The sequence below is a fragment of the Myxocyprinus asiaticus genome, chromosome 12, assembly GCF_019703515.2.
Source record: "Myxocyprinus asiaticus isolate MX2 ecotype Aquarium Trade chromosome 12, UBuf_Myxa_2, whole genome shotgun sequence".
Taxonomy (NCBI): domain Eukaryota; kingdom Metazoa; phylum Chordata; class Actinopteri; order Cypriniformes; family Catostomidae; genus Myxocyprinus; species Myxocyprinus asiaticus.
Genome location: NC_059355.1, coordinates 1,500,161 through 1,561,108, shown reverse-complemented (window position 1 = coordinate 1,561,108; position 60,948 = coordinate 1,500,161). Strand labels below are relative to the sequence as shown.

At 39.6% G+C, this 60,948-nt stretch overlaps 2 protein-coding genes across 4 annotated transcripts; both read right to left on the bottom strand.

Annotated features, from left to right (window-relative positions):
- Positions 1–272: 272 nt before the first annotated feature.
- mlpha (melanophilin a) lies at positions 273–23,867 on the bottom strand. 3 transcript variants are annotated; one of them, XM_051712536.1, is made up of 15 exons: positions 23,773–23,867; positions 22,343–22,487; positions 20,657–20,878; positions 20,044–20,156; positions 14,681–14,722; positions 14,456–14,517; positions 14,146–14,235; positions 13,939–14,056; positions 5,850–6,046; positions 3,201–3,284; positions 2,819–3,049; positions 2,105–2,275; positions 1,762–1,926; positions 1,594–1,665; positions 273–1,477 (listed from the first exon to the last, which is right to left on the bottom strand). In XM_051712536.1, the coding sequence occupies exons 2-15, from the start codon at positions 22,450–22,452 to the stop codon at positions 1,412–1,414; spliced, it is 1,743 nt and encodes a 580-aa protein (XP_051568496.1). In that variant the 5' UTR covers positions 22,453–22,487; positions 23,773–23,867; the 3' UTR covers positions 273–1,411. The 3 variants fall into 3 exon arrangements, with proteins under 3 accessions (XP_051568496.1, XP_051568497.1, XP_051568498.1); XM_051712537.1 differs by lacking the exon at positions 23,773–23,867 and adding an exon at positions 23,735–23,754; XM_051712538.1 differs by lacking the exon at positions 2,105–2,275.
- A 4,984-nt stretch (positions 23,868–28,851) lies between these two features.
- On the bottom strand, positions 28,852–30,516 carry trim63a (tripartite motif containing 63a). Its single transcript, XM_051712553.1, has one exon. It carries the CDS (start codon positions 30,302–30,304, stop codon positions 29,255–29,257), a length of 1,050 nt encoding a protein of 349 aa, XP_051568513.1. The 5' UTR covers positions 30,305–30,516; the 3' UTR covers positions 28,852–29,254.
- Positions 30,517–60,948: the final 30,432 nt, after the last annotated feature.

Genomic DNA, 60,948 nt, shown 5'->3' with positions numbered 1-60,948 from the left:
TGTGTGTGTGTGTGTGCGTATGTCCAAGGAATTTGTGTGTGCAAACACACATCCACATATGTGCTCATCTAAAGGATTGGGACACTCCTGAACACTTAATATTTCTGTATTTTGTAGTCCATTCATTTCCAATGGCCGGTCATTTTTGACCGTGAACACAACGAAAAAACATTGTCAGGGTCAGAATGACCAGAACACAACATAAGGGTTCATTCACATAAATTCGAAAAGGTAAAAAGTTAATTTGAGGAAAAACAATGCAAAGTCAGTCATCAACATGTATTAATTATTTTATTCCTGTTACTTTTTTATCTGATTATATACACAAGACACAAAGTGTGTGCGAGTGCTAAGCCAAGATCAGTGCCAAAGAATATTGACATTTTAAATAAAGCATTTAACCAAGTAACACGTGAACAAAGTTAGATATCTTCACAAGGACTAATGTAAGCCAAATAGTAGTCATTAGAGAGAGCTTTGACAAATTCACTGTCAGACATTTACAGTATTGTTTTCAGTTAATTACATTTGTTTAGTGTGTTATTCCTGGTTCTGTAATATGATCCAAGTTGTACCAGTAAGAACATGAATAATCATTATAATGTTATATAACTGTAAAAACACATACTGTAGTTCAAGAAGGTTGAATATTGACACAGGATAACACTGTCCCTTGGGGTCACCATATTATTATGTCTTTGGGTGATCTCAGTTAGCTCCCTAGCTCCCTATGTCGTGAATCAGTATAATATGTACTGTACATAAATTTGGGCAAGGGTACTGATCCACTGAACATTGGGACACTTATTAGTCAATCACCTGCGACACCATTACGAGCTTGCGCATTAAAACACACCTGGCCTGGTATTAATTAACAACATCGCTGTATAAATGACACTGTCAAACATTTTCATTGTAGATATTCAAACGTGCAATGTTATTATGAAATTGCACAGGTAAATTACATAAAAGAAATACAAATATAATGGAGTGTATTTTTAACCTTACAACCCTAATAGTTAAAAGATTGTTTACATTTCATGGTCATTATGGATGAAAGCAGGGCCGTTTCAGACCATTCTGGAGCCCTAGGCGAGACTCTTATTGGCGTCTCTGTTCTGGGGGGGTGAGGGGGTCATGGCAGCGGACTCCTCTTTGGTGTTTTTTACTGTGCATTTAGGGAGCAAACCTTTCAGTGCACTGGAACAATTTTGCGATTGAGAAATGGCCGACTCCCTGATCAGTGCCCTGACAACTGAACTAAGGAACAGATTGAGATGCACCTTTTGTCTTTTGATGATTTGCTATCAATCTTTGGACTGGGTGAATGTATGAATGGAGAGGCAAGTGTGTAGATGGATAAAGAGCTGATTAGAGCAACAGAAATGTTCAATTGATGTCCTGTTTCCAGTTAAAAATGCACTCTGTTTGAAGGAATTTCTTGGGAAAACTTCCTTTTTTGTTGTACACTCAGTGCCTGAAAGTCAGAAGAAAAATATGCATCTAATTAGTAGCAAATTGTGCTTATGATCAATGTAAACCCTTTGATTATACCATGTCAGTATTGATTATTTTGATTCATTTGAACTTCACCTTTTTCTTGGCTTTATCGATTGATAGTCCTTTAACATTTAGAGCGGCTATCTTATTCTCAATGTCTGAGACCTGATAAATAACAAATAAAAAAATAAATATACAGACAGATAGATTGAATTTCAGTATAATAATTTATTAATCAATTATTCATGAGCTGTTGCTCACCTCACTCTCCGTGCTCTGAACTTTAGCAGCTGCCAAAGAGACCTGGTCCTCCAGTTCAGAGAGTTCTGAATCAGTTAGTGGGCCACTGTAGTGATTTTTAGCATTCTGCTCAATCATTCGTAACTTCCTCTCCATATCGAAGAACTTTCCAGCAGCCAAGTACACCTGCAGTAAAAAAGAAGAAAGAAAATGTAGAATTCTGATCAAAAAGCTCATGAACTTCAGTGATACAGTGATGCAAAAGGCATAAAAGCGCTTGGTCATGCCATTGGCATTTTATGTGTCTAATCTCTGTCCTTCAAAAACAAAAAGAGAAAAAAGTCTATTAGAGGAATACGCTTACATTTTCCTCAAGTTCCCTGTATGCATCATCAGCCTGCTTAACATCTGTGCCCGCTAACTGAAGTCTGTCAATAGGATTCGAGGGGGCCAACTCATTCATAGCGCTTTCAGTGGCATTAATTGTTCTTAGAATCTCGGTTGTGATGTCACAAAGGGCCGCTGCAGTGGATCTCTGAAAGCCATGTAAAGGGAACAGTAATTAACTGAGAGGAGCTTAAAACCCTTAAAAACTACTGTAGGAAGGTATTGTCATTGCTAAAGTTATAGCTTAATGAGGCACAAATGTTGCTAATGCTTCATGATCCTTAGATAAGTTATTGCTATTTATGAAAACAACCCAGGGGAGCTATGAAAGTCAATGAACGACTTTCATTGGCTATGAGGATTAACGTGCTAGTGTAAAATTCAGCCTTGTTAAAACATGATGTATTTGCTCCAGCATCCTTATTAAAGGTTTGTTAAAGTACTAATAATATGGAAATAAATTTGTGGGACTTTTAATATCAACTGGTTGGCTATTTCAATCCCATGGTGAGAAATCAAGACTGAATCTGCATTTTTTTTTTTTTTTTTGGTTCGAAAAAAACTTTCATTATTATGGGCATTTCTTATCTTAAGTGACTTTGTTGAGGATTTCACCTTACCTTGGGAAAAGACATCAGCATCTCCAACAGATTTTGGCCTCTATGTATATGTTACTTGTCTTTGTGCTCACCTTTTGCGCTTCAGTGGGCATCTCATCACTGGAGGAGCTCAAGGGTTCTTGGGGTGCAGGGGGCATAGGTGTCTGGCCCCCCTTTAGTGCACGACTCACAGTAGACCCATTGGACTGAGGAGGCAACTTTGGCTCATCCTCATCAGAGGAAAGTGCCTTGTCACTCATCAGCTCATCTAGTTTTCTCCTCAGCTTATCCTCCTCCAGCTGCCCTGCTGTGGGCAGAACAGGCTGCAGAGATAACAAAACAACAATTTACAATAGAATTAAACAATGAGCAACTGTACATGAGAGGGACCTACAGTATAAAACCTTAGTCCTAAAAAGAACCATTAGAATATATTCTACTTTGCAGGTTTGGTTTTTGAGGCTTTATTCCTACCTGATCAGCAGGCAAAGTCATTTTCACTTCCAGTCGATTCAAGAGACTCTCAATGGCAGACATTCTCTTGCTCAGCTCATTGATCTACCTCACAGCAACAGTTTAAAGGGAAAGTAATAAACAACACACTTGTGTTATTGCTATGCTGTGAGTGCATGTAATACTTGCACAGCCAGACTTTGAAATCAATCATAATAATAGACCGGCATGAAGAATAATAGTACGTTTCAAAAGTTGGCGCAGAGGTCTCAGCAAACAGAAGAGAAGAATATATATGTGTAGACTTTGTGATCGTAATTTCGGTCCATCCAAAAATAATAAGCATTGATTATTAGGGCAGGGTACTGATACAGATTTCCCAATTCAGTTCGATTCTGATTCACAAGCTCTTGATTCGATTTGTTATATTTCAGTTATAATGTCCCTTTTGCTTACATTGCTTGAAAGAAATTAATTAATTATACCGGGGACCTTCTGACTAGGTACATTACGAAAATATTAATTTTACTAATTACATTTTTTTACTTTTTCATCATTTTGGTCACATTTTGGCTTTTTAAAAATGAACAAATAAATGTATTCAATCAATGAATAAGATATTATATTTCATATATTATATTTTGTCCCATGTTTATTGTTTAATTGCATAATTTGCACTATTTTACATGTATTTACACTGATTTGTTGAACACGTGTTAAAACCGGTACTGTCTCTTTAAGAAAAATACTTCTGTAAACAGCACCTTTAAATGAGCGCATGTTAAGGAGAGAGGACTCGAACGGCTTTATCTCATCTGTGCGAAGCGTGATTAGAATTAAATGTTTATTGTTTGTTGTTTTTGATCAACAACTGACTGTAAAGAACAGAAAGGGTATTAAAAGAGATATTATTCAATGATAAATGGGTCGCGTGGATCTTGTCTTTGGACACTCATTACGTGGAACAAAATTAAACTCTCAACGTGCAGTAAAAGCTTCACCACTAAACTACACAATTACTGATGAGTGAAATCTGAACATTTACCAGCCAGTTGCTATATACATTTACATTTTAGTCGCATAAGTGCGAAATTTGGTTGCAAATGCGAGTGATTTCTTCTCATTAAAGTGGAGGGTTGTGCATAGAGTAAAAGATTGGCCTTGGGATTTAAGAATCGATATCGAGATCGTGATTAATTGGAAAATCAATATTTTTTATATTTAATCGATATAATTTTTACCCACCCTTACTGATTATTAGACATATTTCAGATAACTAAGCAGAATGTACAGTTCTGTTTGTGAATAACTGTTAACTTGATACTTAATGCCTCAAAACTCTGAATATCTTCCAAAGATTTGATGCAAACTTTGTCAAATTCAGCAAGCTGTTGAATGTAGTCGTTCGGCACCTTGTAAACATGACTTTGTTTCCAGAAAGACTAATAAAAAACTGTACCCCTGACTCCCAGAAGTTCAGACTGCAATCAGATTGGAACTGGGGATTTCAGCCACCTCTTGTCATTTTTTTGTGTGCAACTAGCAGGAGGCTAAAGGGAGATTTATACTTCTGCGTCAAACCTCCAGCGTGCACCTCTTCAAAAATTTAACTGTGCATTGTGTCGACGCAGACCACAACAGCTGTGATTGGTCCACTTTAACCAGAGACCACCCCCCAGGATGATAACAAGGATATCTGTGGTAGCGTCACATTTTATCCAAGTTTATTTTAATATCTATGCATCATATCACATCATGTTTTGTACTCGTGAACTTTCCAATCGGCACGATGATTTGACCGTATGTTTAACAGTGTATATTCAGTAAATAATCATATTTCATAAGTTATGGAAATGGAACACTTCTAATTTGTCAGTAAATTAATAAAACACCTGGTAAGAGTTGGTTATATTGCCTATATGCATTGTAAATTCTTTAAAATGACACCCATTTTGTGTTATTCAGGTGAGTAGTTATTAATTAATTAATTTGTCGATTTCTTTTTCAGCACAGAATGTCAAAAGTGTGCCAAAATATTTATTATTTAAGTGACTCAAGAGCAAGCATACAGTAATTTCTCCTATATTTTCTGTCTGCAATGTAGGCAACGTATAATAAATAATATGCACCTAAATTTCAACGTTCACATACTTTGAACTCATTTTTAATGCTACAATAATTTAATAATACTTTTGAATCCAGAAATTGCATTGCTTTTGTTTATTTATGAAATATATAGTTAGCGTTTTGGCTGTGTACTCACAGAACGATGCAGACACACACCAACACAGAACTATAAATGCAAACCAACGCATTGGCCACTACGTGGCGCATACGCCATAGGTTCAATGCAGAAGCATAAGTCAGCTTTACGGCTAAATGCGCGGTAACATTTACCTTTGCACGGTGCAGGTGAAGAAGGTGTGTGCGGGCGTTGAGCGCATGTGAAACCAGCAAAATAAAAAAACGAATTGTCAAGCAGCCTCTTTTAATTGCTGCACTTTATACTCTGCGAGAGTGTTAAAAAGAAACTTGCTTCCAAAATTATATTCCTATTTATTGGTCGCGCCTTGAGACTAAACATGAGGTTAAACTAATCTAACCAACAATAGTTGGTTAAGCATAACCATACTTAAAATATAAAGAAAGTCTAATAGACTATGATCATACCGGTGGTGCTCCTTGATTAATGTTTTCCTGAGATGATGCTCGACTGCGGCGTCGTGGGGGCAGCTGGTAGATGGGAAAACGAAACATGTCCTCCTCCTCTGAAGTGTCCAGGTAGATCTGGCGCGGAGCCAGAGAGGAGTTGATTTTTGAGAGAGATCGAGCACGTATAATTCTGTGTTCAGAGTATAGGCCATCATCTAAAACAAAGTTGAAGGGTACATCATTTTTTTAGGATAATATCATATAAAGTAGATTTCAGGATTTCTAGGATTTCTTTCTGTTTGTTCTTGTTGTTTTATATTTACTGGCAGGGTTTGTCACATTGTAACGTTTTTGGGGGCTCGTCAGGGATCGGAACTCTGTGTGTATATTGCCAGTTGCATACTATGTAACTAAATATATACAGTGAAGTATGAGTCCTTTTGCATTTTAATTTGCCATGAGTCATTTTGCATTTAATTGTCCCGGGGGGCCAGTGCCCCCATGTCCAGGGACAGATTAACCATCAGGCCTATTGGGCCGTTGCCCAGGGGCCTCTAAACCCAAAGGGCCCCAAGCTCTAAATCATATATTTTTTTTTTAGATATCTATTATAAATCCACGTAAATGTCAGCCTTAATGTGAAATACCATTTGATCAGCTGAATGCGTGCTGGACGACAGCAGCGTGAGCACATGCACCCAAGTGCGCGCGCAGGGAATCTGCGTCTCACAGGTGCAGCGTGTTTATTTTCTAGACTACAGAGAACAGCGTCTGATTTACAAAACGCTTCTAAACACAAAGATAATGTGCAGTAGGGACCTGGGTAGCTCAGTGGTAAAAGACACTGGCTACCACCCCTGGAGTTCGCTTGTTTGCTAGTTCGAATCCCAGGGCGTGCTGAGTGACTCCAGCCAGGTCTCCTAAGCAAAAAAATTGGCCCGGTTGCTAGGGAGGGTAGAGTCACATGGGGTAACCTCCTCGTGGTCGCTATAATGTTCTTCGTTCTCAGTGGGGCACGTGGTGAGTTGGGCGCGGATGCCGCGGTGGATGGTGTGAAGCCTCCGTGGCAACGCGCTCAACAAGCCATTTGATAAGATGCGTGGGTTGATGGTCTTAGACGCAGAGACTATTGGGATTCATCCTCCGCCACCCGGATTGAGGCGAATCACTATGCGACCACGAGGACTTAAAAAGTGCACTGGGAACTGGGCATTCCAAATTGGGTGAAAAAGGGAAAAATCCCCCCCCCCCCCAAAAAAAAATATAATGTGTAGTTTACCCTGGCTGTGTACAAAGCTGATGGGTTAAATTCATATAAGTGACAGAATTGTGCAACTGTATGGAGGACTTTAAAATGTTTAAGTCCTGCATGAATTTAATGTTTAATTTTAAAGCGAAAGATGCCTTAATACCCTAAATATGTGCACGGTAACCTTTTGTAATATTTGGTTAACCGGAGAGTTCACGAGCGGTTATTGTGTTATTTGTCTTAGTTCACTTCCCTCATCACTTCCATCTGCTCCTCATCATCCTCACCTGTATTCCATTCCCTCATTTAGTTCCTTGTGTATAAATACCCTCTAGTTTTGTTCATCCATTGTCAGTCCTTGAAGTGTTATGTTGTGTTGTTAGTTTGTGATGTTTAACTTTATAGTTTGTTCTACTCCAGTGTTTTTTCCACTCCAGCGATTACTATTGTTAAGCTTTATTGTTTGTTCCACTCCAGCATTCATTATTAAAAGACTTAAAGTATCTACTCCCTGCGTCTCTTCCTCTTCCACTCCAAGAACCCAATGTTACAGTCACTTATAATTACGATGCATGCAACTTTTTTAAACTCATAGTAATTGAGATCGTCATGGTTACTTGTGTAACCTCCGTTCCCTGATGGACGGAACGAGACGTTGTGTCGATGTAGTGACACTAGGGGTCACTCTTGGGAGCCCGAGACACCTCTGGTCTTTGATAAAAGGCCAATGAAAATTGGCAAGTGGTATTTGCATGCCACTCCTCCGGACATACGGGTATAAAAGGAGCTGGTATGCAACCACTCATTCAGGTTTTATGCTGAGGAGCCGATATAAGGTCCGGCCATTTCAGCGGGTAGTTCAGCGTTGTGGCAGGAGGGACACAACATATCGTTCCTTCCATCAGGGAATGGAGGTTACACAAGTAACCATGAAATTCCCTATCTGTCACTCACTCGATGTTGTGTCGATGTAGTGACACTAGGGGTCCCTATATGAAACGCCACAATTGGCTGAACTGTGTTACATGAACTGGCGGTGTGTGGTGGGCAGACTACTGTGTGCCTCATAGCCAGCAAACCAGGTCGACACGTAACCTCCCCCAACATAGTTATGAGTGTCGAACGGCCCTTTTTGGGGACAAGTCAACTACCCAAAAGATAGAGACAGGCTTAACCCAGCCGTGGCCTCTTTTCTCCTTCTTTTTTTCCACTCCCTAAAAAAGAAGGGGGATTATCCAACTGGGCCGCCAGGTCTAGTTGAGGGGTGTCCCTCCCAAGGGGAAGACACAGCAGAGACCACACCTTGCTCAAAGAGAGGGGGGGATACTTAATTGGAAAAATACATCACATGGTCTTTCCAACCATGTGGAGAGTCTTCAAGGTAGATCCTGCCCAATGGGGGAGGAGTTACTACAAACATGGAGACTGGGGCAGAGGGGCTCTGCCCAAGGAAGACGCAGTTTGCCAACAGGGAAATGAATTAGCGGAAGATATATAATCGCATGGGGTTAGCCTTACAGAGAACCGCCACATGCGGAGCACCTACCCCAGAACAGGGCTTTTAGTTAGCTCGTGTACTGGGCCAGCAGCAAATCTCTCCGAAAACTCGACTGCCACAGGGTTCGGAGGAAGTCAACCAGGGAGCAAACTTGTGAACACTACTGGGAATTAATGGCGCACATCTTCAGCTCAAAAGGAGGTGGAAGGCGCTATGTGCAAGTGATACACCAGGCCAGCTATCCCGGGCTTATCCGCTTGTGTTGCGTGCCACTACCTGGGATGAAACTGGTTCCACCCGGAGGTTGTAGAACCTTGCACAGGTGTTGGGTGTTGCCCAGCCTGCTGCTCTACAAATGTCTGTTAGAGAGGCACCCCTGGTCAGGGCCCAGGGAGCCACTACACCCCTGGTAGAATGGGCTTGTAGCCCCACCGGGGGCGGAATGTCCTGGGCAACATATGCCTTAGTTATGGCGTCAATGAGCCAGCGGGCGATCCTCTGCTTGGAGACAGCGCTTCCTTTCCGCTGTGCACCAAAGCAGACACAGAGCTGCTCAGAGATTCTAAAGCTCTGCGTGTGATCCAAATAGATGCGTAAAGCACACACCGGACACAGCGATGACAGGATTGGGTCTGCCTCCTCCTGGGGCAGTGCTTGCAGGTTCACCACCTGGTCCCTAAAGGGGTGGTGGGAACCTTGGGCACATAGCCCGGTCGAGGTCTCAGGATCACGTGTGAGTAACCCAGACCGAACTCCAGGCACGTTTCGCTGACAGAGAACGCTTGCAGGTCACCTACCCTCTTGATGGAAGAGAGCACAGTCAGGAGGGCAGTCTTCAAGAAGAGTGCCTTAAGCTCGGCTGACTGCAAAGGCTCAAAGGGGGCTCTCTGTAGACCCTGAAGAACTACAGAGAGGTCCGATGAGGGAACGAGGCGCGGTCTGGAGGGATTCAGCCTCCTGGCGCTTCTTAGGAACCTGATGATCAGGTTGTGCTTCCCTAAGGACTTACCGTCGACTGCGTTGTGGTGTGCTGCTATGGCGGCAACGTACACCTTTAAGGTGGAAGGGGACAGCCTCCCTTCCAACCTCTCCTGCAGGAAGGAAAGCACTGATCCAACTGCACATCTCTGGGGGTCTTCCCGACAGGAAGAACACCACTTAGCGAACAGACGCCACTTAAAGGCATACAGGTGACTCGTAGAGGAGGCCCTAGCCTGAGTGATCATGTCTACCACCGCAGACATGGAGATTCCAGAGGTCTGGTCGCGGGTGCAAGATGGTGCCCCGTCCCTGAGAAAGAAGATCCTTCCTCAGGGGAATTCGCCGGGGGCTGTCGCGAGGAGCGTGAGGTCTGAGGACCACGCCTGGGCGGGCCAGTAGGGTGCTACCAGGATGACCTGCTCCTCGACCTCCTGCAAGTAGGCTCACTGGGGGAAAATGCACATTTGCGAATGCAAGGGGGCCAGCTGTGTGCCAGCGCGTTTATGCCGAGGGGGGCCTCTTGTCCCGTGGTGCCATGCCCATCTTGGGACTCGAGTCTGGAGCCAGTGCTGAAGCGGCTTCATATGCATCAACCCAAACGGGGTGGCCACCGCCGAGGATGCCATATGCCCCAGGAGCCTCTGAAAAAGTTTCAGTGGAACCGCTGTTTTCTGTTTGAACGCCTTCATACAGGCCAGCACCGACTGGGTGCGCTCATTCATAAGGCGTGCCGACAAGGAGACAGAGTTCAACTCCAAACCGAGAAAAGAGATGCTCTGAACCGGGAGGAGCTTGCTCTTTTCCCAGTTGACCCGAAGCCCTAGTCGGCTGAGGTGTGAGAGCACCAGGTCCCTGTGTGCACACAACATGTCTCAAGAATGAGCTAGGATTAGCCAGTCGTCGAGATAGTTGAGAATGCGAATGCCCACCTCCCTTAACGGGCCAAGGGCAGCCTCTGCGACCTTCGTAAAGATGCAAGGAGACAGGGACAGGCCGAAAGGGAGGACTTTGTACTGATACGCCTGACTCTCGGATGCAAACCGCAGGAAGGGTCTGTGTCGAGGAAGGATCGAGACGTGGAAGTACGCATCCTTCAGGTCTACCGCCGCGAACCAATCTTGATGCCGGACGCTCGCCAGAATGCGTTTTTGCATCAGCATCTTGAATGGGAGTCTGTGTAAAGCCTAGTTCAGTACTCACAGGTCCAAGATTGGCCGCAACCCACCGCCTTTTTTCGGTACGATGAAGTAGGGGCTGTAAAACCCCTTCTTCATCTCGGCTGGAGGGACAGGTTCTATCGCGCCCTTCTGTAGGAGGGTAGTGTTCTCCACGCAAGGTAGCAGCGTTTTCGTCCTTCACCAAGTTGAAGTGGACACAGCTGAACCTGGGCGGACGCCCGGCGAAGTGAATCACGTAGCCGAGTCGGACAGTCCGGACCAGCCATCGCGATGGATTGGAAAGCGCAAGCCACGCGTCCAAGTTCCGTGCAAGGGGGACCAAAGGGACAACAACATTGGACATACCGGCAGGTGGGGCCTCATGGCGGGGCGGAGTTCAAGGTGCCACACCACGTCGTGGCCGTGCTGAGTCTAAGGACATCGAAGCACTTACCTGGCTCCTTGTGACCACCCTGGAACAGCCTGGGACGGGGGAGGAAGAGGCCTGTCCTCATGACCTGTGGAGACTGTCACATCGGGGGCGGATTTGTGCCACAGCTGGGCGCTCAGGGGCGGGAGACCGCCGCTGGAGCGCCAAACCTGCCAAATAGAGTGGTGGATGGTGGTTGTGATGATGGCCGTGCACACCGGATACGTGACCCAGGGAACAAGGAAACCGCTCTTGCTGAGCTCTTGAGTACTGCAGCCACTTGGGCATGCAGCGCAATTAAATGCAAAAGGTAACAAAAAGATGGAGAGATCTGCTTACCAGCTCCAGAGCAGCGGGTTTCGTTGTCCCTGGGTCGCCCGTCTCAAGGGCACTTTGAAACCATTCATGGGTTCTGGGCGGTCGCGAGATGGGTGGCGTCTGCTTCCTGCGGTGGGCTCCACGCCGGGGCCGGGCTGAAGGGGCAGGCTGCGGCGGAGTCGGTGCAGTCACTGCAGGGGGACGCCCTTGGCAATGAGTAGACAGGGTGCGGGATCTTGAGCCGCGCCAGGGCAGGATATGCCGGCTAGCATCCGTCTGTTGCTCCACCGTCGAGAACTGCTGGGCAAAGTCCTTGACGGAGTCGCCGAATAGGCCAGCCTGGGAGATGGGGCAGCAAGGAATCGTGTCCTGTCGGCCTCACCCATCTCGACCAGGTTGAGCCAAAGGTGGCCCTCCTGGACCACTATTGTGGACATCGTCCACCTGAGAGACCGCGCCGTGACCTCCGTTGCTTGGAGAGCGAGGTCGGTCGCCAAGCGCGGTTCCTGTATTAATCCCGGGGTGGAACTACCCTCATGCAGTTCCTTTAGCGCCTTGGTGGGCTTGCAGGAGAGCCATGGCATGCAGGGCGGAGGCGGCTTGTCCAGCGGCACTGTAGGCCTTGGCCATCAGAGACGACATAAACCTACAGGCCTTGGACAGGGGCTTTGGGCACCCGCGCCAGGTGGCGGCGCTCTGCGGGCATAGGTGCACCGCGAGCGCCTTTATCCACCGGGAGATTGCCAAATAGCCCTTGGCCGCCCCACCATCGAGGGTAGTGAGGGCGGGAAGCTGAAAAGATCGGGACCGGGCAGTAAAAAGTGCCTCCCGTGACCTTGTCAGCTCTTCATGCACTTCTGGGAAGAAAGGAATGGGGGTGGGGCGTGGCTTTGAGCGGCGCCGTGAGCCCAGGAACCAATCACCGAGCCGCGAGGGTTCAGGGAAGAGCAGAGGGTTCCACTCTAGCCGACGCTCGCGGTTGCCCAGGAAAGCATGTCATCATCTCTGCATCAGCCTGTGACTGGGCAATCATCCCTGAAGGAAGGAGCCCAGCTGAGGCTTCCGACTGGATGAGCCCGCTCTCCAATGCTGCGCTCGAGAGCTCATCACTTTTGCGGGCTCCGAATAAGTGGTCAAACTTGCCGTGAGACGAGCCGGCGGACTCATCTGGAAGCCTGATCGGGGCAGACGAGCGTGCTGGGTAATGGGAGGTCCGCGGGGGGATACCCGGTGGAGGCGGTCCCATTGGGGTCCCCAAATCGCCCCCAGTGCTAGCCATGCTGGCCTCATACCCGTGGGTAAGAGGACCGAGGCAGGGAGCCTCTGGGGTGGCTTCCTTTCTTACAAAGGCGAGCTGTGACCTCAACGTTGCCATGGACATGTCCTTGCAATGAGAACATGACCATCTACGAACGCTGTCTCTGCGTGAGCAGTGCCCAGACACGAAAGACAGTGATCGTGACCGTCAGAAGGCGAGAGATAACAAGCGCAACCAGGAATAACACACAATCGGAAAAGCATCTTTAGAAAGACGCATCTTTAAAAAGACGTTCCGTGTATGCTGCTCTTTTAGAGAAATATACTCTTTTATTTCTGCTGAAGCACCCAGGGGCATTCTCTGCATTGCACCAGTACAGAGGGGGGAGAAGCCACTGAAATGCACTGTCAGATCCAGCAGAGGTGAATGAACAGTCGTGGGAATTCAGCTCAGTGAGCATGACCATTCGGCTCCGAAGAGAAAATCTGAATGAGTGGTTGCATACCAGCTCCTTTTATACTCGTATGTCCAGGGGAGTGGCATACAAATACCACTCGCCAATTTTCATTGGCCTTTTATCAAAGACCAGAGGTGTCTCGGGCTCCCAAGAGTGACCCCTAGTGTCACTACATCGACACAACGTCGAGTGAGTGACAGATAGGGAAAGATACAAATTCAATTGTTACACCGGACCATTTAAAATGAACAAGTGAATTTAAAAATGTGCTTAAAAATCCTTAAAAGAATCTGCTGACCATTTACAAGACAAGCTGATTATAGCCTACTTATTAAATTCTAACCTGAAATCTTGATGTAGCCAACCATTCATTTTACCCAAGAATGTTACTGCATTAGTCATTCTAAAGAACAGCATGGCAACATGGCTTAAAGTTTGTGGGTAAAACCAGAATGTTAGGGTGTACTGACTAATTTAAACATTTGTCATGAGCCTGTTTGTTTATATATTTTAAAATTAAAATGTAATTTTCACTCAGATTTGGTGAATCTTTGGTTTTCTTTAAAAAATGTGCATTACCGCAAATATTAAAACAGCAAATTATGTTTTATATGTGTGCAGGGGACATTTAAGGTATAATACAGTTGCCCCACAACAAACACACCCGGCCCCCATGGTCTAAACCACCCCATGTTGTGAAAGGAAGCAAGTGAGGGAGGGAAATAAATAAATATGGAGGCAGGAATGTATTTGCTTAACCTGGGCGTGAGAACCTGTCAAGGCTCTTCCTGCGGTTCATGCGATGATGATGGTGATGGTACATGTCAGAGTTGTATTCTAGATCATTCCGCTGAATTCCTCTCTCTTCCTGGATGTACTGGAGATGAGAGACAGAAGTAACTATAATGCCTGAGCACCCATTTAAAGTGTGAATGTTGTTAACAATAGGCCGAGGCCTCTCAATACCTGCACAGACGGTCTGCGAGAGTGAGTGACATACTCATCCATGTCAAGATCCATTGGGTGGACAGAGAGCAGACGCTTGGTCTTTCGTGTCTGTGAGGAAGTCAGGACAATTTTTACTTCATTTAAAATAACATGAGTGCCAAAAAAAGAGAGTGACTGTTCTGAAAATAATTATTTAGTCCAGTTCAGTTCAAGGAAACTTTTTTGTCTTACTGCACACTTTAAAAGATCCCCAGGGCTTTTAGATAATGCATCTAACATATTCCCAGGATTTAAAAAAATTACAAATACATAACATAGTGTAATCTACCTGCTTATAGCGTTGAGCTTCAGCTGCATCAATATGCTCATCATCATGACCATTATATACATCTAAGACAAACATATAGAAACATATCACACAATGTAAAAAGTGGATCCATAGTTTTAATAAATGTCAACAACACTTTGGCAACCGCCCTCAGCTTTGCTCTGTGACAACATCAGCTATTTTTTTCTTTTGTTTCTCCGCAGCATCATGAATGTGTTTACTCACTGCGGACGTCAGGCATGCTCTGTGTGTCATCATCACGGTGCCCTATGGAAATAAAGGACAATAATGTGAGCACTGGTCCTGTGCATTATGAGAACACAACAAGCAGAAAATCTGACTGTGCTGTCTACATTCTCTACAGAAAGGATTTAATTCATAAAGTCAGGTAATTTAACAGATATGCTGAAGTACATAATGCATAAAAATGTATTATGTGCATGATAATGTGATTCAATTAATAATAATAAAAAAGTAATTACATTACTGTAAACAAAGAACTTAAATGGCTTTTATTGCTGTAAACCAAAGATAGATGTCACACTTCAGTCAGCTTTAACCCTGGGGTGCCTGTACTGTACATCCCCTTCTGAGCATTCAGCCTATGTTTATCATTTTTCTATATAACATGTTCCATCGTGCAAGGTTATAAACAACGTCAACAAGCTCTACGGTGCCCCAGACACAGCATGTAACCCAGTTTAGACCTCAATACTGTAGACAGCCTCTGAACAGAGTTCTTTGAATTTAACAGACACATAAATAAATATCCTCTCAGTAACTCACTTTCCTGCTGTTTAACAATAAAACATTGGTTAACCAATGATATCTCTGTGGCCTCTTGCTGTTCTTCATCTCAAAGCCAAGATATATAGGCTTTACATATTTACATATGTTATACTGATCATTGATCATTAAAGGAATGTTCCGGGTTCAATACAAGTTAAGCTCAATCGACAGCATATGAGGCATAATATTGATTACCACATAAATGTATTTTGTCTTGCCACTCCTTTTCTTAAAAAAAGCAAGAATCTGTGTGACAGTGAAACACTTACAATGGACATCAATGGGGTCAATCTGTAAACATTAAAATACTTACTGTTTCAAAAGTATAGACACAAGACATAAACAATATGTATGTTAACATGATTTTACTGTGATAAAATCACTTACTAACATTTTCTGTGTAAAGTCATGGCCAATTTTGTTGCCAACTTTGTTGCCATGATGATGTAATGTCAAAAATAATTATCATTTAAACAGCTTTTTGAGTTTTAACAGAAGAATTAATGTAAGTGCTTTTATAAAATTATAAGCTTCACATTTCTGTCTTTAAACCCTCTAAAAATTGGCCCCATTCACTTCCATTGTAAATGTCTCACTATAACCTGGATTATTATTTTTTTTTTTTTTAATTTTGAATGCTCAATTCCCACTACTCACTAGGTCCTTGTGGTGGCATGGTTACTCACCTCAATCCGGGTGGTGGAGGACAAGTCTCAGTTGCCGCCGCTTCTGAGACAGTCAATCCATGCATCTTATCACGTGGCTTGTTGTGCATGACACCGCGGAGACTCACAGCACGTGGAGGCTCATGCTACTCTCAGCGATCCATGCACAACTTACCACGCGCCCCATTGAGAGAACCACTAATCGCGACCACGAGGAGGACCCATGTGACTCTACCCTCCCTAGCAACCAAGCCAATTTGGTTGCTTAGGAAACCTGGCTGGAGTCACTCAGCATGCCCTGGATTTGAAATCACGACTCCAGGGGTGGTAGTCAGCCTCATACTCTCTGAGCTACCCAGGCCCTGCCGATTTTTGCTTTTTTTTAAAGAAAAGAGGGACGAGTCGAAAGTACATTTTTGTGGTAATCAACATTCTGCCGCAAATGCTGTTGATTGAGCTTAACTTGTATTGAACCTGGAATATTCCTTTAATAACTCAACAACCTGATCTCATTATTATGTGGAAGTATTCATACATAATATGTACATGTACATTTTGTACATTTGGACAGATGCTGAAACATACAACATGGACATAATGAATAAACCTGTGGTAGTGGTTACTTTTCATCAGTATAAAAAATATAACATCAGATAAATGCACAGTGACAATAATTAAATATATTATAATTATATAAAATTATATATAAATAATTACTGTATGTATAATCTCACCTTTACCCCTAAAACCTAACCCTTACCATTTCTAAACAAACAAACAAACAAACAAAAACTTATTTGAGACTGTTCCTCAGACAAAGCTGGGATCTGAAGTCTTGGATTATCAAAATCAGAATCAGAATGAGCTTTATTGCCAAGTGTTCTCACGTACACAAGGAATTTTTTTGGTGATAGGAGAAACGAGTGAGACACAGAATATAAAACAAGGTAAGAGTATAAATAGACATACAAATAATAGGACATATAACAGAATGGTGTATGTACATGTGCAAGTGGTAATGTATGTGCAAGGTAGGAGTATGTACAGTTATTGAATTAAATGTGAATTTACATGAGATATGTATTTACATTATTGCACTATGGGGGAGTCCTGAAGGCAGTTTAATTGTTCATGAGGAATTGTGGCCTGAGGGTAAAAACTGTTCTTGGACCTGGATGTCCTGGCGCTCAGAGCTCTGTAGCGCTGACCATTGGGCAACAGTTCAAAAAGGGAGTGGGCGGGGTGTGTGGGGTCCAGAGTGATTCTACCTGCACGTTTCCTGACTCTGAAGACGTACATGTCTTGGATGGTGGGCAAGGGGGCACCAATAATCCTCTCAGCAGTCCTGACTGTCCGTTCCTTCTGTCTGATTTGGTGGCTGAACCAAATCAGACAGTTATAGATGTACACAGGACAGACTCAATGACGGCTGAGTAGAACTGTCTCAGCAGCTCCTGTGGCAGGTTGAACTTCCTCAGCTGGGGAAGGAAGTGCAACCTCTGCTGAGACTTCTTCACAATGGAGTCAATGTGAGTGTCCCACTTCAGGTTCTGAGAGATGGTAAAGCCCAGGAACCTGAATGACTTCACTGCGGGGGGATTTCTCCTGAACTCCATTATCATCTCCACTGTTTTGAGTGTGTTCAGCTCAAGGTTGTTGTGACCACACCGGACAGCCAACTGTTCAACCTCCCAACTGGATACAGACTTGTCACCATAGCAGATGAGGCCAATGACCATGGTGTCATTTGCAAACTTCAGGAGCTTGACAGAGGGATCCTTTGCAGTGTAGTCATTTGTGTACAGGTAGAAGAGCAGTGGAGAGTGAACACATCCCTGAGGAGCACAGTGCTAATAGTGAGGGTCCCGGTTGTGAGTTTCCCCAGTCTCAATAGCTGATGCCTATCTGTCAGAAAGCTGGTGATCCATCGACAGATTAGGGTGGGCACGGAGAGCTGGGTCAGTTTGTTTGAGAGAGGATCAGGCATGATGGTATTGAAGGCTGAACTGAAGTCCACAAATAGGATCCTTGCATAAGTCCCAGGTCTGTCAAGGTGTTGCAGGATATAATACAGTCCCATACTGACAGCATCATCCACAGACCTGTTTGCTCTGTAGGCGAACTGAAGGGGGTCCAGCAGGGGTCCAATGATGTCCTTCGGGCAGGCCAAAACCAGTCTCTCAAACGACTTCATGACCACAGATGTGAGAGCGACAGGTCTGTAGTCATTAAGTCTTGTGATTTTTTTTTTTTGGGGGGGGGGGACCGGAATGATGGTGGAGCATGTGAAGCAGCAGGGAACTTCACACCACTCCAGTGATCTATTGAAGATCTGTGTGAAGATGGGGGCCATTTGGTTAGTGTAGACTTACAGATAGACAGGTGAGACACCGTCTGGGCCTGAAGATTTCCTAGTTTTTTGTTTCCGAAAGACCTGGCACACATCCTCCTCACAGACAGAGCGATATGCATCCTTTACAGTGGTGTAGCAGTGATCCAATATATTTCTGTCTCTGGTGGGGCATGCGACGTGTTGTTTGTATTTTGGCAGTTCACGGGTGAGGTTTGCTTTATTAAAATCACCCAGAATAATGATAAGAGAGTCCGGGTGTTGTTACTCCATGTCTGTGATGTGATCAGCCAGCTGTTGCAATGCTGCGTTTATGCATGCTTGTGGAGGAATATAAACACTTATCAAAATGAATAAAGAAAACTCCTGTGGCAAGTAGAAAGGCTTACAGTTAATAAAGAGCGCTTATAAATTAGGACAGCACATCTTCTTCAACACTTTTACATCTGAACACCAACTTTCTTTGATGTAAAAGCATGTTCCACCGCCTCTCGTTTTCCCCGATAACACTGCAATGTGATCCGCTCTGAACAGCTGAAAGCCCGGCAGATGTAATGTGCTATCCGTGTTGGCTTCACTCAGCCAGGTTTCCGTGAAACACAGAGCAGCGGAGTTAGAAAAGTCCTTTTTTGTTTGAGTGAGCAGAAGCAGTTCATCCATTTTGTTGGTGAGGGAGCAGACATTCGCCAGATGAATACTCGGCAGCGGAGTCCTAAAGCCATGTTTACGAAGCTTCACAAGCATGTCGGCGCGCTTCCCTCGCTTGTGTCTCTTGGAGCACTTGTAGAACACTGTTGCACCTCCAACTAAGATGTCTAATAAAATGTCCGAATAATCAAACACCGACAAAGAATTATCAGGTATGCTCTGCCGAATATTCAGCTTCTGAATGAAACTGATCAGGAAAGAGTGACAAAAAACATGACAAACAAACAAAAGTAACAAAAACGCTAGAGAGCTCCACACCGAAGCAGCCATCCGCAGCGCCATCTTGAATTACATAATCGTGGATTGTATAACTTTTATGATTGTTTATTCTAAACAAATTCAGAAAACGCGTTTTTTTTTTTTGTTTTTTTTTTAATCTAATGATTAAGTAGTGATTAAACGATTACAATTTTTTAAAATTTATTTAACATTTTATAGTTTAGTCTTGGTTAAAGTGATGTAATCCTTCTAAACAAGTTGAATACCACCAGATTCACACGGAACAGACTAAAAACGTATAAAGTCAATTTAGGTAAATGCGTCAACTGCGTCAAATAAATGTGATGGCATTGAACATTTAATTAATCTCTTTGATTATACATACAATAAAATGCACAGATTAATTCTGTATAATATTCATAGATTCAATAAGGATACACAATCATTCGTATGTCTCTAATGTTGTTGAAACGTAAAATAATGCTGTCCATATGTCAATATTGTGTGTTTCTATGTCAATGCAAATGTAAGCAAATGTATATGTTGGTACTATAACCACACTTAACATAATAATACATACAAATCCTCATGATATCATGCTGAATTAAAATCCCTGTGCCAATATTCAAAGAAAATAATTCCCAAAGTAACAAACTGCATTGCAGAATTACTGATGTGTAAACTCTAATAAGCAATCAATTTCTAATGTATTAGATTGTAATATATAATGTATCTATTGTAAATCTTAACACTCACTTGGATATCAATTTCAAATGACTGGTGATATACTGAATCAGTATGGTGACAGCTTATTTGTACACATTAAAGGTTATCAGGAGGCTTTTAATAGCACCCACCCTCTTCATTTAATCTCTTGTACAGTGACCTCATCACCTTTGCACTGCCAAAACACTTAAAGCGAGAGCGTATGTTGTCATGGTACCACCCCAAGGTTCCAATTTTCAGGACCCTACATAGACAAACAGGTGTTATGCAACAGATTTCATATTACTGATTAATTATACACATACACTCCATGGCCAAAAGAACATGCATACCCAAACACCACAGTCGTATATGCTTGTTGAGCATTTCGTTTTAAAAACCATGGGCAGCTTACACGCTTCTGGGAAGGCTTTCCACTAGATGATGGAACATGACTGTGGGGATTTGGACACCCATTTAGACACAAGAGCATCAGTCGGAATTCCAAATCATGCCAAAGGTGTTCAAAGGGGTTCAGATCTGGGCTTTGTGAAGGCTCAGTAAAATATTTCTTAATGGACCTCGCCATGTGCACAGGGGCATTGTCATGCTGGTATGAAAAAAGAGCCCCTTTCAACTAGAAATGCTTTTCTGGGGAAATTGCATGGTTGTAGTGTACTTTTGGCCATGGAGTTGTAGTCTACCCAAAGGTATAGGCTGTAAAATCTGAAAACATGTTCCAAATGTTATCCAATTTGATCTAACCTTGCCATGCGGCAGGGGTCGCATACCCAGCCACGCTCCTTCTTGTTGTAGCGACTACAAGTTTTGCAGGTGTAGAGTTTGCAGTCCATGCACTGGCGTTTGCTGTTCACCAGGAACTTAAAGGGTTGCAGGCAGCGGATACAGTGAGAGTCCACCAGGTTTGATTGAGATCCCAAGAGTTCCCTCTTCGTTTCTTCCTTCTCTATCTTGGATTTCAGCTCCCTTCAGTGTAATACAAATACACACAGCCTCTTAGAATGTCTGAACATAATGACATACATGATTATGTGACTTAGTCTTTTCTTTGTTACACAATCAGATTTGACTGTGGCAGCATGGTCAGGCGTGACAGCATATTGGAGCATCATTGCAAAACCTGACACTTCAACACAAGTGGTTTAGCAAAAATGCTACGATTTGACAAATAATCGTTTTTATTTTTATTATATATATATATATATATATATATATATATATATATATATATATATATATATATATAATGTCTAAATATACATCTAATGCGTAACTTGTGATAATATCTAGAAATTGAGTTTGTAACGACATTGGCTAATAGAGATCAGCAAATGCATGAAGTACTGGAACCATCTACTGAACATAGTTGTTATTTCATGTAATTGTTGTTTTTTATTCCAGCAGATGTCACCAGAGACCCCCAGTACATGACAAATTGTTATGTTTTGACACTCTTTCAATTTACCGAAATTAAGGTTTTTATTGAAATGAAGATAACAAAATGAGCTTATATTTTATGAAAATGAATGGTGTAATTTAGAGGTAAATAAGGTCTAAATACCATAAAATCCCCCCACAAAATTCACAACTTTAGTGTTTTTACTTTAGTAAAATTTGTGATTTTTACATATCTTTAAAATAAAAAATAAAAACATAAATAAATAAAGTTAAAAAAGTAAATATTACACATGTATGTTCGGGTCATTTTTGACCCAGCGAACACCACAATTGTGACTCACAAACGAACACCACACAAGGGTTAATGAAGGACAAGCCCTGATATTAGTGCAGGACACCAGTCCCAAATGAAGCCTCATAGAGTTCTGTAATGGCAATAAACATCTGAAATGGAATACTATAAAGCGCTCCTCTAATCACTTATTTTCCTTTATATTCCCATTAATACTTAAAATCAGCCCTCGAACACTGTCTGTGTGTCTTAAAAAAAATCTGATCAAGAATAAAATTGTCCTTGCCATAAACAAACAGAAAAGAATCTGTTTTCCGACATGAACAATTCAATATCCAAACAGAGACCTCCTTTTAGCAAAAGAACAGAGCTCTGGGGCATCTTGTTTTCCCAGCCAGTGGTATGGTGTGATCAGGCCTTGTGACTATTCCATGATCATCATGATGTTTTTACAACAGTGGCCTTCTCATAGCCCTGTTCCAATCCCGTGTACTACAGATAGAGTATGTACTATAGAGAAATATTAAAGAGATCATACATTGTAAATACTAGACCCGACAGAACACAAGACTACATACATATACTGTATAAGACAGCCTATGGATATCTTTTGGAGTCTGTGCTGACTGATGAGTCACTTGTGTCACTGTATTAAAGTTTAAATCCAATGTTAGGTGAAGTCACAGCAGATTTGTCTCAATGGTAACATAACGTTTAACAATGTCATTTAAAATCCTCACCCAAGCCGCTCTTCTTCCTTTTTTCTCAGCATAAAATCTCTCTGAATGACCTCCAATACATGTTTGGCCTCCTCTTCTGATAGTCTGGACAGGTCCAACTTCTTGTCCATACTTAGAGCTCAGATGATCTTTTTATTTTAATTTCCTTAACAATACCAACAATACACATGACCAACATGTTCGAATTATAAGGTTAAAGCTTCTCTTTTGGGTCATTCCTACAATTCTGTGCCTTTTCGGAATTGCAACTTTTGAAAAATGAAACACTTTTATTAGAATCTTTGTTACTATGTTACTTTATGTTACTTTATTAAAGGGACATGTTAAAGATTGTATTAATCATACAGGTCACAGGAATATGTCAGATATCCATCCTGTTAGGTGGGCAGGGTCAGTATAGACAATAACAGGGTGGACATTCAGAGGGTAAAATTAGCCATGACTATATGGTCTGCAAATGATATCTAGCTAACATACTGTATAGGCTATTTAAACTTAAAGTGAGGACTTTACTTATGTTAAAATGAATAAAGATAATTAGAAATCCAATGAGTTATCACTTTTGTTGCCATGTGTTTGACGGGCAGCTCTGTGGAAGTGAAGAAATGACACTTGTGCAATAAATTAAATTGATTTCAGTTATTTATAATTTGACTTTAAGGCTCACATCAGTGTGTAACATTATAAATATATATTTAACAAACCAATTAAAATATTATTCGATTAATCGATACAAAATTGTAGTAATGACCTTTTTTATCATTCCACCTCTCGGAGAAATAATAGGTTTCCAGTATAACATTAGGACAACAAATGTGCAGTCAAAGCCTGTGCTTCTAGGACATGCATTATATTCATAAAGTGTTACAGTCATCACAATCAAGAGTCTATCCATTGAGTTTGCCCATTTCTAGAACATATCGCAGTCTGGTGCAAACATTTTATATAAATATACATATAAACACTGTCTCCAAAATCATTCATAATACATTTTTCTTTGACGTTTAGCAAACACCTCTATCAATAATTCAAATCAAGTTTGTGAATTCCATTATGAAAGAGACATAAACTACTGATTAAAGAATAAATACTGCTAACACATCAACTGACCTCAACAACTCGTTGTAAATTACTTTCTGCCGTAATTCTAAACCATAGTGCATTGATTTGCTGTGGCGTTTCATAGATATGCATGATGCGATGATGTAATGATTTCACTGTGTTACATGTAATTTAACTCTGGAGATTAATCAAGTTTGAAACCTGCTAAAACAGTCTTAGAAAGTAATAAACAATGACACCCTAACAGCAAGAAGAAGAATTCACTTAATATACCTGTTAAAATGATGTATGTCATACATTAAAATATTAAAAAGCAGAGATTACACTTACAGAAGTGGTACAGAAATGGTATTGAAGATTTTGTTTACCTCGCTTGCAGACAAGGAGCTGTTCTTGCCAAGTCTCTCAGAATGAGGCAAATGATGTGAGAATAGTCAGAGGTATGGCATGTCATCTTAATCACATGTCTGTTCAAATGAAAAAGGGAGAGGAAAGAGATCACCCTGTCCATGCTTAAAATGAATAGTTTTTTTTTTTTTTTTCAAATGGATTAAAATTACAATAATTTGAATAATTATGTTTATATATATATATATATATATATATATATATATATATATGCACTGGTGAAAAATGTTGCATAGTGAGGATTTCTTCAAAATAATGCCATAATTAGTTTTTATTTTTCAATTAACTTAATCCAAAGTCTAGTAAACAAAAAAGGTGTGACCACCTTTGCCTTTAAAACAGCACCAATTCTCCTAGGGACACCTGGACACAGTTTTTCTTGGTTGTTGGCAGATAGGATGTTCCAAGCTTCTATTTAGTCTGTCTCAATTACTTCTGTCTCTTCGTGTAATCTCAGACTGACACGATGTTCAGTGGGGGTCTCTGTGGGGCCATGCCATCTGTTGCAGGGCTCCCTGTTCTTCTATTCTTTTCTATTATATTTGCAGAAGGAATGTTTGGGATTCTAAAATGTAAATTACCTATTGACACACTAAACTGAAGATATAAATGACCATCTTAAGACAAATGCTTTTGTGATACATCTTATGTGCCTAAGACTTTTCTTTTTGTTTTTCTGTTTCAAAAGTGACTTTTTCTTTGCAATTCTTCCCATAAGGCCTGCACCCCTGAGTCTTCTCTTTACTGTTGTACATGAAACGTGTTGAGCGTTTGGCAATTTTAAGCATTGTATAGTCTTCGTTCCTCAAAACAATGATTGACTGATGAGTTTCTAGAGAAAGCTGTTTCTTTTTTTGCCATTTTTGACCTAATATTGACCTTAAGACATGCCAGTCTATTGCATACTGTGGCAACTCAAAAACAAACATAAAGACAATGTTAAGCTTCATTTAATGAACCAAATAGCTTTCAACTGTGTTTGATATAATGGCAAGTGATTTTCTAGAACCAAATGATCAATTTAGCATGATTACTCAAGGATAAGGTGTTGGAGTGATGGCTGCTGTCTAGATTTGATCAAAAATGACTTTTTTCAAATAGTGATGGTGCTGTTTTACATCAGTAATGTCCTGACTATACTTTGTGTTCAGTTGAATGCCACTTTGGTGAATTAAAGTACCAATTTCCTTCTGAAACAGCAAAATCTGTACATTATTCCAAACTTTTGGCAGCCAGTATATATATATATATATATATATATATAATGTTCAAACATTATATTATAATGTTCATTTACATTTAGTCATTTAGCAGACTAAAGTGACTTAAAAATGAGGAACATTTAGCCATTTATCATACAAAAGTCTACAATATATTCAGTATCACACTGGCAAGTTCTCAAAGTGGTTGGAGTAGTAGAGATCAGTGCATAGATGCTAGCACAGAAGAAAGAGAATATATATATATATTCATTTCTTTTTTTTTTTTCTGTATATTTTCATGTATTAAAGCAGCTGGTTAAACATTAACATTTGACCTATTTTTCAATCTGCTGTTTTTATTCTAATCTGTTTTGCATTTTCACGACTATGGTAGGGACTTGTGGTGCAGCTTACAGTAGACCCCATGAGGCATGTGGCAAGGTGACAGAGCAAAAGTTTCTATTTACTGTACAACCATCTACAGGCAATGTCTGCTGTGGCTATAAATGAATCTAGGATATTTTTATGCATTGCAGCTCACAGTCTTAGACTTGGTCTATGTAATGCAAGTCAGTGTTGCACAGTTATACTTTCTGCTGTGTGCAAAATGACCCTGACTCATAGTTAACAAGACTTTTCACAATCCCTGGTCCAGAAATGTCTATGCCTTAGTGGTCAACACAAAAGCCCATCTTTTAGGCTGTGGTTCAAGCAAATGGTTTGTCCTAATTCCTGCTGCAGGAGTGGAGGTTGAATGAGAGGTTGCCCTTTAGGGCTAGACTAAGAGCAGGCTGATTCAATACTCTAAAATTAGCTGCAACATACTCTCCTGGCCCAGGATGCTGGCTAGGGGAAGTCCAGCTCTTATTTAGAAAAACATTGCTGAGTTTAATGTGCCAGTCTTGTTGGATGTATCTTTGCACACACACACTGGTTGAATGTTTCACTGCTGAGCTATTAAGAGGGAACTAGAATGATCTGAAGAGATTCCCCAAGAGTAAATGTGATTAAATAGAGGAGAGGTACAATTTACATGTCCCTCAATTGAAGTGGTGTGTCTTTATGGCTGTTCCACTGTGCGACGAGTTCTGACTCTTTCAACATTAACAAAATGAATCTCTGAAATCCATTAAACACAGCGCATAATGATGATGAAGTCTGTATAGCTCATAAGTATCCTTATGGATATTTTTGAGTGGTTAGCTGTGTATTTTTATATTACATGATTTTACTCTCAAGTGTACCAGTTTGAATGTTAATTGGCAATGAAAAACTTGACACACCTTTTGAAAAAACACCGTTAAAGTAATTAGTTTATTTTCCGGATTGAAAAGAAAGTCTAAAGCACTAAAACTAAAGCACATGCACACATACTGAATCCCGTGCCAGCATTGCCTCCAACATGCAAAAACATGAAAGCTGAGCCTCAAACAACGCATATATGTATATATATATACATGATAGATATGCACAGTACTATTCGCGGCAGCTCAGGCCTACATAGTTTGAGAGCTTCAGATCAATAGGTCAGCCATGCAAACAGCTGTTATATTGTGTCGTTTAAAATCATATTATTCAGTTAAACAGACTCAGCAGTGACCTTGTCTTTTAAGTTATTTTGTTTCCATATATATCTTGACTACAAAAAAAATAATAAATAAATAAATATAAAATATACATATAAATATAAATAAAAAATACACACACAAAAAAGTAAAAAGTAAAGGTTTGCACATAAATGTCCATGTTGATGCCCAGTCTTCATACTGTATTGCATGATGCTTTAGGATCTTGGCAGGGCACTGAGTTTAAAGGCAGGTTTGGATAAATGAACCACAGATCAACTTTCACTGAAAGCCCAAACAGGGTCTACGGATTCCTTTGACTGAGTATATACACACACGCACACATACACACACACACACACACAAACTTTCACTATTGTCAGTTTAACTTAATCCTTGTCACGGTCCTGTCACTTTGTCAGGTTTGGTTTTTGTCTGGCGGGATCATGACAACATCACCCCATGTTCTGTCTTGTGTTTCATGTCCTGTCTCTGTGTTGAGTGCACGGGTCCGGGTGTGAGTTATCTGCGTGCGCTCTTCGGTAATGTCATGGTCCTGACAATCTGTAAGGTTGGGGTTTTGTCTTACGGGACCGTGACATCATCATCCCATGTCTTGTGTTTCGTGTACGTTCTTTGTGTGAGCGCACGGGTCCGGTTGTGAGTTACCACCATGTGCTCTTCGGTTGGTCTTGTTTAATGTCCAGAGCATGGTGTCTGGATTCTGACTTCAGGTATGGTTCGGTTTCAGTCTGTGTTGGGATCCGGACACTCATTTGGACTAATTGTGTTGACATTTCTCCCTCGTGTGTTTCAGGTGCCGCTGGCATGCGGAATTAGCGTTTCCATGGGAACCCTGATTGTTTCCATGGGAACGCTGATCATGCCAACTTTCAGCTGGCGAGCAGCACCAGGCCCTTGTTTGTTCCTGCTTATTTTAATTTTAAAGAAGTAACTTACCTCAATCTCTCTGCCTAGTTGGTCCTGTCTCGTGTATCTGTTTGCTTACCCGTCTCTGTCTGCCATGAACTCAAGCTGACACGTGACATTACAGAGTCATAGAAGCAGCACTAAATGAGGTGGTTGCTTCAGAAAATTTGCTTTTTCATTTCATGTCTCCATTTTAAAGCACTAATGGTTAGGTTTAGGCATTGATAAGGTAAGGATGTATTTTTTAACATCTTATATACAGTATATTTTAAAACACTTATGGTTAGGTTTAGGCAATGATTTGGTAAGGATGTCTTTTTTAAATGTCTCCTTTATATTTTAAAACACTATTGGTTAGGTTCAGGCAGAATGTTTAGGTTAGGGAGGTATGTTTAAAAAAAATTATAATCTAAAATTCACCTTAAAACCGTGTCTGAATACAACACCATTTTACTTGCTTTTGGTGCCGTCAGCTGGACATTTCACTGGAAACCTGCAGCCAAACGCGTTATACAGCACGTAAATTTTGAATTGCAAAAATGTTGCCATGTTCACGTAAATTTCATGAGACCAGGCTGGCGAGGGAACTTTGAGTTGATTCAACTAAAAATTCTCATCAGCTTTAGTAAATCCATTTGCGACAACATGAATATTTTTTTGTTTGGTTAACTGAAACTGGGCATAAGTCTCAACAGGGAGAGTAAATGTGTGTGGGTGAACAATGTTGGGGAAACTGGATACTTTAAAAACATTATGGTTTTGACACATCCTAATAAAATATTAAACTAGTGGTCAATTTCTTTTGTTTTTTGTAATGGACTAACTTGAGGTCTTCCTATAAAATTGTAATGCAATTTTTTCTAGCTGTGTTTGCTGGCTACTTGAGCATGTGACATTTACTTAAACACATACAACAGTTTTGTTCAAATCCACCCTTAGGATTTGTTTTTAGAGCCGTAGCAACTGTAGCTGATAGTCCATCTTAACCTCTGGCCCAAAACTTTGTCAGACATGCCTGTCAGCAGCTCTAATTGTCATGGCTGGAAACATGAGGCCTGCAGCATACTGTGTTTCTATTCCTGGAGTTCTGTGGCTTCTCTCATTCTCACCCAGCTAAAATAGCGACCCACTTCAACTGCACAGAGCCTCACAAGGATATGTTTGAGAGCATTCAGATATAGCAACTCAGATGAAAAGAGTAACAAGGCAAATAATTTAAAGGTCATTTGAAGATTTGCACTTCAAATAATGAATAGAGCCTAGAAGCTTTTTTTGTAAGTCCTTTATTCCCACTGAATTATCCAGTGAAAATTACATTAAATGATTTTTACATTACAGTTAGTCAGTCAAGTGCATTGTTTATTATTTCAAGTATTCAAACAGTTTGATCTCACATGGCACTCAAGGAAATGAGCACAGCTGTTTTCTACAGCTCATAAATCTAGCTTTAATTTCAATTTGGCAAACAAAACTAATTTAGCTAATAAAGTATAAACGTAAATAGCTACATTCTACATGAAATATAAAAAATCATCATATTAACCACAGGAATACATAAAGTATAAAAGTCAAGTGGAAAAGTCATAACAAATGGTGCAATTTGTACAAAAAACTGCTTTGTTAAGATTGCACTCCCCTTTCCTCACAGTTAGCAGCTAGATTTCCCTATCAAAGCATTGATAAGGGTTTTCAATCTACTGTCGCCTCTTTTTCCCTCAAAGTCTTTTTCTAAAGTCAATAATTGCTTATTCCTCCTCTTCTTCTTCTTCTTCTTCTTCTTCTTCTTCTTCCTCATCATCATCGTCATCTTTACCGACTCCAAAGTCCATTTTTGCAAGCATTGCTACTACATCATCAGTGAAGAGCGTGAAGTGGTCCATCTTCTCAAAGCCAGGCTCTGGCCTCTGTAGATGGGAGGTCTTGGAAGCATCTTTGGCTTCGGTGATGAGCTTCTTGGCAGTGACGAGGAACTCAGCCACACAGCTGTTGTCCATGGTCTGGGAGGCTTTGTCCATCAGCTTGATGCTGGTCTGCAGCTGTTCACTGTACTGCTGGACTAGAGATCGCACCACCGCCACCTTCTCATCCTGTTCTTGCGCAATTTGTTCAAGGAGCTGGCCCTTGCGTTCCTCGAGGATGGCGTAGAGTAGGTCAAACTTCTCTGCCAGCTTCTGCTTCTGTAATTGGCTGTTTTCTTCCACGGTTTTGCAGGTTTCCTCCATCTGTGTTAACATGGCCTGCAGACAGCTATTGCTAGCGCCTAGCAGGTCAATCGAATTTTTCAATTCGGACTTCTGTGCTTCATAAACATTTTTCAAAGTGGAAACTTCGCAGTCCTTGTGCTGACCAAATACCTTGCACATGGAGCAAGTGGGTGCCTGGCAGGTTATGCAGTAGATGTTTATTCTTTCATCTTCGTGTACCTCGCACATAGGCTCCTTTGTGTCTTTGGATTTCAAAGGGGGGTCAAGGGCGTTACCTCCTTTCTCCAACTGTTGCTTATAGATGTCGATGATGTTCTCCACCAGAAGGTTCCTCTGCAGACCGTAGACACCATGGCGGTCCAGCACCACCTCAAAGCGGCAAGTGGGGCAGCGGAAGATACCTCCAGAATAGTGGTAGGGGTTTTGGGAGTCGTAGAGGTCATTGGCACAGCTGCGGCATAGATTGTGCTGGCATGGTAGAATGACGACCGGCTTGGTGAACATGTCCAGGCAGATGGGGCAGCTCAACTGCTTCTCTAGGCTCTCCATTGGGCTTGGAGCCCTGACTATTTGACCCGTCTTGATGTCCATTTCTGTTGTTTGAGGTAGAGTCCTTATAACCCCAGATACTTCTTTCCACTGCTTTGCCCTTTTGGTTGAGCTTGAGCTTTTCTGGTTGCTTCTGCCTTTACTGAGGTTTATTTTGATCTACTGGGGAAGAAAGCATCCAGAGCTTATATACTGGCCGGCTGCCTGTGACACTTGATCTGTGAGGCGGCTGTGACAGGATTGCTCCCACCACTTGTTTGTGTGACTTGATACAGAGAAACATTCAGCCCTCCAACACAACCAACTGAAGCACAAGTCACATGCCAAACTAAGCAACATTTAACCTCCCCCTACCAACCCCCCCCCCCATTTGACCCATGTGATAGCAGTTGGCATCCAGACTTATAGACATCCACAATGTCCCTGATTACAAAACATGATGGCAGGTCAAGTGCTTCATAACTTAATTTTAATAACCTCTCTTATTATTCTTTTTGATAAGACATTGAATTAGCTGCTATATGTGACAACTTGATATTTAGGACATTAAGGGGTGAGTTACACAAGGGGGTGTGTAACATATTTTGCACTCCTTTGTCCTTCACCTCATCATCAACATCTGTCTGTTTGGTTCTGACATACGTCAGACTTTTGGCCCCATGGAAGACCCTCTCCCACCCATCCCCTCATGACTGGGTTGTTTCACAACTTTAGCACAGTGAATTTGTAAACAAACAGTCATGTGGTCGACAACCATGCCACTCTTTGACAGTGACTTAAGCAACACCATAGTGAAAATATTATTGTCCCCTCCTGGAGATATGCTCCAAAATAGCAGGTGTAGGACTGGACATGTAGAACATAGTACATATGTATGAATGTCATGTTTTTTTGCGGAACCATCACACAAAAAACTGAAACAGCATGTTCAAACCAGAATGTGCTCATCACAGGTAGAAGTCCAAAAGATGTGGTACTCTTATGCCATGTAGAGTAGGCATAACATTTGTGATCAGTGTTACCTAAAGAGATGCTTTCAATGAGATCTTGTTGTAGCATGTTTGTTTCGTTATTTCATACAAAGTTTTGACAAATGTATTTATCAAAAGGGGCGAAAAACCAACATGATCACACAGAAATTCGACATGTTGCTTCCAAATTTTCATGCACAGCACCCTAAAATTAATCACATTCTGCCAAATTGCTGACAAGTGTCATCCCCCACCTGACATTTTTGTATCAATTTAAATGTGCTGACTTTTTACAGCTGATAGTGCTTTGCGAGAGCAACCTCCAAGACATGGATCCTGGTCCCATGGAAACCAGGAAATAACTGTGTTTCATATACAGTCAGGGCCGGATTAATTTAAGGGCTAGGCGGGGCTGAAGCCCCAGGGCCCAATCCTGAAGGGGGCCCTGTGATTGGCTGTGGAGGGCAGGAGTCCTTCATTACTGTTGGTTGCATTCTTGATTGACAAGTCATAAGTGATTTGTCTGAGTTTAATATTAAAAATAAAAAGAGTTGATTGGAACACTTCCCTGGCTGTTTTCATTCATTATTCAAGAAAAATCCCTTTTCAGTTTGCGTAATTACATCAGGGATCGCCTCTTTCTTTTACCCGTTGGTACGTCAGATATGTGTCGACAATGTATAGAAAAAGCGGGGTTCAAAAATGTTCCAAAAAGTGAGATCGTGGTCCGAACCTCCTTGCGTACCATGAGCACTTCAACTGACCTGAGAAACATTTACTCTCAGAATATTTCAGCAATAATGATGTGTCCCGCCTTTCTGATGGCTGTTTAAAAGAACTAGTGATGCTCGATTTGCGAATGAATCATTCATTTGAGTCCGTTCTTTTCAGTGCATTGGCCAAATGAGCTTGCAAAACGGCCTGAATCTATTCGTGATTCAGTGAAATTCGTTAGGACCACTCTTTCACGGAATCCTTTGGAGTGGTTTCTCACTCTTTAAAACAGTATTATTTACCTACAATCAACTGAAACAAAAGGCTGCATTTTTGAGAGGTAACTTTGAGAAACTTCAGCAATCCATACAAAAAATAGATTTCTGGCAAACCAGCTGCAAACATCCCACAAATTCGCAGCAAATTTGCCTCTCGTTATTTTCATATGCAAATGAGCTTGTGAGGCGACACAGATGTTTGCCAGAAATTTACAGCTCTTCAACGAAAGTGATGAACTTGCAGCAAACCTTTGGCAACAAAGGACAATTTGCCGCAAGTTTGCCGCAAAACTCAATTGCATGTGAAAATGATCAGTGGCCGATTTGTTGCAAGTTTACGGCAAATTTACATAGAAGGGAAGTTCTATGCCATGTGAACAAGGAGCTGTTCAAACCAAATGTATTTTTGTGTCCTCTCGTGCTGTTTTTTAGTCGTTTATCATGTAAACATTTGCTAGATGGATGTCTTTTGACAACTGCATCATGTTTTACTTCATCTCTCACAGGTGCGCTGCATTTTTAGATGCCATGTCAAGTTAAAAAGAACTTCAACTGATAAAATCTTGTCTCAAGACAGACACCTGCGTTCTGCTCTATTCATTGCGCTGCGTCTTTCTTTTTTAGAGCGAGAAGTTACTTTCTTTAAGAAATGCTTTAGCCGATAGTTTCATTAATGCTACACATACCCAAGAAAATAAAAAAAAATGCTACTCTGAAAGTCACCAGAACTGAACGGTTTATGTTGTTTTTGCAAAAAGAAAAATGCTCCCCCTCACTGGGGGAGCATGCCCCTGGACCCCGCTAGATATAAGGGTATGCTTTTGTCAGATTTCTGTGCATACCCTGCAGGTGCCCATGCCTCACATTGCCAGTCACAAATGCTTCAGGAGAGTTCTCCATCTCAAAATTATCTTTCATTAAAAATTGATGGGGGTCAACAATGGTACAGCAGAGACTGGACCACCTGACTCGGATGTCCCTGGAATGTTACATTGTTAGAACCGTGGATTTTAATGATATCATCAAGTATTTTTCCTCTTTTAAAGCCAGGAAAAAGACCACCTAACTCTAAGATCCTGAAGCTTACACATGTCTGTACATTCAATGACATTTCAAGCTTCGAATTTTGGTAAGCACAGAACAATTTCAGAAGCAGCCCTACTATTGCTGAATTTACAGTGCTTAGAAGAGAGCAGGCCCGGTTCCAGATCAAATTCACTGAGGGTGCTTCTGAAAATAGTGGGGGTGCTCTGTATAAAGTGGTATCGTAATTACACATTTTTTAAATATATTAAATCATGTTTAAATGCTACTAAAACAACGTAAATAAGAGTTTTTTTATGTACAAAACATTTATTGCTTTATTTTTTTTCACATGATCGGTCACTGAAAATGACCTGCGCCTGCTGATTAGGACATACTGATTTGCACAATCATACATGTTTTGATGCAGCAATTGTGTGTTCACAAACTGCAGGGATTTGTGTGTGTTTGCTGGGATTCAAGGAAATCTGCTTGCCAATTTACAGTATTAGACTTACATATTCAATTGAGCAGAGGTGTGCAATTGTTTTGGTACAGTGGCCACATCAGCTGTTAAGTAGAACATGGAACAGAGAAGATAAAAATATTTTTAATGTTGGCCGCAAAGTGGACACATTTGTTTTATTCTGAAAACATTTTCAACCTGTTTACACACTCATGGGTCATGGTGTGGGTCTCGTCAATGGTTTGATTGGCATCCCATTCAGCACACAACTGTATAAAACAAGCTGCATGACACTGATAAATGATTACTGCCAGAGTAACATTCGCATACAGGTGTGAGGGACTTCAGCATTTTACAAATAAAAACGAACATATTCCTCTCTCGCTTGGTTTTGCTTGCGTATCCCCTCCGTGTGCAAATGATGTGAAGATGTATTGGGATTTTACTAAAGTTCATCACTGAAAAGGTCTGCTCGCAGACTTGGCACTAACCAGCACAGGCAGCATCATGAATGGACACGGAGTGACGGCATCACAGTTTTCTTTGAGCATAATATTGCACTATTGAGCACTTTAAGGTTTTTTTCGAAGAGGAGAGAGAGAGCGCGCACTCACATGCATGGTTGCCAGATTGCATAAAGGTGAAATATTTCCTATTTGTGCATGAATAAATCTCTGATTGGGGTGTTGCATCTATTATCTGGCAACCCTGGGCATATTAAAAGCTTGTAGATGCACGATAGGTCCCAAAGCCAGATAAATGAAAGATCTAATAAAAACGTTAATGATAAATCGACCTGTGGGCAGTAGTTTGCCCTGGTCTGCAATTGAGGGTGCTCTAAGGTTCGTTTGAGGGTGCTTAGCACCCTCAAGCACCCCCGTAGAACCGGGCCTGGAAGAGAGTAGACAGTTTTCAAGGTATTTATTGTAATGAATTAAATCTGAAAGTATTTCCAAAAATTAGCCCTCTACTATCTAAAAGCATTTTATTATGAACCTTTTGATATTGTGATAATTATGATAACCTTTTAAATGAAATAGAGAGGCCTAACACCACCTTTTATTTAGTAAATTCTGCATCAGACTGGGGCTTCATGTAACGTTTATCGAAAGTCATAGAGGTCAATATGATCACAAATTACGTGCAAGCAGACGGTTTCGATTTCATTGACCCTACCTCCATGTACACTATCGGTCAAAAGTTTTGAAACACCTACTCATTCTTTATTGTAATTTTCACATTTTCGAATAATAGTAAAGTCATTAAAATTATGGAATAACATAAATGGAACTATGGGAATTATGTTGTGACTATTAAAATCCCAAATAAATCAGAACTGTGTTATATTTGAGCATCTTCAAAGTAGTCATCCTTTGTCTAGAGTTTGCAGACATGTACTCTTGACATTTTCTCAACCAACTTCTTGAGGTATCACCCTGGGATGCTTTTTAAACAGTACTGAAGGAGTTCCCATCTATGTTGGGCACTTATTGGCTGCTTTTCTTTATTATTTGGTCCAAGTCATCAATTTCAAAAACTTTTAGATTTATAATGAAATAAATTAATATGGTGGCACAATTATATTTTTGTCTACAAAACTAATTTAAAACATTTAAGCATACGCCTTCAGATCAAAAGATTTTTAAGATCATGAGAAACATTTCAGTCAAGTGTTTCAAAACTTTTGACCGGTAGTGAACTTCTGTCCATGTAAATATAAACAAGTGTGTGACCCATCTGCAAACTGACACCTGGCTGCATGGAAATGATATAACTCACTTATACAACCCATTAAAGTGCATTAAGCAAGATGTACTTGCGCCGTTGGTTTCCACATTATTGGATGAACATGTGGGCGGTTGAATATTTTGTGTTTTGGCAGTGAAACATGTTCCTGGAATGCAGCGTCTTCATTCAAACTGAGATGGTTTAAATGTAAGAGATTGGATCAAATCACAATCCTTGTTTTCTTCCCACAGGTAATTCTAAGAAACCTTTTGGCATCTGTGTTAATCCATCCATAGTTAACAGATTTCCAAGGGTTAGTGATAGAAATGTTTCAAAGCTTTTCCTCACTGATTAAACAAAAAGATATAAATGCCCTCTCAGTTCACACCAAGCTGTCTGAACCTGTTCTATCTGCAGTGTGTTACTGAAAATGTACACTAGGTGGCACATTACACAAATGTTCAATTCCTCTTTAGCCTCAAGCTCTCTCTTCTCTCTTCAGATTTTCCTTTGAAAAAGCAATTGTTTTATCTTTGAGTGACTGTCAACTCTTGGTGAGCACAAGCCTAGTTTATTGGTTTCCCTGAGAGAGAATACCCTATGCTCTTCATAAACACTCCAATGAATGTGTTTCCTACAGTGTATGTGATCATTAGATACTGATTATTTGTTTTGGGGCTACAATCAGAGATAAGTGATGAATGTACATTTCCTGACTGGTGCCAGTTTGGCCCCTATCAACAGAACCATCTTTGTGTCCCTTAAGTCTACAATGCCAGTCCATTGTGGCTGTGTGTACAAGAGGCACAATTATTTGAATGCCTTACAGCAGACACCGGTGCTGATGTGATCCACATTGTGAGCAGCATGCTGTTGTGCAGAATTCTGTGCCTTGCCAAAGGTGCCGGCCACAGCATGGCGTGCAGACGAGATTCCTGTTCTTGACAGAGTGTTTAACTTCCGCCACTCAGTGGATGTCAAATGGCCATAAATACAGCAGTCTGTTTGGTACAATGCCATACACTATCAACAATGTTGAAAGTAATTATAGTGATATTTTTTTCCCACGCCTAAATAAACTTAAATGCCAGCCATTGGACAAAAATACAGTCAGGGGTAGTTTCACACCAAGAGTGATTTTGCATGTCTGCCCTCTTTAACAAGTATTTTTATATGTGAACATGCATTACATAGACGTCTTTGGCTGTTGTGACTTGTCTCACTATTTATTTATATTTTATTGTATTTTTTTTTAGCAACCCATGCAGGAGCGCCAATGTTTCACATACAGAAAAGTGCATTTGGAGAACAACGCCCATTTTAAGTGTTTGTTGGAATATAATGAGTTCAGGCTCAACTGTCATAAAAACTCAAAAGTAGTTAATGATATCAACGTTATTACCTATAATTTTTATTAGCATGACATAACCCCTTAAAAAATACATCATGTAGAAGAATGTTGACTCTAACACAGCACTCTGTTCTCATCTTGAGTCATTTATAGAGACAATATATATATATATGTTTAGCAGTAGTGATATGATTGGCTTATTTAGTGTGACGGGTGTTACCCATGGCACATTTTAAAGTTGGGTTTTTCCAAAGAATGTGTTATTCCCATGGGTTATCAAGGCTGGCAGCAAGGGTTAAGTCTTATCTTGCTAAGTTCAGACCAGGTCAACAAAGGTCAGCTTCCTATTTCTGCTAAAATTTTCTGTTATCCTCTAAGGGCTGCGAGTTTACAGGCTTAACACAGGGCTTGATTTATCACTGCTACAGCTTATGGAGAACCAACAAAATGCACAGAGATCAATAAAATCTAGAAAGGTTTCTGATAATGTCTCTTTTAATTGCCATGAGATTTAAGGTAAAGTATGGTAAAGAACAGTAAACTTTCAAAAGAATCAATTCACTTTTTGTATAGTTTCACACATTTTAAATGATCAAATTATCTGAAGTCAAAATCATCCTAATTGTTCTGAGAAAGCTCACTGTTAACATATGCTTTCAATTGAACTGCTCTGGTGCCATGTGGCTCTGTCTCCATCCGCGTCAATGCTGGAAAACCACAATTTTGTCAGAGGTAAAAATAATTAAAGCTTTTCCATCATACTCCACCTGAGTGAAGACATGTGTCGGGAGTCAAAGAATGGAGGAATGTGTGAGGGAAGCTGTCCAGACATATACCGTGACTTTACTCTCTATAAATCTGGATTAATCATTTTTTTCATATGGCTTCCATAGCCTGACTCAACACTTACAGGCTTCTCTCATCACCTATATTATATATATACTGTATATATAATCCACCAATTGGAATATAGACATAATAGGAACTTTTTTTAGACTGTTTAGGTTGACTCTTAGAACAGTATCATCCAGATAAAGTTAAAAGCAAAACACCCCCACAAGAAATGTCAATGCGTCTCAGTACAATCTGCAGGTGTACGGGTCTATAGCTGTCAGTCAGTGAGTAAAAGTATTTGCAAGAAAATGCATTCATTGAGCAAAAACTCAACACTTGATGGTCAAGTCAACATATCAGGAACTTTGATCTCTGTGAAATTTGTCCTGTTTGTTTATTCAGCAAAGGGGGTTTCTGTACTGAAAAGATTTCCAAGTACAATGAAGCAGCAATTCCCAGCTGAGCCGTGTTTCTGTTTGGCTGCAGTGAGCCCAGAGGGAGTGCGTGAGAAACTGAAGGAGCTGGCTGGGTGGTACTGTCTCACCTCTGTCTTTTAAGCCCTGTGCCCATTTTAGCACCAACACTGGCACTGACCATTACACTGTGTTTATGACTTTATCTTGATGCATATTTGCAGCATGCACCTAAAATAGTCACTTTTTTGAGATTACAGGGTGGAGTGGAGTGGTTTCAACGAAGTGCCAATCATTTCTTAATGACTTCTACATCCCAAAAGGGTTACATTACCAGTAAAAACAAAAGAACACCAAGAGTTTAAATTTGGCTGAATACTTCATTCAAATTGTAAAGTTAATAATACACATAAATGCTACTCTGTATTTAGTCTTGCCCTTTAGTGAAACAACACTGACCTATATAGAAATAATTAAACAGCTGCTTTTGACTTTTTATTATAAATAAATAAAATCGGCCACCATTATTGGCCAGGTTCTATATATACAGTCAGGTCCAAAAGTCCAAAAACAAATTATTTTATCAACTTAAACATTTGACGAAAAGTTGAATTTAAAAAAAGTCTATGAATTTAACTTTTACATAATAGTTTTTTTGGTATTTGGTTCAGTATGTGCCCTTTTGCTTTAATGACTGCATGCACTCAAATTGGAGTGGACCATTTTCACACTTCTGGGTTTTGGTACACGGAAGTAAACTATTGTGGGGTAAACTTTGATGGCGGTGAATGTGAGTGAATGGGAGACCACAGCAAATATAATTTTTGCTAACCCATTTGCTCCAGCATCAAAAGAAAAATGGCACTATTACATTTCCACAACTTTCCAAATGAAGGAAAAAATAGAGAGTGATGGATTACGACAGTAAATTTGCCATGTTCTCTCTTCTGACTGTCGTAAATTTAGAAACATCATTGCATCTGTAACTCGTAACTCGTTTTTTAAAACTAATTCCAGGGTCAGTGTTGGGTGTAATGCATTACTAAGTAATTAATTACTGTAATTGAATTACTTTTTCATTTTAAAAAGTAAAGTAAGGGATCACTCTTATTTTTTCAGTAATTTAATTACAGTTACTTCTGATGTAATTGTGTTAAATACTGTATAGACTCTAGAACAATTCTATATAAAACAATAGTGAATTTAAAATCTAAATGTAACGTCTAATGTTCAAATAACTCTTTTCTAATTTAACACTGTCCCTTTAAATCCTTTGGCCAGTTCATGAATAATTTATTTGATTGTATATGATTTATTTGAAAGAATTAAAAGAACAGTTTCATGTCTATCCTTGTATTTTTCATCTGGTCGAGGATGATAAGGGTTTTAGAAAGTAATAAGTAATAAGTAATGCAATTACTTTTCAGACAGAGTAATTAGTAATCTAATTACACTGTAGAAAATGTAATTAGTAGTTAGTAATTAATTACTTTTTAGAGTAACTTACACAACACTGTCCAGGGTAATATAAAATAAAGTGTAATAATGTTATTAATTTATGCTAAATAATTTAAAAATGGCTAATTTAAATATTTTTGCTAGATTTACGCAGCTAAATAAGATGGAAACGCATCATCACATTCTGTTAAAAGGGTCCAAGGACCTGATTAATTTAATCCCAGCATGATTTGAGGATCTTCTGAAGAGCATATTGTGTGCTTCAATGGAAGCAAGGAAATCTGACTTTTTATACAAAGGAGTTACTAAAACATGGTCACAAATGCCACCATGTCACCAAATTTGCTTACATTTCATTAGTGACCAATAGGGATGTCCCAATACCATTTTGTTGAGAATGAGTACAAGTACCGGTCCTTTGTTTTTGGCAGCAATATGTTAATGTATCTAACAGTGTATCTACCTGCACCCGACTGCAGACTACCAGACTATAACTGTTTGTTCAAACTTCAAAAGGGATCAATGACAGTTTACTACCCGATTAAAAACGTCTTGCTCAAATAAAGCCAATTAAAACACATTGTCATGGCCAGTAATTCAAATGCAATAGGAATAGTATTGTTGACAGTGAAGTAAACTCTTTGACAATGGGTAACATTGGGTCATTTTGGCTACTTGTTTGTCTTATGTTGTGATGTTGATCTACATTAATGTCACTATTTAGACCTAATAGCCGACTAAGCATGTCCGCACTAGTAACAAACAGACCGAGTATGACTTTAATAATGTTGGCAGTTTGCTCATTGAATGACTGATTGATTTTATAGGGTGTGCTGAGTGACTCCAGCCAGGTCTCCTAAGCAACCAAATTGGCCAAGTTGCAAGGGAGGGTAGAGTCACATGGGGTAACCTCCTCGTGATCGCTATAATGGTGGTTCGTTCTCAGTGGGGCGCGTTGTGAGTTGAGCATGGATGCCACGGTGGATGGCGTGAAGCCTCCACATGTGCTCAACAAGCCACGTGATAAGATGCGCAGGTTGATGGCCTCAGACGCAGAGGCAACTGGGATTTGTCTTCCACCACCCGGATTGAGGCAAATCACTATGCAACCACAAGGACTTAAAAGTGCATTGGGAATTGGGCATTCCAAATTGGGTGAAAAAAAAAAATGTACATACAGTATGTAAATTCACTCATATTTAATTCAATAACTGTACATACCCCTACCTTGCACATACATGACCACTTGCACATGTACATACACCATTCTGTTATATGTCCTATTATTTGTATGTCTATTTATACTCTTACCTTGTTTTATATTCTGTGTCTCACTCGTTTCTCCTATCACCAAAAAAATTCCTTGAGAACACTTGGCAAGAAAGCTCATTCTGATTAAATAGAGAAGTCTCCGCACCCCCTCAGCAAAAGAAAGAGACAGCAGTGTAAACAAAAGATTAGCCAAGCATGCAGTATCTTGGGTTAATGGAATTATTCACTAAACACAATTGGCTTGTAAATAAAAGTGCTATTTACCTATAACAGACCTAATGCGAATTCTTACAGATTCTTATACCCTGTTTAGGGTGGAGGTATACATTGACGCACTAGTGTACACAATACTGAGACAGTAGACTTTAACGTATCTCCTTGATCATGGGCTTTGCTATTGTCCTGAGAAGTATTTGCTAGATGGATTAAGGGGGTCCTATAGGGCTTTTTCTTTTTCCCAGCTTCATTTGCAGCCTTCATAAGTTCTCAGTGACATGTATGTCTTTTTTTTATTTTTTTAAAGCAGATTCATTGAGGGACTGTAGTGTGACAGACATCATATTTGATTTATGATGTCACTGGAATCCAGCCTTGTGAGATTTGTGGTTCTCATTACAGGTCATGTCTTCTAGAACATTTGGAGCTCATTTGGATTATTTTCATATCTGTTCATACCCTTACCAGACGCATTAAAACTCAATCAAGTTACAGGTTTGCTCTGTGCAATTTAACCTGCTTTCAGACTAAAACAGGTATACATTTTCAAGCAATTCAAATTTTTCATGTAAAGTCACATCTTTTAGATGATGAAAGGATAATACTTTACATTAAAGGAATGTTCTGGGTTAATACAAGTTAAACTCAATCGACAGCATTTGTGGAAGTATATTGATTACAACAAAAATTACTTTTGTCACGCCCCTCCTTTTCTTCAAAAAAAGCACAAATCTGTGTTCCAGTGAGACACTTACAATGGAAGTCAATGGGGTCAATCTGTAAACATTAAAATACTCACTGTTTCAAAAGTATAGACACAAGACATAAACAATATGTATGTTAACATAATTTTACTGTCATAAAATCACTTAATAACCACATCTGTGGAAAGTTAGACAATTTTATGACTTTGTTACCATGACGATATAATGTTAACAAACCCTAAAACCCTAAAGTGACTGTAAAAATTACAATTTAAACAACTTTACAGCTCAAATAACACGAGTTTAACAGAAGAATTAATGTAAGTGCTTTTATATAATTTTTATCTTCAAATTTCTGCCTTTAAACCCTCCAGAAATTGGCCATATTGACTTCTATTGAAAGTGCCTCACTGTAATCTCCATTTTTTATTTTTTTAAATAAAATCAAAATAAATGTTTGTGGCAATCAACATTGTGCCGCAAATGCTGTTGATTGAGCTGAACTTGATTTGAACCCGGAATATTCCTTTAATGTTCCCTTTGTTAAGGGTTTAATTAGGGGTTAATTAATGACCAATAACTCATTTACAAATGCATTATAAATCATTGATATGCAGTTATAACAACATGAATAAAAAGGGTTACTTTCATGAAACACCTGCCAAATAGTGAGCTATATTACCTCACATTTGACATGTTTTAAATGCTTGAAAACACTTATTCAACAGTAGTAACCTATGAAAACCTACATTTTAGGTGGACATATATGAAGAACGTATTTAGAAGTTGCCAACATTATAAACTTACTGTATGTACTAAGGTTCTTTATAGTTTAATTTTGGATAAAAGCATCTGCTAAATGAATAAATGTAAATGTAAAATGTAAAAGTTTAACAGTCATCAGGCTTGTATGAATGTATGAGATATGCTGTGAATGAACATGAAGACCTGAAAAGTGTTACCAAAGAGGTAATCAGGTAATTTAGAATGCTTGAAATTCAGATAGCTCAAGGAAATCTCACAAATAGAATACTGACATTTTTATTTGTTTTAGCCAACAATTTTTGCAAACACTCTTATCTTCTAATAAGGTCTTGTGGTTTGTCCAGAGCCAAAGCGGAGTTTAGATTATCCAGCAGTCCACTTTTCCCATGGCTGTCCAAAAGCTCTGCTCTGAGGGACAGCTGTAGAGTTTGATTTTCTGCAAATACCCATAAAATTACCCAGAGTGTAGGTTGACCTCTATGTTGCTTTACCCTGGTCAGCTCTCTCGGATGGAATCAGAGACCCCAGGCAGAGGCTTAGGGACCCAACTAGTCTCTAATTGAATCTGAAGCAGGTCCAGCTAGCCACAATACAGATCAAGACAGGTATAGGATACGTATCCTTCACATTTATTTGCTTTTCTTTTGTCTTTTAGCTCACTTGTTATCCAAGTGCTGCCATCTCAGATGGTGTGTCAGTGAGATGTTGTTTTAAGGAAAATCCATGCCAAAGATAATCTCATTCAGGTGATCAAATTTACCAGTTTGACTCTCCTCTGTTTACTGAAGGCCTCACAAATCCTTTTCATTTGTTTAGTCATTAGATCAAAAAGAGGGAGTTGGGCCGTATTTCCCACAACTAAATATAGCGCCAGGATTTCCTCAGCTTTTCTCCTAGTATTAATGGTGTCTGAACTGAAAAAAGTGCCTTGCTATTTAAAGGGATAGTTCACCCAAAAATGAAAATTCTCTAATCATTTACTCACCCTCATGCCATCCCAGATGTGTGTGACTTTCTTTCTTCTGCAGAACACAAATGAAGGTTTTTAGAAGAATATTTCAGCTCTGTAGGTCCATACAATGCAAGTGAAAGGTGATCAGAACTTTAAATCTCCAAAAATCACATAAAGGCAGCATAAAAGTACTCCATACATCTCCAGTGGTTAAATTCACATCTTCAGAAGCAGTATAATAGGTGTGGGTGAGAAAGCCCTTTTTTTAAACTCTATATCTCCACTTTCACTTTTACACCTGAAAGTCACATGTGATGCCTGTTTAGTTTCACTTTCACATCTGAAAGTGAAAGTGGAGATTTATAGTAAATAAGGACTTAAATATTGATCTGTTTCTCACCCACACTTATCATATCACTTCTGAAGACATGGATTAAAACACTGGAGTCTATGTATTACTTTTATGCTGCCTTAATTTGCTTTTTGCAGCATCAACATTTTGGCACCCATTCACTTGCATTGTATGGACCTACAGAGCTGAAATATTCTTCTAAAAATCTTCATTTGCGTTCTGCAGAAGAAAGAAAGTCATACACATCTGGGATGACATGAGGGTGAGTAAATGATGAGAGAATTATCATTTTTGGGTGAACTATCCCTTTAATAAAGGTTTTGCACTAAGAGTAAATAGCAACCTAAAACATCTAGTGTTAGATGCTATTTGCACGCTGTGTGGCAGGTGCTGTTTGCACCTTGTTCAAACAGCATCTGCCCACATGTGTAAACCTGAAATTAATCTTACACAACTTTGACCAAGCTCATAATACCACTAGATGCATCCCAGACCATTGTCAACTTTTTGGGGTAATTCATGAAACAAAATGAAATCAAGCTTCAACCAAAACATAATTAATAGTGTCCCAGTCTTGAATAAACACATTTGTTTTGTGAAAACAAATCAGGCCTATTCATCTAAAAACATCTGAACCATTGCACAGTGATTGTAGTTAGAGCTATAATTGTTCACCAAAAGCCCCACAGTTCCCTGATAATTCCAAGGTTGGAGCTCTTCTAATTGGGATGTTTTGTACTCTGAGTTGGACTGTGGGTCAGTGCAGGGTCAACAGCGCTGCAATTAAGTGTTTTTCTGTAGGGCAGCACACAGGCAGTGTTCCCCATGTTATGCTTAATTGTGTCTTTTCTCCGTCCAAGCATCTTTGAACTGTGTTGGGGGAGGATATCGCTTGACTTTGACGGCCCAAGATTTAATAGGAGGAAGTGCTTTATGATCAGTCTGATTGAGTCTCAGCCAGTACGTTTTCTGATACTTATCTTCTCAAAGATGTGGCAATGGATGTCTGGTCGGTGGGGGAGAAAGGCAAGCGAGTGTTTATGCCGCCATGCCCCTTCCTCAACTTTGAGGCATGCTGCTCCTTTCAGTGCATGGCGCCACAGAGTGAAGCCCAAAGTATACTTTGGTTTTGACGTGAACGCTTAGTGTCTGCATACAGTCAAACACTAGCTTTTCAAATTAAACTTCATTTGACTGTGCATGCATATACAGGTGGTTGTGCATGCACGCTACAACTGCTATGAGATACTTTACTATTTCTCCTCAGGAGTTTAGAGCCATAAAGATGTCTTTATATTCTTTCAGACTGAAGTTATTGAAATGCATGTCCTGACGTCCTGACACAGGCGCTCTTGACGTGCACATCCACTTTTGTTGTTTCCACTTTCATCGTAATAGTTTAGCTGCTATTACATCTTCTTCCAGCACTTTTTCATGACAGCAACAGCTCAGTTGTGAGTGTTGGCACCTTGTGGACCCACTAATTAGTGCAATTAGTGCATTCGCATTGTTAGAAATATCGAGCCACACATGTTCAGTGCTCGAGTACTCTTCTGATGACAAAATGTGCGCCACGCTTCTTTCACATAGATGCCTGGCATTCACATCTGATCAAAGTATACTTTGGGCTTGAGGCTCATTGTTGTTTTACTCTTTCAATCTCTCTCATAATAGTCTGAATCTAAGAGGCAGGAGCTCTGAGCCTTTATAATATTCCTCACCGCTGTTTTCTAGAGAGGTGTGGGCTTATTTGCTATTGTCTGTGATATTCTTAACAAAAGGGAAGCAAGGCTAGTATCTACATTACTTACTGGCTTTCTTCCATAAAAGATGCTCTCATTATTCCTGATTGCAACAGTGAAATATTACTAACCCAAATACAAAAGCTGCATATTTGTTTACCCATAGAAAATTAGGTTCATATTGTGTTTGGATCAAGAATCACTTTTGAATCTCTTCAAGGCTATCGACTACAAAGTGGGCCAGACTGGGAGTGTAACGAATCTTCCTTTATTCATTTGCTTGCCCTCAAACAAACTGCTCTCAAGCCAAACCCTTAAAAAAGAGATTCATGCAAGTTTAACAAAGCCACTTTTGGCGCTATATAGGAATTGGAAATATTGACCTACATAGACTTTCTGTCCTCTTTTCTTTAATTTCAAGTGGACTGACTACATACAACGGTCATTGATGTGGTCCTCATTTTTGTCTAGATCTATAAAATTATTCAAAATTACATATAAAAATACAATTCACACAAAACAATTACTTACATACATCTCTTCTATGATGAACGTTTTTATTACTGAGAGCATTTTGATATTTTTTCTGGGTTTTAAAGTAAAAAATGTCATGTGGTGTAACTGCACTCTAAATTTGGCTGGGTTATAAATAACCCAATTGGAGCTTGGTAAATATTGGACAGAACACACATTGGGTTAAACCAGAAAAATTCAGTGTGTCCGTTAAAAAAAATTAAGTCTCATTAAAACCTAAAATTCTTGGAAAATGAAATGTTTGCAAAAGTATTTTGGAATAATCTTTTATTAGTATTTCTTACAAAAACAGCAAAACAATTTTGTTTTAAAATACTGTATGATTAATATGAAAAACCTAAAATGTCAAAGTCATGTGGTGTAAGTAAAATTTATAAAAATAAAAAAAATGAGTGGACCCCTTTTGGCCCTCAAGACTGTGTGTGAAATAAAAAAAAAAAAAAAATAATAATAATTATATATATATATATATATATATATATATATATATATATATATATATATATATACTGTATATAATTAATATAATAATTGTTTTTTGTCATATCATTAAAGGTGCAGTATGTAAGATTCAGAAACCCTTGTTATTAGTGACACCTGTGGCCATTAAGTGAACTGCAGCAGCTTCCTGTTGCTCACGCTCGTGCACACACTCCATAGGGACACGAGCGAGCATCAGCCAAAACAATGACATAACGTACAAACAGACTGAACGTGATTCTCTGGCATCATGCTGACAGATGAGGTAGCATAATTAAAATGACACAGTTATGATTGTTTTACTACAAACTTTGAGACTGTATATTATATTTGACTCTCCAGTGCTGGAACAGGGCTAAAACAAAGTGTGGATATAGATCTGACTATGCGAGACTGTAGTTTGAAGTGATCACTTTTCTTTGCATGATACGTTGACTGCATTTATACGATAGCATATGTCGGCGTTAGCTAGCTAGCCAGCCTTATCAATAGCTGTTAGCTAAATTTGGTGGATGATGACAGTAGCTGTTTATAAAATAGACTGTACATTATAAATATGTTGACACAATTCAGTATTGATGTGATTCCATCACAACGGTCATTTTGATATATCGATGCGCTATTGTTTTATAATAATAGAATTAAAATATTTTCTGTATAACCAAGTTACGTTACACTAATGAATGGAGCTGTAGTTTATTGTAGTTTACCCTGCTGAATAATTACAGATGAACATTGACATTAACCTGACTTTTAGTATAAAGAAAAGATCGTTGAAATTATTTGAAAGTTACGAAGCAAAGTAACTTGCAATTCATCAGCGTTAGCTGGCAAGATCAAGTTAGCTGGGAGCCGGACGTTTGCTGGATTCCATCTCTAAGATAACGTTGCTTAGTGTTGCAGTTTGTTGTTGCTGTTGAATAGCGGAAGAGAAGCACCGAGTCAAGGCTCTCGGGAGCGCGCATAAACGTCGCATCCTTTGGATTTTCCTGGCAAAACCGACCTGCTCCCTTCGCATGAAAATCAGTCTACAGACTTTAATAGGCAACCTAGGAAGTCTGGGAAGGGCTCATTTTTTAAGTTGCGTTACAAGCCGTTCATGCATTGAAAAAAAAAAGGCGAATATTACATGAATTACACCTTTAAATATCAATATTTTTTACATTTTTATAAAAAAGCAAATTTTGTTCAAGTCATTTGGAGTAACCCATGAAATGGAGTATGGAGTATCTTCTTGATATCCTTGACTCAAAAATATAATTGTAAAATATTTGTTAAAAAAAATACCCTGAAAAATATGTTTGAAAATGTTTTTGAAAGCTGTGTACACTCTCATGTATTCAAGGTGCAAGAAAAATATTTTAAAACCTTTTACACGATGGTTACACCACGTGACATTTTTAAAGTCTTTAAATCATCATCATTATTATTATTACAGAAAACTCTATAAATGTTTTTATTTATTTTTTTTAATTCTGAAACAAGGGCATAGCCAGGTAATTACTTTTAGGTGGGCCTCAATAAAAATGGATGGGTTTTTGCCCCAATATTTTATTTTATTTTATTTTATATTTATCCCCTTTTTCTCCCAATTTGGAATGCCCAATTCCCACTACTTAGTAGGTCCCATGGTGGCACGGTTACTCACCTCAATCCGGATGGCAGAGGACAAGTCTTAGTTGCCTCCACTTCTGAGACCGTCAATCCACGTATCTTATCATGTGACTCGTTGTGCATGACACCGCGGAGACTCACAGCATGTGTAGGCTCATGCTACTCTCCACGATCCACGCACAACTCACCACACGCCCCACTGAGAGTGAGAACCACTAATCATGACCACAAGGAGGTTACCCCATGTGACTCTACCCTCCCTAGCAACTGGGCCAATTTGGTTGCTTAGGAGATCTGGCTGGAGTCACTCAGCACACCCTGGATTCAAACTCACGACTCCAGGGGTGGTAGTCAGCGCCAATACTCGCTGAGCTACCCAGGCCCCCGCCCCAATATTTTTTAACCAAATTTTACTTAACAACAGAGAAGTGGCACATTCAAATAGTTCTTTCACATTTTCAGAAATCAGAATTTATGAATTATTACACTGTTTTATAAAAATATATTTGAAGTCAAAGCAAAACCTCTAATATTCTGGGTGGGCCAGGTTCTAATTTGGGTGGATCAGGCCCACCCTGGCCCACCCTTGGCCACGCCACTGGTATGAAACCAACATGGAAACAAGAATTACATTTCTGTGAACTTGTCCCATGTGTTTTAACTAGATTCAGACATCCTTATTTGTCAATAAACCACAAGTGTTAAAATTGTTTTTTTTTTTTAAAGTAACTGCAAACCTTAGCTCTCTTGTAAGCAGTCTAAGATAAGACACTCACACAAATGTACAGTAGGTGATGATGTTCATGCAACCAGCAGACAGGAATAGGAATATCTTTATGGCTCTGTAAAGCAAAGCCAGGTCATTTAATGTTAATGCACAGCATATGCTGCAAGCACGTGCCTCAGCACATAATCAAACTATTATTGCTCTATTGTATATTTCTCTTTTTTCATCTGTTACATCTTATTTTTTTATTTTATGTCACTATATGTCTATATGTTTAAATGTATATGTTTGTATGTATGTGTATATGGTTGCATTTGCACTAAAAGCTTCAGTCACTATGACAAACTCCTTGTGTGTGTAAGCATACTTGGCAATAAAGCTCATTCTGATTCTTCTATTAATGAATGGGGGGAATGAGACCTTTGACCCTTTCTTCTTGTTAATGGAGCCCTAAAAAGAATGTAGCAGTTTGCCAACAAATATTCAAAAGGATTTTGTCTCTCTTGTGGGACTACTGATTGAGAGGATAGAAAAAAAGAGATCCACAAATGTTCTGAAACCAACACTCCGTCAAGAACACACAGGAGGATTTAGTGCTTAAAAACATGTGTGCATGTCAATGCATCTTCAATATGGATTTCTGTGTTATTTTGTTCCATGTAGTGTAATATTCTTCCTTTGATCTCAAATTAATAATATACCAGAGAAAAGCTTGAACGCAGAATAACATTTTCCAAACTCCACTTGGCTGACTTTCTAAAAGTATTAAATGCAAACCCTCCCTGATGAACAAGATGTCACGGTTAAACACAGCTTGGACAAACTGATTGGTCAGCAGTGTGGAGTAAGATTCTCCAAGCAGTGATTCTCTGTGATTTACAGTGAACGCTGTGGATTATATCAAGGCAGATAACACGTTTAACAAAAGAACTGAGCTGAGCTATCTCCATAGGATGTGTAAACTAACATTTCTATTACAAAGGGACATGAAATACATCTTTCGTAATTGTGCAATCTCTGACTAGGTTTGAAACGGTCAGGAACATATTAATAGTATTTGTGAAACTACCAACACCACATAAGAAAAATTAAAGTCTCAGAGCACTCTAGGCCCAAACCTCAAAGTGTCTCCTTAGGGCTTTAGAGTTCCTGTACTGACAGTAAGTAATTTAAACTATCTGGATCTTTTGTCCATCTGTATCCTCCATTGTTACAAGTAGATTCATTAATCGTTTTTTACTTAAATCCAACAATTGTATGTTTCAGTGAAACTGACAGATGCTGCACGTGATACCAGCCTGATCAGAACATTCTGGCCATTTTGCAAAGAAATTAAAATAAAAAATTCAACATTTTGGTGAAAATAAATAATCTATGCATTTCTTCAACTTCAGGCACTTCATTGTTGCTTACATGTGCTAGCGGTTGATTTGTATTTAAGTTAGTTACTTATAGCCAAGTTGACAAAAGTGTCTTTAAAGAGCATGCTTGAGATGAAATATGAGATAAGTGGTGTCTTAAGAAAACAAATTTAAAAAAGTAACTATCACTTGTGTGCCGAATATTTTTATTTGCCATTATTTACGATCAAGTTGTAATTTTTCCAAATTATGCAAGTGTGGAAATTGTATTTATTTGTGTGTGTTTATAATACATAATATGATAGCTATTAATCATATCATGGGCGTAGATTTGGGTATGGATGATAGGGATATGTCCCTATCAACTTTTAGAAAATCGAAAATGTCGAAAATTGAATAGTGCCAACAATTGGGCAATTTTACCACTTTGAAAATAATTTAACTTTATAATATGTTTTTATTTTCATTTTCATGATTATTAAAAATTCTCAGTATTATTATTCATGTGTAAATTATTGTCCGATGTCTTCTGAGGCGGAGCATAAAAGGTGTTGTCACGTGGCACCTGTTACTTTTCTCAGCGCTGTTCAGGATGCACCAATCACAGTTGTTTGTGATTACTGTATAAGTGATTTTTTTTATCATTCTCTGAAGATAACATTTCCATTTGTATCTTAGGTCCAATCCTTTAAACTAATAGATTTAGACAAGCATACTTTTCGTGTACAAATGTTTCCTGTCTAAGACTAAGTAAAAAAATGTACTGAGTTTTGTATGCACCCAATGGAAGATTCTGCTTTTACGGACGGTGCCCTTTTTAGGAAGACTGTGCCAGGTAAGTAGGTAGATTAGAAGTGCAAGATTTTAAAATTCAAGTATAACTGCACAGACAACTGACTGCCATCCCAAATCAAGAATTTAGTGGTGGCCAGTGGCGCTGCACGATATATATATATATATATATATATATATATATATATATATATATACAGTGGTGTGAAAAAGTGTTTGCCCCCTTCCTGATTTCTTATTTTTTTGCATGTTTGTCACACTTAAATGTTTCAGATCATCAAACAAGTTTAAATATTAGTCAAGGATAACACAAGTAAACACAAAATGCAGTTTTTAAATGAAGGTTGTTATTATTAAGGGAAAACAAAATCCAAACCTACATGGCCCTGTGTGAAAAAGTGTTTGCCCCACCTGTTAAAACATAACTTAACTGTGGTTTATCACACCTGAGTTCAATTTCTCTAGCCACACCCAGGCCAGATTACTGCCACACCTGTTCTCAATCAAGAAATCACTTAAATAGGACCTGCCTGACAAAGTGAAGTAGACCAAAAGATCTTCAAAAGCTAGACATCATGCCGAGATCCAAAGAAATTCAGGAACAAATGAGAAAGAAAGTAATTGAGATCTATCAGTCTGGAAAAGGTTATAAAGCCATTTCTAAAGCTTTGGGACTCCAGAGAACCACAGTGAGAGCCATTATCCACAAATGGCGAAAACATGGAACAGTGGTGAACCTTCCCAGGAGTGGCCGGCCGACCAAAATTACCCCATGAGCGCAGCAACGACTCATCCAAGAGGTCACAAAAGACCCCACAACTACATCCAAAGAACTGCAGGCCTCACTTGCCTCAGTTAAGGTCAGTGTTCATGACTCCACCATAAGAAAGAGACTGGGTAAAAATGGCCTGCATGGCAGAGTTCCAAGACGAAAACCACTGCTGGGCAAAAAGAACATTAAGGCTCATCTCATTTTTGCCAGAAAACATCTTGATGATCCCCAAGACTTTTGGGAAAATACTCTGTGGACTGACGAAACAAAAGTTGAACTTTTTGGAAGGTGTGTGTCCCATTACATCTGGCATAAAAGTAACACCGCATTTCAGAAAAAGAACATCATACCAACAGTAAAATATGGTGGTGGTAGTGTGATGGTCTGGGGCTGTTTTGCTGCTTCAGGACCTGGAAGACTTGCTGTGATAAATGGAACCATGAATTCTGCTGTCTACCAAAAAATCCTGAAGGAGAATGTCCGGCCATCTGTTCGTGACCTCAAGCTGAAGCGAACTTGGGTTCTGCAGCAGGACAATGATCCAAAACACACCAGCAAGTCCACCTCTGAATGGCTGAAGAAAAACAAAATGAAGACTTTGGAGTGGCCTAGTCAAAGTCCTGACCTGAATCCTATTGAGATGCTGTGGCATGACCTTAAAAAGGCAGCTCATGCTCAAACCCTCCAATGTGGCTGAATTACAACAATCCTGCAAAGATGAGTGGGCCAAAATTCCTCCACAGCGCTGTAAAAGACTTATTGCAAGTTATTGCAAACGCTTGATTGCAGTTGTTGCTGCTAAGGGTGGCCCAACCAGTTATTAGGTTTAGGGGGCAATCACTTTTTCACACAGGGCCATGTAGGTTTGGATTTTGTTTTCCCTTAATAATAACAACCTTCATTTAAAAACTGCATTTTGTGTTTACTTGTGTTATCTTTGACTAATATTTAAACTTGTTTGATGATCTGAAACATTTAAGTGTGACAAACATGCAAAAAAATAAGAAATCAGGAAGGGGGCAAACACTTTTTCACACCACTGTATATAGATATATATATATATATATATATAATTATTTTTATTTATTTTTTTTTTTTTTTCAGAATACAAATTAACTTGTTTAAAAAGTTTATAAAGATACAGTGAGCAGAAAACATTAGGCACGCGTCTAATATGTGTGTGTTTCTATGATGACATTGGCGTGTGAGAGACTCTAGCAAGCAGCCCGTCAAAATGAGACGTGTATGTCAGCGCAGGGATGTTTGCATTTTTAACCAATATATTTGATATTTTCTGCAAACAATAGCATACATTTAGCAAGTACTTTTTTTTTTTTTTTTGCACATTGGAGAAGAACATTGGGGTAGATAGGAAAATCATGTTTATATATATATATATATATATATATATATATATATATATATATATATATATATATATATATATATGTATATATATATATATATATATAAAATACAGGAAACAAAATTAGACCTTCGTGATCAAAACAGTGCTATAAAAACAGGCTAATATTTAATATGGTGGGGCAGAGGATTGGGAAGTAAGACTTGTTATATGAGGACATATTGTGCCTATAGATCAACATTTTGAATAATGTGCTCCTTGCATTATGTCCCTACCAATTTGCAAACCAAACCTACGCCCTTGAATCATATTATGATTGTCTAAGCAAGAAAATATTTATTTCAAAACAACGGTATTCTACTAAACTCAATACAGAATTTGAGTTGTGGTGTAAATGACAATGTGGTGGTAATTTCCATGACTTTCAGAAACTGATGGATGTACATACACTGTTGGACATTATTAGTTGACAAATGAGAGTGTGGAAAATGTTTTAACAAGACTTTACTAGGAATACACCGTACCAAAAGTGCCAGAAGTTTAAGAAACACCTGTAGCCTATACTATGATATAAAGAGACGAAAAAGACTCGGCCTTCTAAAAGTAGTGTTTTGGTCATCCTCTTGTTTTTGACTGACAGTTTGCTGTCTCCTTCTGTTAAAAGTAATAAAGCACCCTTAGGGTTTAGCTGAAATGGACTCCGCCAGAGCCATTGCTGCCCAAAATCTATGCCGAAGATGTCAGCACAAAGAACAGAGGTCAGGATTAAATACAGTAGACTGACAGCTCAGCCTGGCTCTCTTTATGTTCTAATGGCCTTAGGTCGTTCTCATCTCCATGGCCCAATATTTACCCAACTTTGGAACTTGACCAACAGAAGGAACGTAAAGGACAGAAACTGCTGAGAGGGATCCACAGGCTATAAACCCATTTTCTTGACACACACAGAGAGCTAAATGTCTTTGGTTGAAACTGACAGATCGGTGTGACAGAAACCACCACAGAGTGAGTTTGTTCTGAGGTGTCATTAGGAAAAGTGGTGCTGGTTACATGAACGGCAGTGCGGTTCAGCCTCAGCTCTGGGAAATCCAGCAATTGGACGTATAGATACACGGGGGGGATGTTGTTTCAGTAAATGCTATGCTGTATCAGGTTCTTTTGTGGTGAGGTATAGACAGTTTGTGCCATAGAACAGCTATGTTGGTGTGGGTGTGAAGATGAATAGGCTTTGCATGGCCTGGAGTCAGGGCTTTTTATAGATGCACAGCCCTACATGGGCTGGTTGGTAAGGTAGACAGTTATGAATGGATCTGACTAAGACCCCATTAGCAAAGAGTTATTAATTACAGCCCATGATAACAGATAAATGAGAGAAAGTTATTGAATATTGTGCCGGGAAAAATAATCATCATTATGCACAGTCTGGTTTATTTAATTTACAGGTCATAAAATAATGAAAGCAAAATCCACAAACTGGAATCAAACTCTTGAAACATCATTTTATGGTAAAGGCAGAATTGTACACAGTTTAGAAATATATGACAGAAAAAAAGAAGTGTACCAAAACTACATAAAAAGAACTGCATTCATTTACCTTAACCTAAAAGGTATTTCACAATTCTTTCTCGCATAAATTCGGTGTCAGTGGAGCTATTTTCCCTGTAGACTTGAACTTTGGACTAAGCTAATGGATACTTGAGAGATAAATGAATGTAATTTGTCATTGAGGAATGTAAGATATTAGGATAGCATCAGTATCTGCTACAACTGTAATTTGATCAGTACACATAACAATCTTTTGCAGATAAAGAGATTAAAATAAAATAACAAATTATTAAACTCAGCTTACATACAATATCCTCTAATATTTTCACAGAGACTAAAAGAAAACATTACAAGTCTGATTTTGGTGCCTTTCTAGGCTGATTTCACTCACACCCTTTGCATACACTTAAGAAAACGTTTTATTCCAGGGTTTTTGTAGAAAGCGCTTTCTTGAATGTCATGTACGTAAAGGTGAACAGTATTTTTCTTACGCTGCTTAAGGGATTAAGAGAAAGCGCTTTAACACACCAATGTTTTTCATTGAAAACGATGGCTTATGTGGGCATGTAAACGGATAAGCAACGTTCTTAAAGGTTTTTGAAGTGTGCGAATATGCATGAAAAAGACTGGATAACTAAACTAACATCAATAGGGATACTGCTGCATTTTATAATCAAGACAAATAAGCTCAGTCTGTTTAATGAAATTTAAACCACTGCCCCCAGTGGACAAAGCGGGAAGTGTTTTTGAATTTTTTGGCATTTGTGAGCTTCAGTTTCCTGGTGAAATGTCCACAAAGGGGCACCAAAATTGAGTTGTAAAGTAAGTTGTTTTTAGTTGTAAATGACGATATAAAGTGAACAGGAATGCAAATTTTATTAACTTATTACACCCAAACCCCAACCCTAAACCTAACTGTCAGTGGAGTAAAAATGTACTGTAATCTTAAACCCCGTTCACACATGCTGCGACTTGCAGCGGAAAAGCGACATGATCTCATTCAATTTGTATAGCTATGTTTCCATCCAAGTTTTGAATTTAATTTATGTGAAAAACCATTATTTAGCAAAAAGAATGTGTGAATAAAGCATTTCCATCACATGTGTTCACAAGAACAAAATCGTCACTTCTGGGAACACTATGTGTGTGCGTTCCTTATGAACGAGTAACTCAGTCACATGACTTTTTTAATGCACATCATGTATTCTTAAAAAATTCAATAACAGTTTATTTGGTAAATGTGTTTCCATCATAGTTTATGTGCATTTCTTCATGTCGAATAAAAAAATGATCCACCTCAAGTGAGCGTATATATTTTTATGTGCATTTTGGAAATTTTATTTGCATCTTGGTGTTTCCAGCCAGCAGTTTTTATACAATATCCCAAAATGTGCATAAAAATACTTGGATGGAAACCCAGCCAATGAGAGTTGCTGACTTCTGCTGACAAGAGCAACAGTGATGTGAGCATGTCCAGTAAGCAACTAAAAAAAGTTGATAAATGTTTAACTTTATGCAAATGAACAGTGACTTTTGGCAGCGACTACCAATAGGAGTGAAGATGGTGTCAGTGGAGCTCACGTCATCCGTCTCATGTGAGATAAAGGTCGAGTCGAGTGCAGGCAAGATGGAGGAGAAGTTAAGGTTTCTGTGAGCGTTTTCACTGTTCTAAATGATTTGTCCACAATGTTCAGATTTAATTGTTGAGGGTCGCAGATCCCTCATAAGAGTTGTACATAATGTGTTGTCCACAACTGTGATTTCTAAATGAAAACATGAATGCTTCATTTGGCTGTACGAAGGTAAATGTAACCATGCCTTCAAGGGATAGTTCACCCAAAAATGAAAATTCATTTACTCACCCTCCTGGCATTCCAGATGTGTATGACTTTCTTTCTTCTGCAGAACACAAATGAAGATTTTTAGAAGAATATTTCAGCTCTGTAGGTCCATACAATGCAAGTGAATGGGTGCCAAAATTTTGAAGCTCCAAAATCCACATAAAGGAAACATAAACGTAATCCATAAAACTCCAGTGGTTTAATCCATGTGTTCAGACATGATATGATAGGTGTGGGTGAGAAAAATATCAATATTTAAATCAGTTTTATCAAAAATTCTTCTCTCTGCCCAGTAGGGGGTGATATGCATGAAGAATGAGAATCACCAAAAACAGAAGGAGGAGAAATTGAAAGTGAAGGAAAAAGGACTTAAATATTGATCTGTTTCTCACCCACACATATCACATCGCTTCAGGAGACATGGATTAAACCACTGGAGTCGTCTGGAGTACTTTTATGTTGCCCTGATGTGGATTTTGGAGCTTCAAAATGTTGGCACCCATTCACTTGCATTGTATGGACCTACAGAGCTGAAATATTCTTCTAAAAATCTTCATTTGTGTTCTGCAGAAGAAAGAAAGTCATACATATCTGGGATGGCATAAGGGTGAGTAAATGAGGAGATCAATTTCATTTTTGGGTCAACTATCCCTTAAGAGACCACTATAAGGCCAAAATAATGTAACTTGGGGGGTCCCCTGGTGTTTCAGCAAAACTAGAATACTAGAAACATAAAACAATTCAACACGAGATTGTCCATTATCTCTCCCAGTTTTCATGAATAATCCTAATTAGATTTTTTCCATCAGAAAATTCTAAACTTGCCCAAGTGTGCCACTTGCTGAATGACACTGGCATTCTTTGACACATCATCTTTAAATATGCAAGCCATGCTGATAAACGCTAGAAAAATTATTCAATATGTCATGTAATAAAATGCAAACAAGAGCTATGTCTTATTTATAACTCCACTATACACTATGCATCTCAGCCACAGTGATCACTATTTAAATTCTAAAAATGTGTCTATTATTTAGCCTAACTTACTCTTGTCTTACGATTCAAAAATAAAAATGACTAATTTTAATCAATATATCGAATTATTCATTAGATCATTCATCTTGTTAATGATATGATGCAATGAGCACTGCATACGTTTATATAAAAACACTCTCCCCTACAGAATGTACATTTTCTGGAACAAGAATACTAATTCCTTGTCAGATTAGAGTGATATCTTCTGTTTTCAGATTTCCAAACGATAATATGGCTATATGGCCAGACATGCAGTCCACCACTTAGCATCAAGCGATAATGCCGCTGCATGTGTGAATGAGGCTTTCGAGGAAAAATAGTACCTTCGAATAGCACCTGTCATTGATTATGTGAATGCGATTAGTACCTGGATTCGGGACGAGAAGCCAGGTCTCAAAGGTTGCTGATGCAACATGCTTTCAGTCATGCCACAGGAGAAGGGGAACATGTTTGAACTGATGCAAAAATGTCTGATGGGTGATGCCACTTGTTTGTAACTTGGCAGAATGGGGTCAGAGCCAAGGTACTGGAACATGTTGTGTGATCATGTTGTCTTTTCGCAAACACTTAGAGGTCGAATGTATAATCTTGGCAAAGTTCTTAGCGAATGAATCAGATGAATGAATGATTTAGCAAATGTTGTAAACTAACTGCCTGTATTACATCTGTTCATGCACAGGACTGAAATAATGGATCACCTCACATTCATTTTTTTTATTTTTTTATCCCCTTTTCTCCCAATTTGGAATGCCCAATTCCCACTACTTACTAGGTCCTCTTGGTGGCGCGGTTACTCACCTCAATCCGGGTGGTGGAGGATAAGTCTCAGTTTCCTCCACTTCTGAGACTGTCAATCCGCGCATCTTATCACGTGGCTCGTTGTGCATGACACTGCAGAGACTCACAGCATGTGGAGGCTCATGCTACTCTCCACGATCCACGCACAACTTACCATGCGCCCCATTGAGAACGAGAACCGCTAATCGTGACCACGAGGAGGTTACCCCATGTGACTCTACCCTCCCTAGCAACCGGGCAAATTTGGTTGCTTAGGAGACCTGGCTGGAGTCACTCAGCACACCCTGGATTCAAACTCGCAACTCCAGGGGTGATAGTCAGCGTAAATACTCGCTGAGCTACCCAGACCCCCCACCTCACATTCATTTTTCAATGAATATGTCAAAACCTTTTATTCCCTGTCTAGAAGGAAAGCTGATTATACCAAGTCTACTGTGTGATGTGCTGTGTAATAGATTCAGTGGGACTTAACGAACAAACTGTCTGTGCATTTTAATTCTAAAAAGCGATTTCCACTTTAAGACTCAAGAGAGACTGACAAAGTTGTGGTGTGTGCTTCCATTGCAATCAAAACATGGTCTTGAATTTCTATAAATGTTTTTATATCCCTGTTCGCTTAACGCACGTGTCTTTTGGCTGACTGAATGTTAAATTGCTTTAGCTCGCCCTGGGTCAAGATTCAGTGGAGAGATGTGTGTTTCACTTAATTGTACAACTGAAACACAATTCAAGGAAGTCGTTTCTGCGGTGGAAAATATTTCAGTTATATCAACACGTCAAGCATCAGATGCAGCCTTTTGAACCCGAAGTTGTATTTTAATGATTTTCTCTTATGTTACCACAGCATGTCTCAGTTCGTCGCATTTGAGCATGTTCCAGTGAGTCATGTACTGTAGGTTTCAGTCATATGTCGTAAAACAACCACTTCAGCCCACATGCTCCAGAGCCACTTGAGAGTGCTTGTCCTTCAAAAGATTGTGTAGTAAAGAGACTGTAAATTCATTGTGGTTAAAGCAGTGGGAAAGACGGTACCAGACGTTTGATCTTGTTCTTGTCTCTCACAAAGTTTTTGAGTGGAAGTGGAGGCCGGGTGCACTTCACTTCACAGCTCATTTTTCTGCATTCAGAAGGAATGAGAGGAAGTCAGAGTGGATTGCTGTGACTTGTGGCAGCGTGGTGAAGGAGCTCTCTGTTTCTCAGCAGTCAGAACACAATGCCTGGTGATCTCCCTGTTGCAAACCCCAGAGGAACATGTATGGAAGGTTCAGAGCCATGTCACTTTCCCTCAGTGTCTGAGATTAAGTGAGGGGCCTCCCTCTCCTCACTATCTGGCACTTTTTTGGCTCTGGCTACCATGCACCTTTGATCTCCCTCTCAATGGACTTCAGACTCCTGCCAACAGAGGGGCATGGTAGGCTATTATAATCAAATCTAATCTACAGCAGAGATGGAGTGATATATTTAGACCATGAGCATAAGTAATGAATTAGTGCTGTGGGGTATTGGGGGGGAGTAAGAAAAAGAGCTAATCAAGTGTTAGATGTTTTGGCAGGGTACCTCCAGTGAGGAAATTCAGTGAAGTATTGAACATTCATTTCAGAATGATTAAGTGGATTCTTACGGTTGGTGTGGAGATAAAAAAAGAAGAAGAGTGTGTTTGTTTACACTGCAAAGGCAGCACAGAAGTCACATCTGAAGCACTATATGGGTAGTTGACAAATGGACATGGACATGAACTTTATTTTTTCAACATCAACTGTTAAAAATGTATTTTAAGTTTTTGACTTTTAACTTTAACATTCACTAGATAGTTTCTTTAGTCCTGCAGTGTGACAGATTGATTTTTAAAAGTACAAATATTCCATGTAGTCTCTCAATTTATATGAGGTCATGAAAACTGCATTCACAGTCATACTAAAACAATGTGAAAAATACTTTTAGCATGTCACAGTGCAGGACACAATGCAAGTGTGCATAGTGCACAAACAGTTCTTCTTAATATTGTCCGGACCTTTGCTCACGGTCCCAAGTCAAATTCAGTAGTAATGCCAGAAAAGTCTAAAAATTGGTCTTTGTAGACATTAACTTTTAAACTTTAGGCTTTGTTGACACTGCAGTGGAAACTGAATACAGCATAAAAAATGGAAAAGCTTTTGCAATGTCTGTTGCTGTGGTCACGGTGAGTACCGCAGTAAAGAAAGGGATATCTCAACCCATACCGGTCCTGCTCAACCCGTTCCGAGCAGGATTCAAACCGGCGCCCCCAGCATGGGAGGTGGGCGCGCTAACGAGGAGACTAAATGCCAAAGCCTCTAGCATCAGTCGCTAGTGTTCCTCTTGAGGCCAGGGGAGTGAGGTTTACACATACTGCACAACTATCATGTACCAGCTGTCTCCAATTACACATGCAAAGGAAAACTTTTGACATGCTCTGTGGTCTTTTACGCCCTAGACTTGCTCATCAAGATTAAGACATTCAATACTTGTTGAGAAGCACATGGCTATTGCATTGTGGTGGCTCGCAACTGGTGTGGTTTACACACCTTAGCGCATCTCTAGAAAGATGTTGAATGACAAAAAAA

Bases quoted from the DNA above. Each gene is read 5' to 3' on its own strand.
- mlpha (XM_051712536.1), bottom strand. From the start codon at position 22,452: ATGGACAAGAAGTTGGACCTGTCCAGACTATCAGAAGAGGAGGCCAAA. The intron at 20,879-22,342 runs GTGAGGATTTTA...ATTACACTGAAG, and splicing joins AAGGAAGAAGAGCGGCTTGG to GGAGCTGAAATCCAAGATAG. The intron at 14,057-14,145 runs GTATTGAGAGGC...TCTCATCTCCAG, and splicing joins CTCGCAGACCGTCTGTGCAG to TACATCCAGGAAGAGAGAGG.
- trim63a (XM_051712553.1), bottom strand. From the start codon at position 30,304: ATGGACATCAAGACGGGTCAAATAGTCAGGGCTCCAAGCCCAATGGAG.